The 72,089-nt window shown below is 40.6% G+C and overlaps 1 protein-coding gene across 1 annotated transcript; it reads left to right on the forward strand.

Annotated features, from left to right (window-relative positions):
* The first annotated feature begins 1,256 nt into the window (after nt 1-1,256).
* Nucleotides 1,257-56,964, forward strand: MAP3K9 (mitogen-activated protein kinase kinase kinase 9). The gene is made up of 12 exons (XM_066321326.1): nt 1,257-1,557; nt 6,616-7,029; nt 29,003-29,183; nt 36,338-36,486; nt 39,871-40,046; nt 42,069-42,309; nt 43,429-43,551; nt 44,303-44,456; nt 49,703-49,815; nt 50,479-51,294; nt 51,640-52,434; nt 56,467-56,964. Exons 1-11 carry the CDS (start codon nt 1,257-1,259, stop codon nt 52,119-52,121), a joined length of 3,150 nt encoding a protein of 1,049 aa, XP_066177423.1. The 3' UTR covers nt 52,122-52,434; nt 56,467-56,964.
* The last annotated feature ends 15,125 nt before the right edge of the window (nt 56,965-72,089 follow it).

The following is a 72,089-nucleotide window of genomic DNA, read 5'->3' on the forward strand; positions in this document are numbered from 1 at the left end:
TACTCGGGGATGGAAAATTTTTAAAAAATCCATCTTGCAGAGAAGAATTGTGTAATTGCATTTACTAAGCACTACAAAATAACTAAGCCCTACATTTTATGTATAAATGGGGAGACATTAGGTGTGTTAGGGCACTCGGGCTTCTCGTTTGGTATGAATGGGCTTTGTTATGATGAAGCATGAACAGAGAATTTTCATTTCCAGTTTTAGCACTGAAATTCAAATGAGGATAAAAAAAAAGAATGGAGTGAAATGCAAAGAAAATCTCGCAGTAATATCACAAAGTGCAAACGAATTCAATTGACAAGATCTGGTGTTTTTACAAGCTATGAAAACCTTGGTAGCAGGGAGAAGGAATTTGGATTTTCAGGACCGAGTAGCTACATGCTGATTGCAAGAGTGAGAAGTAAATTCCGTAAATTTTTAACAAAGGCATTCAGCAGGGATACACTCACGATAATCTCCTGTAGAAACCATCTAAAACCCGTGCTTAAGTTCAGACCGGTTATGGAGGACCTTGGCCTAAGAAAAAACAGAGACTTTGTTGGGTTCCCGGCCCGAGGCCGCGCTCCGGGTCCGCGGGGCAGTGCCGGTCCCAGGTGTGCGCTGCCTCCGCCCGCCACCAGGTGGCGCCGCCCGCTCCGCCCCCGCTCCGCCCTCGCCCCGCCCCGCCCTCGCCCCGCCCTTGGCCCGTGTCATGCCCCTTTCTCCAGCCAATGAGAAGCGGGGGCAAGGCGGAGCTCGCAGCGCGCGGCCCAATGGGAAGCGAGAGCTGACCGGGCAGGGGCCAATCGGGGGCACGCCGGTGAGTGCGCGACTCCGGGGCCGGGAGGGGAGGGGGCGTGGCCAAGGGGGCGCGAGCCCTCAATCAGGTGAGGGCGGTGCTGACGGGCGGCGGCGGCGGCCAATGGCCGCGCGGGGGCGGGGCCCGCCCTGCCCTCCCCTCGCGCCGCCGAAGCTGCCAGAGAGTCAGGTGGCTCCGGGATGCGCGGCGGCAGCGGCAGGAGGCGGAGGCGGGCGCGGAGGAGGCGGCGGATGGGGGGGATGCGGCGGCTCCTCCACGGCACACGCTGTCTGGTTTCGCCCCTGCCCGCGCTGGGCTGAGGCGGCCGCGCGCCGGGAAGCCCCGGCAGCGGCGGTGGCACCTGGTGCCGGCGGGCGCTGGGCCGCATGAACAATAGGCGGCGGTCCCGGCCCCGCCGCCCCCCGCAGCGCCCGGCTGCCGCGGGCGCCTCCCCCTATGGAGCAGCCTCGCCATGGAGCCCCTCACCGAGCTCAGCCAGGAGGGCGCGGGCGGCGGGGAGCCGCCGGGCGACGGGCCGCTCTGGACCGCTGTCTTCGAATACGAAGCTTGCGGCGAGGACGAGCTGAGCCTGCGGCCGGGGGACGTAGTGCAGGTGCTGTCCCGGGACTCGCACGTTTCCGGCGACGAGGGCTGGTGGACGGGCAAGATCGACCAGCGCGTCGGCATCTTCCCCAGCAACTACGTGAGCAGCGGCGTGCAGGCGGGCGGCCCCGAGCTGCGCGCCCGATACCCGCCGCCCCCCGCCATACAGCGTAAGGGCGCCCGGGCCCGGGACGGGGGGCTTGGCGCGGCGCTCCGCCGAGAGGGAGGAAGCCAGGGGAGAGGCCCGGTCCTTCCTCCCTGTCGCGGTCTTGGGGTGGGTGTGGGAGGGGGGACGAGACCGGCGGAACTGCCGAGGTTATGGGGGGAACCGAGGCTCGGCCCTCTTGATGTCCCTGAGGGGAGGCCTGGCCCGGTCCGACTGGTCCAGCCCTTCCGTGGGTCTGGTTGGAAGCCGGTGCCGCCGCTGAGGGGGAAGGAAGGCTCATCACCCGGTGGCGAGCGGCTGTGGGAGGCCGCGGGCCCAGCCAGCGGCAGGCGGGCCTGTGATGGCCTTCGGCGGCGAGTGGAGGGGCTAGGGCATCTCAGCCCCCGCCGCTGGGCCGCCGCAGGCCCCCGGTGTGCTCCCTTTCCCAGCCGCGGTGGTGTTCCTGCTGCTCCAGTGCCCTTCTGTCTTCCCGGCTAGCGCGCCGCTCCCTGGGAGGCAGAGCCTCGCTCTGTGTGTTGTTGGCGTTTCAGCGACGCCGGGAGCAGTTTCCTATTGTTAAGACCTGTGTTTCCAGGGGCTGATAAATTTTCATCAGCAACAGAATCCTGGAGGCTGGGCAGTGGTGGAGTCACTGGGGCTTTGGTCATTCAGCCTTTAAAAATATTCTTGAAGAAAGGTTGATGGGAGGGAAGCAGTTGTTTTCTGATGTGTTGATTGACTGCTAATGCTTGTTAAGTATTATCCTACTTACTAACCAAAAGCTTATTATTTCTGGCTGAAAAATTCTAAGTTGACTCGTGGGTTACCAGGTTCCTCTGCTCTCTTACAAATTCTGTGTTAAAATACCTGTGAATGAGTTGTATCCTCGCTTGGATAGCTGGGCCTGCCTGCGGGTCTCTTGGCTATGTTGTGATGCTGAAGGCAGTGAGGGTTTGGTTTGTTTCCCTGAATTTCAGTGCAGTTTTGAAGCCTTTGTTGGAGATGGAGAATAGGGCTGTTTCGTCTCTACATTTTTTCAGTCACTATGTACAATTGTGGAAAGAGAAACAGCATGGAATGACTTTCTAGATCCTGTTTATCTGTCACCGTTGACAATTCAGGCAAGGATGCTTTTTTTTGAGGGGCAGAGAAAAACCTTCAGACTAGTAGGCTTTTCTAGAAAGTAAAGGAGTGAAAAGATGCTTTGACCTATCTAGGCTGTATCTCCAAGGAATACAACTAATAGCTTTTTTTTTCTTACTTTGTGTTCTACTTGAAAGCATTTAGGTAAAGCTCAGTAATTTGTAGCATTGCCCTTAGGCTTGTGAAAGGACTGGGTGCTGTTCCTTTCTTTCATGCTGCAAGAGCATTGGTAAGTTATTTTTTTCCCCACACAGTAAAAGCTGTGAATGAATGCTTATTAGGTGTTGCTTTTGAGATACTGAAGAGAATAATTTCTGTAGAACTTTTTGAGCCCTCAGCTCCCATCCTGGTTTGAGTGTTCAAGCTTAGGCTTTGTAACTGTGGATTCTTCTGTCTTGCTGCTGCTTCTGTGTTTTGTTAGTTCACAAACAGTTGTGGGGTTGTACCTTGCCCATTTGTTTTTGCTTTATTCTTGCCATGCCCCAACAGAGCTACACTACTTCTCTTCTGTCAAGTCACCAACCATGTGTTCATGACAAAGTAGAATTTATTGCCCTCCAGAGGTTTGTATAATGCTTTAGGAGTATGGGTGGGTTTTTTTAAGAAACAATGCAGTTTGGACCTAGGTTCAAGTTGGTTGCCATTGAATTGGATTGTCAAGTTGAGTATTAGAAATCCTTTACAAAGAATGCTATCCACTTTTAGAGCTGATGATATTAGTTTGGTAGCTGTTTGGAGTAGGAATCAACATCTACTGTTTAATACTTCATAGTCCAGTAAGTCCAGTTTTTCAGGAGTAATGCAAAATGTCATTCTGAACACACATCTCAGCACAGAACCTATTTTTCCTTACTTTCCTAAAGTTTATCTGTATATCTAATGAAAATTTGGGAGTGTGAGTCCTAGAGAGTCTCCTTTTACTAAGAGCTGTACTAGTTTAACTGGTAATTTTAGCCATCCATGTAATGTGCTTGAATCTTGCCTTGGTGAAGATACCATGAATCAGAAAAGTAGCCTGTAAAGGCTGTCAGGAGTGGGCCAACTTGAGGGACTCTCATCTGTGCTGTGGGCTTTTAGACACTTAAGACTGAATTAAAGAGTTTAATCATATGGTCTAATAAGGGCTGATTAAACAGCACCTACTTTGCAGTTGTCAATATGGCCACTGGTTCATGGTGTACAGGCTCTGTAATTCCTTACCGGCCCACACAGGAATGAGAGCGCTTCAGCTCTGGAATCCTGTACAGTCCTGCATGACACATCTGCCAAATGACACCGGAGTTAGTGTGCTTAGAAATGTGAAGAAAAACAACTATTTTGTGCCCTGATGTAGCTATATAACTTAAACTATGAGACTGAATAAACGAATTCAGTCGAAAATATCCTTTAACAATCCTAAACAAAACATTTTTTAAAAATAAGTGTTTTTTCTGAAGAAGGTACCCACGAGGGTGAGCTGGCCAGTTTGCCTTATAGAAATATAGGTTTTCAAACTCAACTAAGGTAATACTTCCAGATAAAAGAACATTCAATGTCACGCATTAGATTTCATGTCGAAATTGAAGTCTCTCGGTTTTACATCCCACCCCTATTAATTTGTGCCTCCAGCAGGGATGTGCTTTTTCTGATGGGAGATGAGTGGCAGCACACGAAGTGTACTGCTTTCCGGCCCCTCGGTTTCCTTTGCCCATCTCGGTTGTCCTGCCTGCCACCTTCCTGTGGCGCTTCCCCGCAGCACGGGGCCGGGCGGCGGGAGCGGTGAGGAGGGGCAGGCCGGGGCGCTGCCCGCGGGGCTGTCCCGGCGCCTTCCCGTTCCCGTCCCCTCGCGTCCCCGCTGCCGCCGGAGCTGTCCCTTCAGCACCTCGGGTCAGCGGGCGGCTCGCTCGGCGCCTCGTCGTGTCCTCTTAATCCGTGAGATGCCCGAGCAGAACACCCGCTGTGAACAGCGCCTGAACGCCGTCTGTCCGGAGCGGGCAGGGCAGGCAGTCACCCTGGTGCTGAGGGGTGAGTGTCTCTTCATTTTCAGTCTTTTAACTGACCTTGTCCCTGGAAGCAGATTAATGGAGGATTCTAGCAGTGCTGAAATTCTATTGACTGAAGAGCTAGGACTCAACATCTCATTTTCTTTAAGTCTTTTATTAGTGAGAAATACAAGAGTGATTCTTCGTGTATTCTCAATGACAGGGTAGTCTCTCATCTGGGGTTGTTGTCACTGCAGTCTTGTTCTAACATTTCAGTGTTTCTGGTCAGAATATATTCTTTTCATGTTTTCAAATGCTCTGTCTCAAGCATTTGAACACCGAAGTTGCTACTGTAGGACTGAAGTATTCTTTGTTGTGCATATCCTTGAAGCTCAGAGTGTTTCCCAAAATATGTATTCACAGTAGCAGAAAAATAAATTCTCTGTGTTCTGGACTGGAAGAGACCTCTTCTCCTTCTGGCAGACTTTCTTGGTCAGTTTTCTATCTTGTGTCCCATTAATCTTTTGTTCATGGAACACTAGGAAAAGCAGCAAAGACATCCTTATTAAACTAACTCATAGGTTTGACTCACTTAGAACAGTAAGCCAACTTCTAAAAATCATGTCCAGGAAAGGTAGAGCTCAGACAAAATAAAAACCTGCAGGTGTGGACAGAAGAGTTTGTATTAATTCCATACAATTTTGTACTGTAGGCTTATACATAGGAAAGGCATTTGATTGGAGTAAGGAGACTAATTTGTTTAACTGGGATCTAACCTGCTCCCTTACAAACTTAGTTTCCTTTCTACTAGACAAAGCAGGGGAACCATGTCAGATTTGGCATTTCAAATGCAGGAAGGTATTAAAAGACTTGGTGACTTTTTGTTTAAATCTTGCATAATGGTCCTCTTCCTTTAAAGCTTTTTAAAATTTCGTTGACTGTAATGGGTAGCCATGTAAATGTCAGGCAGAGTAGCATCAGTGGTAGTCTACCACTGCTGTAAATTAATCTATGTCAGCATATTTTCATTGGTCAGTATGTGGAATTTTCATTCTACATTAGTCAGTATTGGATGAGTTCTTTTGGCCACCCATATAAACTGGTGTTTAGTGTACAGTTGTACAGGATACATTTTCTCATTGCTTTTGCTCCAGCAAAATTTCAACAATTTGTGTGCTGAATTCAGGCAGCTGCATCTGTAGAATTTTTCCTATATGATGCCAATTAGCCACAAGTCACTGTGTTAGCCTGTAAAGTATAGCTGTCAGTGTATGGGAATAGGAAGTTTTCATAACAAAAATGCAATATGCATTAATCAGGAAATGTTTTTCTTACTGCTTGCTCTGTACACTCAGTATGTGGTTTGATCCATCTGTTTGTCACACTGTTGTCGTTAACGTCAGAACCGGTTAACACATTTCTTGAGGGGAACAACTCTGCAAAGCTTGGAGAGGTGTGGAAGAAAAAGTGTGATTTGGGAAGGACTGAAAGATTGGTGTGGCAGTTCAACAAGAGACATTCAGATAAGGGGCAAATGAAGAAGCAGATGCGTTTTCTGTTGTTTTAGCTATTTCATATTAAGCGCTGTATTATGAGCACAGCAAAGATTAGCTGGTAAGTGTGTTTTTCATTTTCAGAATCTTCTGCGGTCACTGAGAGTTTATCCTTAAGGGGAAGTAGGGGCAGGGGCATCAGTATTATAAGGGTTTAACTGTGGTAAGAAGAAGCTGTTTTATTATTTTACCATTTACAGTGAGTACTTCATACTGGTTTTATGACACCGCAACGTCTGTTTTACCATACTATTTGGCACTAAAAGCTTGTCAGAAAGGGCCACTGCTTTCCTTTATATTGTTTTGGAGTGAAAATTGGCCCTTCCTCTGAAGGCAAGGGTGAGGTTGGCCAACATGGACCTTCAGCTGATGTACAGGCCGCATAGTTGCTAAATGCTTACATCTTTTTTCTCCCTCTTTCCTTAGTCCTAGAGATCGACTTCTCAGAGCTTGTTCTGGAAGAAATCATTGGCATAGGGGGCTTCGGAAAAGTGTATCGAGCTGTATGGATAGGAGATGAGGTTGCTGTCAAGGCAGCTCGCTATGACCCTGATGAGGACATCAGCCAGACCATTGAGAATGTTCGACAAGAGGCCAAGCTCTTTGCAATGTTAAAACATCCCAACATCATTGCCCTCAGGGGCGTGTGCTTGAAGGAACCTAATCTTTGCCTGATCATGGAGTTTGCCCGCGGAGGATCGCTCAATAGAGTGTTGTCTGGTAAAAGGATCCCTCCTGACATACTGGTGAACTGGGCAGTGCAGATTGCCAGGGGGATGAACTACCTGCACGAGGAAGCAATTGTTCCCATAATTCACCGTGACCTCAAGTCCAGCAACAGTAAGTGCTACACAGTGAACAGTCAGGGTGCTGGGATGTGGTTTTGGGGGGAAAAAATCATACAAAGAATAGTGGGGAGTAATGTTAATTTAGTGATCCTTTCTTGTGAACCACTGTATCCTCTAATTCTATCCCAGAAGGGTTTATTTTTATACAGTATGGTGCTTCAGATCACAGGAAACATGTAAATGCTTTCACTCTGTAGAAGCAACTGAAATGATTGGATGCAAAAGCAACTGTGAATGAAGCATGCTTTGCTAGCAGTTCATTAGGTTTTATTGGCATTTCAGCAGACTTCTGTATGTTAAAAAGCCTTATTGAACTTAAAAAGTCTATTATTCTTCCACTTTTTGGAAGAATAAATGCTTCTTTGTAATGTTCCTAATCTCATTGTACTTGCTGGATTTTGCTGTATAGATGAGATGCAAGCCTGTTTTCGTTATGAGTGATTTAACTTATCCCAGCTGAACTGGAACTTCTCTTTATCCATCATAGAGCTGGTGTTGACAGTAACATTAATTCATGTGAATAAAATGTCCTTGTACACCCAGGACTTCAGGTGATATTTGTGGTGCTTTACACGATACAGCTCACCCATTGGAGAGCAAGGGGGACTGAACTTTGGTAGTTAGGGTTCTGGAAATCACGGTGATTTCAGCTGCTCTATAATACTGACAGCATTACTGTGTGTTGCTTGGGTGTTGTTCTTGTAGTGTGTCTCTTTTCACAAACTTTAACTTCTCAAAGTCAAACACATGCATAGAACATTATTAATGTAGGAGCAAAGTGCTGCCGTGGTTTAAAGATCATCATCTCCTTTCCTGATGCCTGTATGTCACTGTTTGGCCTTTTTCTCTGCTTGTCTGTGTCTAGATGGCAGGAGCAAACACAGACCTGCATGTTAGCTGTGGTGGTTTAGATTGGTGTGTTAGTATGAGCTCATTGTCATTTATGGCTTGAGTTAATAAGAAGCTCTATGAACTGGGTGGCTGGGATGCAGGCATATGTTCCCTTTTGCTTTGAGGGCAAGGACATTAGCAAAGAGATCTGATAGATGAGAATTTTAATATCCTAAATAGATTTATTAGCACAAGCATTAAGCATTGCAATGCTGTAAATTTCCAGGCCTTGCAGTATCTTCCTATGGTTTTTGGCCTCAAATGTTGTGGCAGTGAATTTACTTAGTTGGTTCTGAAGGAGTAAAAAAAAGTATTATTAGTTCTTGTTAGTGAGTTTGCAAATAAGAACTATAAGAGCCTTCAAGTTAGTTTCTACAGTATTGTTCTTACAATAACAGAGTTTCCCATTTGGTTAGAGTAAGGCAATCTTAATGTCAATAAAGATTCCCTGGTATCTAAACCCTTCCCTTACAGATGGCAAATATATGGGCATGTTGATAAATGCTGTAAAATTAAGCAATGATTTGCTTAATTAATGACTGACTGGCTGCATCTGTGAATAAGAAATAATTGCCTTTCAGTGTTGTGCCTTTCTTCCTTACCTAAGAAAATATTTACTTGCTTATTTTGCTAACAGGCCATTAAGATTTCCTTGCTAAATGCTAGTTGAACATTTTTGAGGTTTAGAATGAAAGTTAGTTCTAAGATAAAAAACTGTTGGCTTCCAGTACATCATTGTATTATTCAGACCAGAGAATTCTAGTTGTAAAAGAGAAAAGCATCAACAAGAGAACCAGCCCAGCCAGAGGGACACCCAGTGCACAGTGTTACCATCCAAACAGATATGGATGCTAGAAAACATCTGGACTGTCAGCAGCAAGAATAAATGTCTCTTGTCACAGTGAATCAGCAGAGTGTAATTGTGCTGCACTGTAAATAGTGGGTGAGAAGTTGCTACGTGTATAACTGTAATTTCCCCCATTAGAGAGGAAGCAATGGTAAAGAGAGAGAATGAGTGGGAATGCCTCTGAAAGGATTCAGAGATGTTCTGTGTTTGAAGGGGAAAGATAGAGAATTTACCTGGTAGTTGTGACCAAGATAACATCAGATCCAGCAGAGAAATGATGGGTATAGGAAAATTCTATCCCAGATAAGGCTGGAGGAAGCAGTATTACATTTGGGAAACTAAACAAATGTAGGAGCTGATACTGGAGGAAAGGACTTCAGATATTTTAAGCAAAAAGTACTGGTTTGATTTTCTCTTTTGAAATAAGATGAATTAGTAACCTCAGGTATGGGCTTGACATATTGCAACAGCTGTTTATTGAACAAAATGGAGTTCTTCGCTCTGTGCTCTGTGGTTGAAGAGAAATTTAAAAAAATATTTTAAACATTTGAAATACATGTTCTTTTCTGAGTGTATCTACATCATAAATATTAGATAATGACAATGGTAGAGATTTTTTGTGGGGAAAAGGGATTACGGAATAAACAGCTTGGAGCTGCCTAAGTCATGTCTTTCCTGATTACTCTGTCACTGTTTTGCTGAAATACCTCTTCTCTTATATATAATAAGCATCTTAGAAATTTCTCTGCTCTGTTTCCTGTGGAAAACTTTTTACTAGTATAATAATATAATCCACTAGATTAGTGGACTAGGTATATTATTGCATCCTGATTAGTATATAGCTTGCATTTTGTCTGTTTTTCTGATAAACTTAGTTTTCTCAATTACCGTGGATAATGGAGAGCAGGTTATCTCGTTAGCTTTGTGCCTGTAGAATTACCAGCTTGTAGCATTTCCTTTCCACAAGTTCCCACCCACCAGGTGACAGGCAGTGATGTGTCTGTGGTGAGGGAAGAGCTTCTGCTTGCAGGAACTTGGAAAGGATTCTTGCAGACACATTTCTTACATGTACTGAACATCTACAAGTGCTGTAGAGCTATCATGGGAGCATCAGCTGTATTGATCTACTGGTTGGTACTGCCTACACTGAGTAATAGATTGAGATTCTTGCACATCTCATCTTGCCTTCAAGCACCAGCTGGGATGTACGCTGTGCATCTGAAGGTGCCAAATGAGTTAGTTTGGGAGCTAGGGAAGAAGATCGGGTGGTGGGAAAGTGATCTCAAGATGAGAGTTGCCTTATTTAAAATCAGTTTTTCTGCTGGAATAGAAGAAAATCAGAGACTGACTTGTTGTCAGACGTCTGCTTATGTTTAGGCAGGCACAGAATGCATAAGGACAGTACCTCATTATGAATCTTAAGCAGGTTACATTACATTTTGAACATATTGGGTGGGCACCCTGATACAAGTCTGAGAAATGACCTCAATATATAAGGATTTGGGGAAAAAATCCTTTTTGATTTAAGCTATTGCAACTTGGTGGAGTCAGATAGTATATACCAAAACAAATAGTTGTCAACATTTCTGGTAATGTAATAAAGAACATAGGGGTTTGATTACTTTGGGAGATAACTTCAGTTTAATTCATCTAAACCGAACTTTAGATGTTTATTTGAAGATTCCAGGAAGTGTCTCTTTCTTGAGATACTCCTCATCAAAAAGCATTCCAAATTAATTGTTATCCATCTTTTTTGGTTAAAAGAAGGAATTTTTTCTGTTCTATAGTTTTTCTTAATTTTTTCCTCTCTAAATTTTCATAACTGCATTTAATGCTAATAGATTTAGAGTGTAGGAAAAGTGTTCTGTACATTTAGTACCATATTTGTTTGTGGAGGATTTACAATAAATCTTGGAGGTTCTGAAGGCTGCCTGTTTTATTGCTTTGGGAATGCAGTCAGGATGTGAGTACAGAAAGGTCTTTATAGAATGAATTGTACACCTATGATTTAGTTTTAGAGACCCTGAAAATATTTTGTTGAGTCTGAGTTCATCTGGCATTGAGTCTGGTAGATAAGTATTTCAATGGCATTACCAACTCATATGTCAGTCATATAACTACATGAGAACAAAAAGGTAATTTAGGAAACTATTTGGTTCTGTGTGAGGAGATAAGTATTTCTCTTTTTATTTTGGGCATTTGATTTAAGGGATTCAAGTTATTCCATATGGAAATTAGTAAGATTAATCCAACAGCATCCTCAGTGGCTGCTGCTGCTGCTTTTCATCTGGTGATATTTCCAACCTTTGCTTCTTCAGCTGTACATTGGTGAGCCATTGGGCGTATGTTACAGAATCCTAAGTAGAATTTTCCCAATGAGAAATCACCTACATAATCTAAATGCTGAACTGTAGCAAAAAAAGCAACTAGTAATGCCCACTATAGTCAACATCACTGCACTTAGAATAGCTCTTAAGAGGTTCCTTTTCTTTATCTCTCATCTGTGATTCAAGTCTTATTTCTGGCCAGAGAAAAGTGCTTTGCATATAATGTTAAGGATCAAAAAGGGACAGTCCTGTTGGTTTTAGTGAAGTATTGTAAATAATGAAGTTGGTCCAGTTTGTCCATCAGTTTTAGGTATGCCAGCATTGCTATAGGAATAAAGCCAACTAACTAATACTGTGGAGAGCTGGCAAAAGCATATTTGATGTTTTTTTTACTGTCTCAGCAAAACATGTTTGTTATTTGCACTACACTGAAAGATTTTGCTGAGGGTGTTCATGCCAGTTAGCAAAGTGCTTTTTAAAAGTCACTATGGCTATGTTCCTCAAAGTGGCACAGAAGATTATCAGCAAAGTGACATTGCCAAGGTCAAATAGAGAGGAAAGGACAGAGGTCAAAATAAACCCCAACAACTCTGAGCCAAGTGAGTAGTTCTTCATTTCAAGTTATTTGAGGTCTTTACCTCTCCTACCTTTTGGACCACCAAAGCTATAGCTTTGCTTGTTTAATGTAGTTAAGCCTTTTTCTGTTTGTAAAGATGCCAGTGGGGCTGAGTTTCCACATGGTCTATGGATAGTTGTTCCTAGGACTTTAAATATCCCTTATTTTTTATTTTAATCCAATCGTAGCTGATTGGATTAAAATTGATTGTGGTCTTTTCACAAAAGGAAAAGTACTTGTAAACGTCTTCCTCTGTGTGGCTGGGGTGTAGAAGAGAACTCTTCCAGGGTCTGCTGAATGTATGTTGACAGAGCAGTTTGGAAGTCTCCACTGTTACTATTGCTACTTCTGGTACTCCACTGTAATTTGCTGACTAACCCCTCCTGTGTTGTACCTTCCATCAGAATAGATTTTCTTTGTCAGTGCAATTAAATGACTGAGTAATGCTTCATGTAGAGTATAGTGAAGCTATTTCAGTGATATCTGAATGCTTTTCACTGAGTGAATAATTGATCTGGCCTTAGTTAGATAGTCCCTTGGCCCGTAAGAGCAAAATGATAAAAAAGTGAATTTTTTGTGGGGGTGGTGGATGGTGGTGTGAAAGACAAGAGCTGGGGGATGAATTTTCAGGAAGCAAAAATCAGTGAAACTTCTTTTTGTTCTTCCCCTTTTTCTAAATGTAAAAATTGTACAGTAGAAATCAGGGCTTTCAAACAGCCTGGGTATGCTCCTAAGGCTGATGAAAGATGACTTCAGGTTCTGCCCTTACGCAATTATCTGATTCTGTCAACAAGTTCTTGCTGATGGTGCATAACTCCTAGTTCTGGTTACTCTACTTATATTTCTCTTTCTCCCCGGAGTATAATCATCTGTGCTGATACCCTGGTATGCTATGTTTTAGTTGAAAAAAAAGTTCCAAATAGCTGTAATTTTTTGCATGTGGTAATACGAGGAGGAAATTGATGCCATTAATACTACACATTTTCATTGAAAAGAATAAAAAAATTCTTTATGTATTATTAGTGCATAAGAGGTAAATTATGCCTGAAAGTGTTGCTAATTTTTAAGATGTTAAAATACCAGGAATTCACAGAAGTAGGCTGACAGTTTGTATGTTGTACTTTGGTACTCTGTTGGATTTTTCCTTCTTTAGCTTTTGTAAATTAGTGCCGCTGTTTTCCTCTCTGAGAGGTTTGACAGACGATTTCTCAGATGTTGCACTCTCATTTTCATATCTTAGTAGATTTCTGAGAATTTCAAAATTAAATGCATCCTCTGTAAATGGCTTGTTTTAGTGGAATATGGATGGACATCTTCACTGTTAAGTGCAAGCCAAAAATATGAAGTCTTGATAAAATAGGTCTGATGTCCACAAGAACACTTTGGTATCCTCCTGCCCACACTAAGTAGTAAAAAGGTGACTTCACAGATGGAATCTGCTACCTTCATAGACAAATATGGGAAGAGTACTACCTCTTGTTTTTTAAGAAATTAAATTGTGTCTATTATATTTGAAAACCTAGCTAATATCCTTTTCATGTAATTGAGCCATGGTGTACATTTTTTGCCGGATTCTCTCTGCTCCTTAGAAAAAATAACTTAGAGTTGTGGTATGAAGCACTTTATTCAAATTGTGTATATGGAAGCATAGAACAGACCTAAGCATTGTCATGCAGCAGGTGTCCATAGGCATCCCCTGAATTCACCATCTTACCATTTATGACAGAGCTGGGAAAGATCTGTGTTCTTCTGAAATTTCTAAGGAGCCAGTTAAGAGTGTGAACAGTCTTGTGGTATTTCTGGGAAGCTAGAATAATTCCTTGATCTCTACTTTTTTGGGGGGAGGGGTTGTGTTTCTTCCACAGCAGTAAACTTAATTTGAATTTTGTCTGACTTCTGTCAGCAATTTCATTTTTGCCTTTCTTATCGAACAATTCCATTCAGTATTTCAGCATTTCTGAAACAATACTTACTCTTGAATTATCAGACATTAAACAGTCTTGCTCTTTGAAATGATCACCCAAGATGATTCTTTAATTTTAAGTAATATCCCATTTTGAAGACTGTGTGTTTCCTTATGACAGGACAAGGGAAACCTTAAGCGGTTTGAAAGAATATGGGGTATAGCACATGATTTTAAGTAGCTGCTTTTGGGTTCATGTTTGCTCTTAGATTCTAGGATAGTTCATTGTGTTGGTGTGGCTTTGATTGCCAAAAGGTTGCCAAAGTTGATGGGCATGTCTGCTAATTGCTTGTTAATTGTCCAACTGCTAATGGCAAGTGTTCCTCAGACCCAAGCTTTTTGCAGTTATGAAAGAGAAATAGTAACAGAACCTCATGCACTAAGCAGAGAAATTATTCCAATGCATAACAGTTCAGAATTATGTTGTTTGGTTTCATCACTGATTCTTTAGATCAGAAAGAAGAGCTCTTGCCCACAGACCAGTAAATTTTTGTGTCCTAGACTGTAGAATAGTCCTTGTGGTGGTAATTGCAGCGTGGTGCAGCATCACTCAGGGTCTTCTTGGGAAGGAAGTAGCCAGAGGACACGCCGCCTTCCTGTGAACCTTTTGTATTACTGCCACACACAGCCCTTTCACTGTACTTTCTAGGAGCATTGTTGTATTGCTCACGCATTTACTATAACACCATTTTTAATTAAAACAAAAAATACCCTCCCAAAAGAGAAAGCATTGTCTTGTGCTCATATGGATTCCAAATTCTCTCTGAAATTCTCTATGTGCTATGAATTCTGTATGTCTTGTGTCTGGGATAATTTTTACAGCTACAAGCCAAGCTCCTAGTTTTCTGTACATCCATCTGTGATGTGTTGTGAAACGGGCTCCTGGATTTTGCTTTGGCCTTTAAGAAGTATTAAGATCTCCTATTTGTATTGCAACTGGAAGCATCTAAAATGCTTCCTCCTTGCCTATGTATAGACTAGTTACTGAGATGTGTAGCAAATGATAGTCAGTATGCCAGCAGCTCCACTTACTAGTAAATACTAGTAAATACTTTTACCACTAAGATTTTGTTTATCACAGCAATTTCTGTGCTTAAATTGCAAATTCCTGGGAGGTTCCTGGTATACTATAAAGGTATGTGAGTATGAATAATTGTTGTAAAGATGGTACATATAAGGGTGGTGGGATGTATGAGAACCAGGCCGTGTGGTCCACCTACCACAAAAGCATTGCAATCTCCTTTATGAGTGTGGCAGAGAATAGTCTCTAGTCCCTTTTGACTTTGCATTGTTTAAGGATCCTGAGAATTAGAAAAAAAATCATAACTTTGATTAATGGAACTCAAAATGCCTAATTCTGCTTGTTGAAGTGTTGTCAGTCTTGCCCTGGGTTTATTGATTAGCTTTTTCTTATTTGATGTGATCAGTCACGTGTGTGATTTTGGTATGATTATGATCATCTGGTAACCACAGAATTTTCCTAATACTTCATTAGATTATTGTGTAGTTAGAATCTTTAATCACAGGTTAAGATGAGTAAAAAAAAAATCTTAACAGAAATGTAGCACATCAGAAAGTGAACTGCGCTTTGATAGCTCTATTGAACAAGTTGTTATCTTGTGTGGACTTTTGTGTACAGCAGTGCAGGAATGCCCTCTTTCTCAGCTGCTAGCAGCTTGTTCTGCTCACCTTGAGGTCAAACTCTGCAGTGTTCAAGAAACTCTTGAATTCTACTGTTGTCAGATGTAGCTTGATTGTAACTTGTTGATTGTGCATCTAAGAGCCTTTTCTCTACCTTTAAAAATATTTAAAAGTAAATCTGATTTTAAAAACCCCATAAAACACCCCAGCTTCTGATGTGGATTGTGCTGCTGCTTGTGAGGTTCTTATGTCTTTCTTAGCTTCTAGGTTTTGGAGTACCAGTTTATTCCATGGATGAGTTGGTGTTGGTATTATTTACTGTTTCATAAAGATGTCTTAATTGAAACCAAAACAAAACAGTTTGGGCTACCTTTTTTCATCATCAATTTCATGTTTATATTTGTCTGGAAACAGCTCCCACTGAACCGGCATTATTATTAAATCTCTTTTCAGACAGTCTCTTGAGTGACAAATGATGAATGTCATTCCTGTGACATTTTAGTCTCTATCTCAGAGTGATTTTACTCTTCCCTTTCCTCTTTTTTGTTGTTGCTTAATACAGTTCTTGATTTGTTGCAGGCTTTCAAACTGACACGGTTTGGCAATGCCCTGTGTTGAGTACAGATGTAATTATGTTTTTTCCTTGAGCATTTAACTGATTATGAAGAGTACAGTAATCCATGCCCGAGCTAGAGGTTGTTCCAATGTCAGCAGTATTGTAGGATTTAGTCTGAAACCAAAGCTGAACAGCTCTGTTTTTCCCAGAAACTCACCTGAGCATTTGAAGTGTTCTGTACAGATCACTAAAGTGATAAGATTTTTCCAGCCTCGTAGGTGAAAGGATCGATTCTAAATATATCGGGGCTTTGGAGGCCTTTCCTCTCCCCTCCCCCATTATGCATTAGCTCTTTAGAGTTACTGTACTGCATGGCTTAAAATCCAAGAACTGCTGTGCTGTCACATCCATCACCTCCTCTAGGTTGATACAAGAGGACAGTCATGCAGCTTTATGGATTTGCTGAACCCTGACTCATACCCAGTAATTAAGAAGGTATTGCTTGCAAGGTGTACATATATATATATATATAATTTTTTAATGTAGTGTTGCTGAAAGGTTAGTAAAAACAGAGATAATATTTGCTTATTACTAGAGGCAATATTTGTGGGTTTTGGTTTTGCTTCTAAGATGTGAAATTTTGAGTGGGTCTTAAATTCTGTCCTCTCCAGGATCTTATGCAACACTTAGCCTTCTGCACCTCAAACAGATATTAAAGATGCAGTCCTACTGAAATGGACGGCCGAATACCCAGCAGAAGGTAGGTAAAGGCTACATGCGGCAAGCCCGGACTTACTCCATGTGAAGATCTGTTAATCACTTTAAGTACTTTGAGTGCAGGATCAAGAGCAGATTGCTCATTATCTGGATACTTGGGAGGCAAAGCTGTGCTGGCTGATTGTGGAAGGTAGAGCTAAAATTGCAAATTAGATTTTGGCAGACTGTTACAATATGAGGTCTCAGTTTGGAGCGAATTTTTGAAATCCTTTCCCAAATGCTTAGTTCTGTCCTCAAGACAGAATGCCAGTGTACTGCCAATAGGACTTAATAATTAAAAAAGGTATTGCCTGGCAACCTCAGTCCCTTGTTCCCTTTGCAATAGTGCTGCTTTTTTTGACTTGTTAGGCAAAATGCAGACTTGATAGCTATCCTCTGTCTCTCTGAGACAATGCAGCAGCATGAAACAGTATATTAAGGTTGATTTTTTTAATCTAATATCCAGTATTTACCACCTCCAGCATCTGAGCTGACATGTATCTTGGGAAGTTTTGCTTATTTATAGGAGGGGAAAATAGGATTGGAACAGTAAAACTAAGTTCAGTGAAACCTTCTTCTATGCAAGAATATTTTTGTTTCATCTATGAATACTTGTCTCCTTGAAATAAAGACTGTTCAAAAGCTAGAGGAGAATGTTTAATACTTGTATTAGCATAGTACCTTCTATATAAAAGCCCTGAAGATTTCAGACTGCATTGCATTTCTTCAGAGTACAGTGGAACTTTAATTCTTTTTTCAGATAACAGCAGGTAGAAAAAGTTGTAACTGTTCTGTGCAAGAAGCAAAAGATGCTTATCTGATTTTCCTGAATTAGTCTTAATTTAGAAGTATTAGTCCACATTTCTCTGAATTTCAGAGTCTTGCAGTAGTTGAAAGTATTTGGTCTGGAAATAGATCTAACAGACAGTGAAAGGGATTTGTACAAAGTGCAAATTATACCTGTTGTGAGGAGATGAGTGAAAAATATTCTGTAGGCTGAAATAGTCTGTCCCAGTTGTGAAATTCCATGGTCTATGTGTGTCAGAGTGGAAATTGAAGTTAAAATTAAAATAAAGCTCCTTCAGAGCTCTCCTTGCTTGCATAAGTATTCTGTGATCTGAAAAACATCCCTTAGAAAACAAACGTGGTTAAATTAAAAAGATTCTTTGTTCAAAACTAAGTTTCCTGTAACAGATTGGCTCGGTTTTGGACATACTCTGCCATGTGGGTGGGTGGCAGAGTCTGGATCCTGTGATATTACTCAGTCTTTTATCTGCTCTGGCAAACCTTCGACTTCAGTAAGCCTTTAGCTTTCTTGGGAAATTTGTGTTAAGCAATTTTTGGATAAATTTGGATTTGTTTGGAAATGGAAATATTTTCTGTTTCCTTTAACCCTTGCACTTGGGACTTCTGCTGAATTGGTGGCAGAGAGAGGTTTTAGTGGTAGCACCTCCCTGTATGGGCCTGGATTGTTCTTAAATCATACCACAGAAATGACTTGCATTATTTAGAACTGAAACCCTGCTCCTTTGCATTTAAGGATCTTGGAGTGAAACAGTGTTGGTTTTCATCAAGGTTTTGCTTTGTTCTTTCATAAAGTTCCTGTACCTGGGATTTGGTAGACTCAGTCTGATTTATCTGATCAGATCTATCTCTTTACAGGACCTGAATTATCTAAATGGAGGAAGTAGATGGGCTGATGCTTATTCACCATCTGACCACTTTTGGTAGTTTGCATTTTGGTAGTTTGCATTTTGGTCAGTAAAGCCACAGTAGGCTGTTCTGTTTTCAGGATGGAGAAAGAAATAAAATGTGTCCAATATTCCCACCCACAATGGTAGTCCAGCCAGTGGTCTTTCACAGCTATGACAGGGTAGGCGGTAGTTCCCTTCTTTATAATGACCAGTTGGCCTTAGTGATGCGGAAAACAGAGCATTGTACAGTAGCACATGAGCAAAAGCCCATGGGAAAACAAAACTGGTACTTGGTCATTGTGTCCCTTGGTGCCTCAGTTGCTCTGGAATGATCTGCAAAAACACCCAACTGTGTCAAAAAAGGTGTGGTATTATTCTGGGAGAGAAAAGTCAGGCAAAATAATGTCACTTCATGTGAGTTTGACTTCCCTTGCCATTTTTCAGCCTAGGAGGTCATAACTAGTGGTCTTTTCACCTCTCTTCATTCATAACAAAATGAGAATAGATATGAAACACTGGAAGTAAAGCAGAAAGCTTGTTTAGAGTCCAGATAGAAAAGGAGACTGGGGAAGAAACTTCACCGAGTCCACGCAGGTAGTTAATTATTTAAATATTAGAATTGAATGTTTCTACAGCAAGTAAAATAACAATGACAATTATTTTATTTATAGTCCTTCCTGTTGTCACTCCCACCCATTGCTGTTGCTGCCATCTAGCTCTTGGCTTATGTCAGCAGCCCTAAGGAGACAAAAGCACTACACAAAGTAATGAGTAGAGGCTCCTGGGAATGGGTGGGAGTGGGATACATTTACAGGCTGAGTGCTTTTGCTGGAGATTTTCCTCTTGTTTTGATGTGACTGCTTTCTGCATTTGTAGAATGTTGGGTGGCAAAGCATTTGACCCACAGTTGTGCTAATGTTGGTGGAGACTGAAACAGCACTATTCAAGTGCACTGATGCTTAGTGGTGTTTGGGTATTTGCAGCACCTGAAGGTTTCAGGCCTTCTCAACTCTACATCACCCAGGTGTTGTGTCTGTTTTGGTAGCTGGCAGGCAGGGCCTCACTTGGCCTCCACTACCTGCTTTGTCTCCAGGTGCAGGAGCTCCTTTTAAGCTCAGGCTTGCTTGAAGTAGCTTTATAGTCAGTTTTCCCCACTTTCGTGGCAAAAGAGCTTCTGATACTTTGTTCTCCCAACCTGTTTCAAAGCCCTGATATCCACCCTAGGATTCTTAATTAAATACCATATTTAATGGTGCATGTCTCTGTGAAAAATTGATAAAGCTTAAAAATATAACAGTAAAATATATGAGTTAATGTTGCTTTATCACTAGGTAGTAATTTTTTTTCACAGTCTGCCTAGAACTGTTGTATTTCAATGAAAGAATAGTAGTTTCTCTGGCACAAAAATCTGACTGTATATGGAAATTAAGTATGAAGCCAGCAATCATTCTTCAAGTTAGAATTATATCCTGATGTACCACAGGTGACAGATCCAGCTCTGTTCCCCCACAGTAGGTTTCCTTGTCTTCCAACCTTATTCCTTACATATTTCTTTCTATATGCTTTCAGTTTTCTTTACACTCAGTCCTGCTCTTATTTCTTTTTGTATTTCTCCTTCACCTAATTATTGTGACCATTTCCATCACGCCTGACATTCATTAGCTAATAGCTTTCTATTCTTGTGTGCCGAGTTTGAGCAGCATCACACACAGATAATTGACTTGGTGTGAACTGTGAGCTGGACCATACAAGAGACTGTCTTTTATGTTTTTGCAATTTTTTTCACGTTTCTTAATGCACACACACATTCTCTGGACTGGAAAATGGAGCATGAAGTTTTTGATATAGCTGTTGTCATGAAGTACAGGAGCAATGGGCAGTTTGGTGCTTAACTCTTGTGGTGGAATTGCATGGTAATCCTGATTTTCTTGGTATTGTTGTTACCAACTTTTGTCTTTTAAGTCAGGAACTTCTTTATTTTCTTGGTGTGCTGTGTGCCAAAGAAACTGGGAATACAACAACAGAATAGTTGAAAAAGCTGAAGCCAGCTTTTGGTATGCCTGGCTGGTCATACTATTTTGTGCAGTAGACAGCAGCCCCTTTCTTCTTCTTTGATAGATAAAAGTGGGTTATTTTTGCTGTGGAAGATCACACTGTAGTAGTTCCTTCCTGAATGTTCTGCTTCTGAAATGATGAGTCAGCTTCCAACACTAGCAAAGCAAAGGAGTATTCTGTTCAGCACTAAACTATGCAGATTAACCTAATCCTTTCTCTAGGCTCAGAAATCAGAAAAAGGCAATTATGACCATATTTTGCTGGCTTGACACTTCATGTTGACAGGAGCCATTTTCTGCTAGTTCTTTCGTGTTGCTAACAACTGGATCAGAATGTGTTGAAGTGTTTATTTTCCTTTATGAGCTGTTCCCCGTTGCTTTGGCCCACCGGGTGCTAAGAATGGTGTTCAAAAGTGTATCTGAAGACTGCAACAACCATTCCATAAGAAACAAAAATCTTGACAGTGTTACTACCTTCCAGGGGGAGTATCAGTTTGTGAAAGGAGGTTATAATGCATTTTCTGATTCTGCTGGTGTAATGTGAGCAGCACAGAAAATTAAAACAGTTAATTTTGTTGCCAATTTTTTTTTCTTAATTTATCTTGTGAAAAACTTCCTTTGGTGAAAGCAATCTACCGCTTTAAACTATCCTTTTTAGCACATACTGGAGGTAGTATAGCATTGGATTAAAAATAGGAGGTATGTGACTGAGGTTTTGTAGTGACCAACTTGAAACCTAAGTAAGGATTCATTATATTTGGTTTAGTGATCGGATTGAAAGATTTACTGCAGATGGTTTTTCTGTTTGTGTAGGATAGAAGAGCATGTTTAGAAGGAGAGCAGATGAGTTTAAGAAGAAGAAAATTAAAGGAAAGGGATAGAAATTTGTATATTGAGACGGAAAGAAAGAGATTCAGATTTAGAGCTTCTAGCATAATTGGAAAGAGGAAAAGCATTGTAATGCAAATAAGTTGGATTAAGCAGAATGAAGAGTATATCATCAATGCAGTTACTTGCATTGCAACACGATAGCGAAGTTCAGAATATTCAGAAAACAAAATCTGCTCGGCAGTTTTAAAGTTCCCAATGTAGTGGCTGAGAAGTAGAAGTGATACATATTAGACGTGGTTTACTCAATCTCTAAGGGTTTTTTAAAACACAGGTACAAGTAGATCAAAGGACATATAGCTTTATGCCCCTCAAAGATTATACATCTCTATCCCCCTATCTTTATCTTGTTTTGGTGTATCTGTGTATCTGCTCTAACATCTTTCTGACAGATAAATGGGTAGTGAAAACACAGTTATATAATATCTGGAAATGATGTCTTACTTATATTAAGGTTTTGGGTGTTTGATGTTCACCATTGACTTTTTAACTGATTCAATGATTATTAAGGTGAATGGTGCAAAATGCAATGAGAGAGGACGTTCAGCTGCATTTGTGGGCAAAGGGACAGTTTTGCTTAAGACTTATTTTATAGTAGTACCAGTTTGGCTTACATTAGCTGTCATACTAATAGAACATAGTAGAACATAATAGAAAAATATATTTCTGACAATTTAATTCTAAACACGTTCAGACCACCAAGGTAATCTTGGAATGATCAGTAAATTGGTTTTCATCAGATGTCTCTCTAACATATTGTGTGTAAGGAAACTTCTGTAATTGAAATAGCCTGTTTATACCAGACCACAGAGATTTATGTGGCTTGAGTAAGCACTTAGCACAGATGTGCTTCTAGTCATGACAGGCTCCTGTGGAGGGTAATTCGGACATATATATTAGACTTGTGCTTGGAATCCCCTTCTGTAGAGGCTTTTCTCTGGCTGTTTGGAGCCTGGGAAGACTGCTTTCTGAGATGCTGTGACTTGGTTTCATGTAAGCCAGCTATCATTGTAATGATCCACGGCAATAGAGGGAGGAGAATGGGCAGGAGAAGACATTCACCTTTTGAACATGTGAGGCTGTGGCAGGTGCGCGTCTGTTGCAGGCATGCAAGATAGAATTTCATCTCTATAGAAATGTTTATTACTTGTCTCCAGGGCAAACCTTCTGTAGTTTTATCTACTAATTTATGGCGGAGTTGTAACTTGACTAGCATTTAAACTGTTAATTTTTATAACTTCGGTTTGTATTCCTTCAGGTTTCATTTGATCATTTGGTCCTCTGTTTTACCACTTAAAACTAACCAGTGGTTAACCAACTAGTTCTACATAAGTACATTATGTCCTTAACAACAAAATTTGGAAGCTGCAGGTGTCAGTATTTTCACTGCAGTGATTACTCCTTCTGAAAAGCATCTGTCTACATAGTGACTTGTGACAATGGGACAGAACTGAAGATTCAGCAGTAGGACTACGTGAAGGCTGAAGGATATGATGGCATTTTAGAAATCTTAACCAAGTTGGGTTTTGTATTGCTTTGAATACTAGGGCAGAGTTTTTTCTCTTTCTAGTAAAGCATAATAATTTGGAATTCAGTAGAACAGGAGGAGGAGCTGACTCAGCGTCAGGTAACACTGTGTCAGTCCTACTTCAGTGGATGTGTTCCTGTGGTGTTTGTTTTCAGTACAAATATTTGTTTAGGCAACAAAAGCTTTTAAGTTGGCCCTGGCTCTAGAAAAGAAACCTTCATTCTTCTTGAAGTCACTGATACAAAACTGTGTCTCATGAAACTGAGAATCAAAACCTTTGAGATCCATTACCAGTAGGATCTGGGTGCTTCCACAGGCTTAATGACTTTCAGTAAGACTGACATTGGAATCTGTGGAAAGCCTGCTGGCTATTAATGTCCATACAGAATGGTGTTAATACTGGGGAAGGTAAACTGGCTTCACTTGACCTCAAGAAGTTGCTTTCCATTGTTTTCAACTCTGCTAGAAAAGCTGCTAGCTCAAATCAGACAAGCATAAAAGGTTCCTGGGTACAACGTGTGTTCTTTCACTTTCATACTAAGTAAGAAATCATCTTTAAATGATTTACAGAGTTAACACCCCATCACTCTTTGTATGGATTGAAACTGGCATGCCATGCAGTGTTGCCTTTCCTCTTTGTTACTGCAACTTGTTTTGCCCAGAGCATCACATAGATGAAAACTTCTATCAAAAAGCACTGGAAGTATAGTGATGAAAGATTAGGACATTTTTCACAAGAGTTTGATAGGAAAATGTCTTGATGCTTCTTGTAGGGCACCAAAGATCTTCTTGAAGAATACAGAAGAAGCTCAGTAAACATTTTCATTTCAAAGAAAAAGGACTATTTCATCATAACCTAGATGAGAGGAGGCCCAGTATTTAATTTCTACCTTTGCATCTCAGCTCTCTAACGTGCCTTGATTGACTGTTGTCTTTCAGCACTTGCAGTCTGCCTGGCTCTCAAGAGATAAAGCAGTGGGGTCGAATCAAGGGTCAGTAATGACTCTCGAAAGTCCATGCGGAAATGAATTTCTTAGTACACTCTTAGTGGTTGAAATTACACAGCTAAATCATATGTATCTGTATCTGGATGACTGCCTGATCTAAGGAAGGTCTTGTGAAGAGATACTAAGGCAAATTTGATCATATTCATTCTACACTGGGACACATGGAGATGTTGAAGAGCTGTCTTGCTGGACAGAATTTTTGTGAGCTGTAATTAATTTCTCATTGTCAAATGCTTATTTTCTGGAGGACAAGTTCCAAGTCTTTCAGGATTATATGGAAACATACCTGAGCACTAATGGATTATTACTCCTGTAAGGACACGCATGCACAGAACACTTCACCGAAGGTTGCTAACCATTTTAATGTTGCTTTAAGCCACCATGCTTTCCTTTGCACTTGCACAGTATGCAAAGAACATGGTGATTTCCTATATTAGGTTGTTTTGCTGCAGCATTTGCCTGGTGAAAGCTGTTGGAATGTGCTTGTAATATCTGATTTGCTTCACCAGTCGCCTTTGCACACTGCTGGTTCCTACCGTGCTGCTTTTAGCCTGTGCTACAGGAGAAAAAGAGGAGCAGTAGTACATAGCAGACCTTCATCTACAATTTGGCTGGCTCTGTGCATGCACACAGAAGGAGATTTCTTGCATGGGTCTTGCTGAAACAGGGAAAGGCTGATCCACCCCTAACAAGCTGACACACATTCTTCATGTTCCTGCTAATTTGGACCTTGTTCTTCCCTGGTTGCTTGCGGACTAGGTTCAGTGTCTTTGCTGCCAAACAGTCTCTCTTTTGAGGGCTGGGAACATGAAAGATTTTCTATTAAATTTTCTGCCTATTTTAAACTTCTGTATCATTCACAGATTATTTAAATCACCAGACAAGATTGAGATCACTTCCTTGGTATATTAGCTGTTTTTTGGTGTAAGTGCTCTAAATCTGTCCCTGAACTTGTTTTGGTAGTGTAGTATGTTCACCCTGGCTGGATTCCAGGCACCCACCAAAGCCTCTCTGTCACTCCCCTCTGCACCTACACAGGGGAGAGAAAATATAACAAAGAATTCATGGGCTGTGATAAGGACCAGGAGAAATAACTCATCAAATACCATTACAGGCAAAACCAGACTTGAATTAGAAATGTCAATTGAATTTATTAGTAAAACAATCAGAGCAGGATAATGAGAAGTAAAAGAAGGCGTTAAGAAAACCCACCTTCCCTCCTTCCCAGCTCTATTTCCTCTCCCCACCAGCACAGGGAGACAGGGAATGGGGCAAGTGGTCAGTTCATCACATGTTGTTTCTGCTGCTGCTCAGGGAGAAGAGTCCTTCTACTGCTTTGATGTTGGGTCTCTCCACAGGAGACAGTTTTCCAGGGACTTCTGTAGCATGAGTCTATCCCATAGGCAACAACTCCACGAAGTGCTGCAACATGGGTCACTCTTCCTTTCCTCACAGGGTGGAGTCCTTCAGGCACAGTCTGCTCCACCATGGGGCCCCCATGCAGTCTCCAGGAAACCTTTCACAGGTCTGCAGGTCCCTGCCAGGAATCTGTTCTAGTATGAGCCTCCCACAGGGTCACAACCTCCTCAGGCATCCACCTGCTCTGGCATGGGTCTCCTCCATGTGGTACTCTACACATGGATTTCTCTATCCATGTGGTTGTCCAGGGACTGCAGAAAAAGCTCAGCTCAGGTGCCTGGAGCACCTCCTCCCCTTCCTTCTGCACTGATGTTGGTGTCTCCAAAGTTGTTCCTCTCCCTTATTCTCACTCCACTCTTCCCTTGATGCAGTTACATCTGCATGGGGACTATTTTTTTTTTTTAATTCTTCTTCTGAAATGTGTTGTCACAAAGGTGTTACCATCACTGGCTCACCCTTGGCCAGTGGCACATTCATCTTATACCCACCAGGGACTGGTTCTGCTGTACATGGGGAAAGCTTCTAGCATCTTCCACCCCTCCTACCACCAAAACCTGGCCATGCAAACTCAATACAGTTAGGCCAGATGTTGATCATCTGGCCACTGTTATCTTAGTCCTGAATGATCAAATCTGTTAAAAGAGGGAAAAGTACATTAACTCTGTAAGTGTAGAGAGCATGTTGTATTTGTGTTTCATGTATCTTGTTTGTTTTGTCATGGACTAATACAAGTGCAGAAGTAGTACTTGCAGAAGAGGACTTGCACTGAGAGTATTAAACAATTTGTAGTAACTGATTGTAGGTAAAACTCAGAAGCGAATGAGACCATGTGGATTAGCATAAGCAAAATGAGTTAGCATTAAAAATGAGTTGGTGAATGAGTAAGTGTCCCAGCAACCTTCTGTGTGTTCTCCATAAAAGATTTTTTTTTTTAAGGAGGAAACTGAAATGAATTAATATTTCCCCTATTTACAAGTTCTTCGTTGAAATTCAGGCAAAAACTAGAGGGGAGAGTCAAGGCTTTTGGTTTGAAAATCTGACAGATGGGCGAGGGAGACTCCTGGCAGTTACAAGTGATACTGAATAACATGATAAAGAGAACTGAAACAGATGCTGGAAAGAGATACCGTTCTTACAATTAAGTTTTAAAAATTTGGATTGCAAGATTAGTATCCAAAGCAGTTACTACAAGGAAATAGAAAAGGATGTAACTAAGGAATCAAAGACTTGAAATGATTTTTTTGTTATTCTTCTCTGTGGGCTTTTGTCATGGTAATTTTACTTACTACCCTGCATCTGACAAAAGAACAAGTTCTGTATAAAAAGATCTATGTAAGTACTAATTATTTCGTTAGACTTTAATGCAAATCAAGGTAATTAGATTTAAGTAACCTCCTACCAGGAAGGTGTGTACAAAGTGTGTATGAGCTGTGATATATAGTGCTCTGTCTTGCTATTGAGTTCATTCAGACAGAATATGATCTGTGAACAATAAATTTGCTTGTTTCTCATTGTGATTATGCAGGGAATTTAAAAAATATCCAAACCCCCCTAAACTCCTATTTTCTTGTCTCAAAGTTTTTACTTTAACTTTACAATATCACTGTACATCTCTAAATTACTGCATTTAAATTTAAAATTACATTTTGTTTTTCTGCCAGTTCTTTAGGCAGAATGGGTACAAGCTAGAAAAAGAAACACTATATATGTTCTAGGAAGCTTTTCACTTTGCAGTCAATGAGTGACTGCTAGCAATTTCCTTTAGCACTTCTTCATCTAGAAAGAAGTAAAAAAGTTAAGACTTACTTCAAGAGGCCCAAAGGAAGGCACCTGCTGTATCTTGGTTTCTTGTGGTGGTTCTGTTGTGCACTGAGGTATTGTTCTAAAAATGCATATGCTTTTGCCAAAATGAAGAGAACAGTAACTCTAGGCCTCAATCTCTTTTCTCTGTAATTAGGAAAATGGAGCATTTGGTCATATTTGCAAAAGAAGCAAGGACCAGGAGCTTAACCATAGGTCTAATTTCTTCACATCTTGAGTTGCCCTGCAAAAGTCTTTGTAGTATTTTGTGAATTGTGAAACCTTGTGAAAGGGTAACTGATTTTTTTTTTAATTTTTAAAGAATAGACAATTTCTTTATTAATCAAACTAAAAGCAGTATTTTAACACTGTAAATGTGTGTTACTCACAATGCAGAAGGGTTCAAGTTACACTTTTGGGCTTTATTTGGTGGAAACTCCCATTTTAATTATTGGAAGGAATGGTACGCCTGCAGTCAAAAAAACCCTAAAAACCCCGCAAAAACCAAAGCAAAGCAAAAAGCCCACCAACAAACAAAAAGCCAAAACAAAACAAAGAAAAGGGAGAAAAAAAAAAACAAAACAAAAAAACCCAAAACAAAACAAAAAACAACCCAAAAAAAACCCCACCACAAACCAAAAACCCCACTGTGGTAGCTTGAAGCTGACACTTGAGTCTTTTCATGGACTGCTGAAAATGGTAGTGAAGATTATTTTCTGTAATTTTTGCAGCACATTTTGCCTTTTATAGGTTGTGTTATGATCCATGATTGTTTGATTATGGAGGTTATGGGTGGGGTTTTTTTGTTGTTGTTTGGTTGGGATTTTTTTGGTTTTTTTGTTTGGTTTGGTTTTTTTGCAATTTGGTTTGGTCTTTTTGCATCCATAGAAAAAGAAAAAAGCATCCTTATGTTTTCTGAGAACCTCTGTCTGTAGTGTCTGCAATGACATTAAAAACAGAGCAGCTGCATAATGATGGTGTGTGACCAGCTTGGTGATTTTTGGTGTGAAGTCTTTGGAATAATAGTAATACAAATATTTTTTCTTTGTAGTGCTTTACAAAGTGGCTAAAAATCATTTCAGGGGCTCACGGTTCCATTAGTTACAGAAATTTAATGCCCTCATATTCTGTTGCTTTATGTTGCATTGCTGGTGCAGCTTGTGTGGTCACTTTGCACTAAAATAAAGGATAATGAGCTGCTGCTAAAGCAGAGTAGGTACTTATGGGCTCTGGTTTACACTCGGTGGTGTAACAGTACAACTTTCCAGCTACAGAGGAATGTTATATATTCCAGCATTCTTGAGTTCTGCATCAAGGTGTTTCTAAAGTTCTTGGATATGGACTCCTTTGCCATTTAAACAGGGTAAAAAAAGTAGTTTAATAATGATGTGTGGGGGAATATCTATGGGGGTCTATATGCATTCTGGAATTGGGCTTGTTATTATTGATCAAAAATACGTTTTTTCAATAGTGACTTTAAAAATTGTGCATAGAGCTTCTACTGTGCACACATTTACATGAAGGGTATATCCAGCCAATGTGTGTATCTGGACTTATAAAAAAAACGTCCTCTAAGCAGTTCAAGAAAAAGATGCTATTACTGGCTTGCTGAGAGAGGATTAATTAGGAAATGTCTTCCCTTATCTGGATTTCTAGAAGTTACAGTGGTTCACTTCCTCTTAGCAGAGCATCATACAGAATGACACTAGGCACAATATTAAATAATTCTGTTATTATGTATTTCTTCTCTGGGGCTTGGTACTTGGGTTAAATTTGAAGTAATTTGCTAGAGAACTATTCAGTTGTCAGATGAAGGGCTCAGTCTGAAATAACCTGTAATAGGCTATGATATGTTTGAATAAAGAAAAGCCAGGGAAAGTCTTGAAATTTTGGGATCTCCAGGAAAATCTTTTGTTTGCATAAATACTAGCTTTACTCTGCATACCTTTTATTCCTCCCCTCCCCCCCTTTTCTCCAGTACTGATACTCGAAAAGGTGGAAAATGGAGATCTGAGCAACAAGATGTTGAAGATCACGGATTTCGGCTTGGCCAGGGAATGGCATAAAACTACCAAAATGAGCGCAGCTGGGACATATGCCTGGATGGCTCCTGAGGTCATCCGCTCCTCCATGTTCTCCAAAGGCAGCGATGTTTGGAGGTATTGATGTGGCGTTAAGGGATTGGGTACTGAAGTGTAACTAGACCTGCCAGGAAGTCTCTTTATGTGTAAGAATGAGTAATGGTGAACCAAATATTAAAATTAAGGTCTTTAGCTTTATCCACCAGCTTTCGGTCTGTCAAGACTTATCTCAGACTTACTGTTACTGTAGAAAGTAAGTGGTGGATCAGCTACTGCATGTCTCTAAATTTTTTGTTGTTCTGTAAATTTTCATTCAGATTATTTTGGGATTCATAATCCAAATCCCCTCTGCCTTATCTAAACCAAACTTTTTGTGTTAATTTGACTATTGACTGCCATAATCAAAGGCCATAACACAATCTGAGAAGTTCCTTGTTATTTTTACTGTTTTACATACAAGATAATTTTGCAATATTTTGGCATGGTAGTAATCTGTCACTAATGTGTGTGTACACAAACACACTGTACTTAATAGAATTCCCCTTGCTGTTTCAATCCAAATACTATGTTTTCCACTTTCATAATAATTTAATTCATTATTCCCACCCTACTAGTCTTTTACACAGGGTAATAGATCTCTTATCTGGGTCCATCTGAGTATGTAATTCATAAATAGTGACTTGTGTGTATATATTGTCTTTTTCATTCATGCACTGGAATTTTTGTGAATGAGCTAATTTGGTGGGGAGGAGTGTAAGGGTTGACCCCTGTATACTTCCAGAAATTGAATTTGAATCCCACTGTTAAGTGGATTGGTAAATGCAGAATTCAGTTAATAGCTCCAGGACAGCGACGTTTCTGGATGCTGTATGACTTAGAATTACTATTGAACATCCAAAACAGATGAAATTGAGGGAATTTTGTTTTTTCCTTGTGGAGAAAAAGGTGTTGAACTGTCAGGATCTTTGTCTTCACAGCAGTAAGATTCTGTCACTGGCCACTAATGCCCCTCCACAAATGTGTGCATGCTGTAAAACCTGTCAGGATAAAGAAATAGCCCAGCTGGTAGACTTCTCTGGCTGTTATGGCAGCTGTTTGGTGTGGGGATTTTAATTTTCCTTGTCCAGTTTTGCTGAGTAGATGAAGGCCCTTGTGATAAGTCTGTGAGCTTGTATTTTGCACTCTGATAGTGTGGATAAGATTCTGACTGTGTAATTAAATGTGGTAGCCCTGTAGATAATCTGAGGCAAATTGAGCAAGAACAGGCTTTTATTTGGAGTGAAGTCTGGCAGAAATGAACATCTTAAAGCTATGCACCTTTTCTGTGCATGTGCTGAGGGTACTGGTTTGTACAGAGCTTGTCAACCTCAAACCTAAACTTGCTGTTCTCTGAAACAGGGCCTTTAAGGATAACCAGAGGGAAAGGGGGAACAGTTTTCTTGTAATTGTAACTTTACTAATCCAGGCATGCTATGAACAGATCAGTAGATGTTCTGTAACAGTATGAATTCATTTTTAAAAAGTTAAGAATTATTCAGTCAGTTGGTGATTTTTGTGAAGATAGCACAAATGCCTCTGTACCTGTGCAAAAGTACCAGTTTGGTCAATGATTCAAGGACTGTGAATCATTTAAGGACTGTAAGTAACTGAAATTTTTGTTCATTTTTTCAGAACACTTTATTTCTGCTTTTAAGATTCCTTCATCACTTTCTCTTGTTATAGTTACCAGTGAGGTTGAGTTCTTCACAATACTCTCCCTTAAACAGAGAGTCATCACCATTAAGAGAACTTATATACTGTCTCTTAATAAGCCTTTTCTTTCTGGTGGCTAAAACCTCTTTTCATAGTTAAACAAGCTGAAAAGAACATGTGTGCAGAGGAGAAATGCTTACCAGTGCAATCACTACTAGTCTGTCAGTGATTGTAAGCCCTAGATTTTACAAAAGCAGTCATGGACTTGTGTAATAAATCCCGTCCCCACCCAAGGATGCAACCTGAAATTCTTAACAGGATGAACTTTTTTATCCTATTAGACTTGCCCCTCCTCTTGTCCAGTTCAACCACTTTGTTAATCACTGGAGTCATAGGGGTTTTTTTTTGCCTGACAACCTTCTAGTTAGTTTATGCAGCATCAATAGAATTGTCTCTAATGTTCACAAACCCTTTTATTTCAACACCTTTTCTTTAAAGCTTATTAGAATTATATTAATGCTGGCTGAACTGTTGCCCAGCCTTTGAACAAGAATCTTGTTCTGCTTGTGTTCTTGCTGCACAAACAGATAAATAAGATGCAGACTAGGACTGAAATTTCTTGAGTCAGTCTTATCATAACTGACTGCTTCATCTTTTCAAAACATACTTCAAGCTCCATTTTAAAAGCTCCATCTGTTGACTCTAGAGTAGGGTTGGCAAAGAACTTTTAAAAGAGTGAGGTATGGCCACACATGGTATTTGTCACCAGAGTCTGGGCCACTGTGAAGCTTGTTCATAGTACCAGTACTTAGTAAATCTTGCTAGTGAAGACTTGTTGCTCTGAATTTTGCTGTGCTGTACCCACAGGCTCTAGATATACAGTAGAAGTCTTGTGCTTATATTGCACAGAAGACAATGAAGCTATAGTTTTATTTAAATAAATATTTTCCTGTAAATCTGTTATATGTTTGTATTTGCTTTGGAATTACAGGAATAAAGTTGAAGCATGGATATTGCAGCTCATCCAGAACTGTACTCTAATGTCAGTAGCATATAAATAAAATTTTCCTGTCATTTGGCTGTTCAAATATATTTCTTGTTTGCTGCACACTTTGTTTTTTATTTGTGCTGCTTAAAAGACAGTCATATTGTCAGTAGCATTAGAATGTGGAATATAAAGGCACCATACAACCCTCATCTGAGTTCTCTATGTTCCTCAGTTTAGATGTTTTTAAGCTGGATCTGCTCTGACACCACTGAAATAATTGGGAATTTAATTTCCATTTAGGAATGGGCTACCAGCCTTAGCTAAAACCATCAGATTAACAGATCAGGAAGTTTCAGGCATTCAGTGCTGGGTGTAGAAACTTCACTCATTAGAATATTTTGTTTTAATCAAGTGTTGGTCAAGCACTTCCATCCACACCTGACCACTTGTATGCTTCTGCAGTTTTCTGTGTGTAATGAAGCACTGGCAGCACTTCAGTACCTGGCAGATAAGTGCTGGCAAGCAATACTAGCAGAAACTCACCTGGGAGAAGCACATGCCCCTGATTGTTGTGAAATGGGCAGGAAGGGTCATCTCTGGAACTGCCAGTTCATTAACATGCAAAATTCCAGCTGTTAATAGCCATAAAAATGTAATGAAGTGTGGGGTTTTTTTTCTTAACAAAAGTCATGTTCTAGTTTCTGTTGGGTTATCTTAGTTGGGCTGATAATTCCTTCCTTATGGAAGGTGTTGAACCTGGGGAAATGGATAACAGAAGCCTATGGTACAAATGCCATGGAACAGTACCAGTGAGAAAAAAATTACTTGTTTTTCAAAGGTTCTCAAACTAACAAGGAAGGTGGCAAAATCACATGTGAAATCCTGCAGACCTCCAGCCTCCCTTGCCCTGAAAATCCAGCGAGCAGGATTGAACCTGATGTTAAATGGCTTAAGGGATTACTGGATCATTGAAAGATGGTTAATTATTCACACAAGTGTCAGTTGGCTTGGATGCATGGGTTGTGTCACATGGTTCATTTCGTAATTAAAGTCCAAAAATTACTACTGGGTGCTGGAAAAAATAAATTAGCTTGATCCCTTTTTCTTTCTCCCCACTGAGAATGAGTAGAGGCCTTTGTTTCTTTCTTTCTATGCTTTTTTTTGTGTAAGTCTTCTGATCTGGCTTTTTCCTTTGTACTTCCCAATCTTCTGCTTGGGAGTTAATAGGAAAACTCTTTGTTCAGCACCTTTCTTGGTGTTTATTCACTTGGGATTATTGTTCAAGTGCCACAAAACAGTATTCCCCAGTTCTGTGGAAGCAGTATTCTCAGCAATGAGGTGTAAGTATAGTGGCATTGAGTTTTGTCAGAAGCAAAGTGACCTTTCCTGCAGTATGCACTTCTAGTGTCAACAGTAGAAGCAGCACCAATCTGTCTACTCCTTTTTTCTTCAGAAGTTACCCTACAGAAGAAGTGCTTTGAGCACATCAGTAGTGCTTTATCCAGTACTAGTGTTAAAGAAATAATACAGCTCTTTGGTAGATTTTACTACCTTTCACTATCAACAGTGATATCCAAACTGAAAAGTATGATCAATCAGATTTAGAAAGTCCAAATACACATTCAGTTCAGTTTTCATTTTGTTTGACTGTTTTATAAATTCTAGAAGGCCAAAAAAATTGGGCACTCCTTAGACTCTAGGTTGGGGTTTTTTTCAGATGATGCGCTTGAGACAGTAAGAAATAATAAATTATAATATCAAGAGTGTGAATTACAAAATAAAAAAGCAAAAGATCATGCAGATAAAAAGTATTATATTCTGCTTAATAAAGTTAAACAGCTGTGTTAGCAGCAAAGGTTGTATCTTTAGTGACTAAAATCCTTTCTCTAACTAGGAAAAGTACTGTTAAGGGTGTCTAACTAAGGTAACAGCAGTTAGAGTGAATATTAAAGATGTGATGGGGTAGAAGGGAGATCGCAAAAGTACAGTTTGTGATAAGGTACTCCCAAATGGATTGGGAAATTGTTGCTTTGAAACAAGAAAAGCTTAATATTTTAGCATCAGACTCTTTCATGGAGCAGCTACTTAAAGAGCTTGTAGGAAGAGAAGCAATTTTTCATTTGGCCTTCAGGTGTTCTTAAGAGGTCTTCAAGGTTGTACAGTATGACATGGTCCAAATATATGTATACTTAGATTTCATATCTTTACAAGCAAAATTAAGAAAAATTAGTCCTTTACAATAATGTTTAGTCTCAAGGTTGTTGACAACCTTGGGAATTCTGTGTAAAAACAACAAAAGGGGAACATGCAACATGGATATCTTTTAGAACTCTGAGCGAATGTATGGGAAATCCTTTAAAAGAATGAAGAAGACAGAGTAGAAGCTTAGTCCGTGTCCAAATGAGGAAAATTATGCATTGACTTGAGCTCTGTCAAGTTGAACATAAAACAAAGAAGATAAAAGGATTTTGAGGACAGTCTTCTTAAAGCATAAAACCAAATCCCTTGCTTTCAAATGCAGCACAGTTTGGAGCCCTGTAGGAGAACATAACAGGCCAGAGGTGAGCAAAATACAGGAATGCAGACAAGATAAGGCTATGCCAGAAAAAACCCTCAGTGACTTGTGTCTGCCAGAATAGACCAAAGAGGCATTTTAAGTTGAAAATTTTATCTTTGAGAGAGTCCAGCCTGGAGGACATACCTTATTGAAGTAAAATTCACAGAGGTGTTAAAACTGACCAATAAAATCCGCAGTAACAATTCCTGAGATTTACAGTAACACCCAAGATTTCTACAAGAACATGAGAGTCAGCTGAGTGAATACCTGTGCTGTGTAATCTGTTGCTTGAAGCTGGTGTAGTACCAGAGAAATGGAAGGCAGCAGACATGGTGGCAGGTCTTAAAAGAGCTTCCTGAGTATTAGCATAGTATGATCTTAAATTCTTCTCAATGGTAGAAATGGCACTAAAGAGCAGGGGGCTGGTGGACATGTGAGCATATCTGGGGAATAGTCAGTTTTTGTAAAAGAAAATTTAGTACCTCATGAAAAGTGAAAATGCTTGGATAAGTGGTGAGATTGCTTATACTGTATTTGGATTCATAAAGACTTAAGGCAAAATCCTTCGTCATAAGCTTTTAAATAAAGTAAATTGATGTGGGAAAAGAGAGCAAGTCTTTTTCCCATAATTTAATAAATTTTTAATTACTAAAGGAATAAATCAGTTTTCTTGGTGGGGAATTCTGTGTTCAACGCAATCACAAGTGATATAAAAAAACAATAAATGGTTAGGTATTATGGTTGATGATACAAAGTTACTCAGGATAAGAAAAATCAATCTAATGCAGAGAGATGAGGAAAAGTTTTACTATAATGAATGATAAAGTAGATAGTATAATATAATAATAAATAATGCAAAATATTATATAATAAATACAAAGTAGTAGCCATGAGAGAATTTCATATATGCAATTTATGGGCTTTAAATTTTACTATTGTGATTCAGTAAAAACACATTGGAGCTACTATGGATAACTTAGCTCATTTTGTAAAGAGTGAGAAAGGCAACTGGCAAATGAAAATTTAATAGGAAAGAAAGAAAAAAAGCAATACCATTAGTGCCTCTCCCTCATATCTTTAAAACTTGGATATTTTGCTCTTTTCAACAGCAGGTGTCAAAGTCAATGAAAGATATGAAATGGCTTCTGTTCAGGATAGTAACTAGATTAGGATTTAGCTAGATTAGGATTTGGGGGTCTGGAAAGATGATGATTTAGGCAGGATGTATGGGAGCCTGTGAAATCATGGACTGCATGGAAGGAGCTAATAGGGAACATATGTTTGCTCTTTCTTGTATTGAAAGAACTACAGGGAAGCCAATGAAATTACCAAGTGACAGGGTCAAAACACATACACAGAAGTGGTTTTTGGCAGTACATCATTAAATTTGTGGAGTTCTCTAGTACAGAATATAATGGATGATAAATGGGTTCAGAAGAGAGTAAGAGATCAGTGGAAGAAAAAAAAAGTCAGGTTGCCAAGTATGAAGATGCAGTTTCTGTTTCAGGTTTCCTAGAAGCAGAAAAAATATTCTGAGGTTATGTTTTTCATCATATATTTTGGGAGAGAACAGTCCTGGAACTAATTCCATAACTTCATAGGTAGTATTTTGTAGAACGTCTTAAGATGACAATCTAATTCTAAAGAAGTATTTTTTACTTATTTTTAGATATCACAAGCCACCAAACAAGCCTTCTTCATATTTTTGGGTGTTTTGAGAGATTCTGGTTTGAAGCTAATTTAGAAGATTTATGGTTTTCAGATTGTTCCCAGTTTCAGCGAGAAAATTATTCTTGCCTAAAAGGTGAAAATATCATCTTATTTTAGACGTATTAAAAGAAGCAGGTAAAATAGGGCAGATCACCAGCTTGGCATTCATGATAAGCTTGTCCTGCAAACTGCAATTTCTGTAGTGTACCAAACTCCCAGGTTCAGGTACCTTGTTGCTTAACAAAGACTGTGTTAAACACCTATTTTTTGTTTCCTTCCCCATAGTTATGGTGTGCTGCTTTGGGAACTGCTAACAGGAGAAGTACCATTCCGAGGAATTGATGGTCTTGCAGTAGCATATGGTGTTGCTATGAATAAGCTTGCCCTTCCAATCCCTTCCACGTGTCCTGAGCCTTTTGCCAAACTCATGGAAGGTAAGCCAGCTGTGGTATGAGTGTGGTTTGTGCTGTTTCTAGAATGCTGTTGAGCATGGCCTCTTTGTGTTGGTTTTGTTACCTAGGAGCACAGATTTCTCCAGTGGCTTTATTCAGTGGTGCAGGTTATTGAGGGAGCCAGATCTGGCTGTTAGTGTGCTGTGACAGTCAGTCTACTACTCAAATAATGAATGAGATATTTTTATCAACTGGCTTTATGGGAAAAAGGGGGCTATTGATGTCATCCCATATTGAGGACTCACCAACACCAAACCTTCACATATTTTGGTCTTGTTTGCAGTCTTTAACTTGTTTTAAAATTCATAGCTCAAACATGTTGCTAGTAGTGTCAGATTGGTTTGAAGTGAAACTTTATCCTCCTGACATTTCAGGGAGAGGGTTTAAATGTGGCTTTGACCATTCCAAAACAACCCATATTTTCAGTCAGAATGATGTGATTTTCTGCTTTGTCTGTGGAGGTAGTTCATGCCCAAGGTGGGGCTACAGAGAGAAGGAAGAAATACAGGAGTCAGTCATCAGAGCTGCTGTAGTTATTAAAAAGGATTGTGTGGGGTAGTTTCCAGATGTACTTACATGACCTAGTCTGCTGGTCATTGAAACTACTTTCATGTCTGCAGAGCTTCAGTTGTTCCTCCATCCCTTTTCCCTCCCTCTCTCCTGCCCTCTCTCTCTTCCTTCAGTATTTTTGTCAGTGTCCCTATTCCCAATGATTTCTAGGTGTTTATATGTAATTAACATTTTTATACCTATCTGGCAGAAAGGAAAACAAGATAAAGAGAAATCAAACTTGGTTTATAGTCTTCGTGAGCAAAGAATGGGTCTCAACAGAACTGGTACTCTGTGGGCTCATGGGGGTGCTTTTAGCCTCAGGAAAGGAATATGAATCATGAAGAAAATATTTCTGATGGATTTTTTTTCCCTGCTTTTGGAATACTTTTACATTTCTCTGGTCTTTTCTTTAGGTTACAGGCTTCAGTTAATTTAAAGTAAAAAATTTCACGTATATTCTGCTAAAATGAGCTAATCCTACTGGATAGTAAACAATGGAGTTGCAGGTAGAGTAGCTTGGAGGCAGTGTAAAATGAGAAACTGCATCTGAAAGAGTTGATGGAACTGTCGGCTCAGTGTTGTGCCAGGTAGAGTTTATTCTGACGTGCCTTCCTGGATTTCTTAACTGTAAGTAAGGCTTTAAAAATAATGCCCTCTATTGGGCAAGTTGGGTAGAGGCATATGGCCAGTGCCTGAACCCAGCAGCACAGGGGGGAGCACCCACGTGGCTTTGGAACACTTGGCTTCTCCGACAGCAGGGCGAAGATGTGAACAAAAGAACCCAATTACTTTCTGCCCCTTCACCAAAGCAGTTTTTCAAACGGGCTGTTTCCCATCTCAAGTGAACTCTTCTTCCTCTAATGCTGTTTTTACTTTAGAATTACTGCCATGGTGGTCTTCACTGAGACAACAAAGCTGAACTTTTGCTCTTAACAGAAAAGAGTTATATGTTACAACTGTCCTCATTAGTGCAAATAATGACTGATCTAGGCCTGGGAAAATAAAAGCCACGGGCCACCTGCTAGTTATCCTGTTCACTCATTCATGCATTTGGCTGGCTGCAGCATTTTGTTTTACTTTGGGTCATGTTTGCTTTGCCATGCTTAAAACCTGAGTTAAAGAGACAGGGATTATGGCCCTGACAGTCCAGCTGTAACACCCATTGCTACTAATTGGCCAGCAGCAGGGGATCATCAGAGCACTCTTTAACATCCTCAGTTCTCTATTTTGATAAAAGAAGCAAATTAAAAGCCATAAACACAAATGTGTTCCAGCATGGAACCTGTTGATACTCACAGTTTTGAAAACAGAACTCCCAAATGCAAAATCTCAGTAACGCTAAAATCAAAGGAAAGAACCAAGCCTTGGCTGTTGCAAAGTTTTGAGAAGTGATTTTTATTATTAATTACAGCTGCCTCTTGGTGTACTTCAGTCCACGAAACTGATGAACAAATGTATTTTAGGTCATCGCCTAATGTTTTTAAGCATGTTCCCCTTTTTCTGACTTCAGGGTCTAGGAAACTTTAAGAACATTTTTATAACTCTTGCCTTGTGCTGCAATAATGTGTGTTTTAAGTCCAGTAACCATGTGGAGCAATGCTGCATGATGAAAGTGACCCACGTGTTAGTTACTTCCGTTCGTGCAGAAAAGCTGTATTCCTTACAAACACATGCGAATGGGAAGTTTTTCTGTTTGGTTGCTCTGGAATTTTGGTGTACAGGCACCTAGCAGTCCTAAAGAGAATAATGACACTTGCTGAACAAGAACCTGTGTAACTGCTGGTGCAGGACAACATAGAATGAGGAAGTGATTTTTTTCTGCCAGAGTAGAAATGAGAGGGAAGGAAGAGAGAGGATTGAATGAGTGCAAATTTCCTATTTGAAAGTGTTGTTAAATCAAATGTTTTGATATTATGGTTTGGGGGGTTGTTTGTAGCTTGAGGGGTTACTTCATACTATTTTCTGTTTCTGTTTTCTGTATTCAATTCCTGTCACTGTAAAACATTGCCTTTTGTACTGTTACTCATTGGGTTGCCTTATGTGGTAAGATGGCTACTTTCAGTTCTGTGTTTCTAGAGCTTTGTAATTGGCTTAATTAGATTATAAATTGGCATTAGATTATAAATGAAAACAACTTGTTTATCCGTGGTTTGTCTTAGAAGCAAAAGAAAAATATCTGATTTAATTTCTCTCAAATAATAGAAAAGGACCTGTAAAAATAGTAGAACTCCAAATGCACAACTTGATGTCATTATTTACTTGAATCTCCTATTTTCACACAAGTTATACCCAGTTTGCTTAGCAGGAGAGGTTTTCCATTCTGAGAAAAGGTTCATAATGACTCAGCTTAGTATTAGAGTTTGACATCAGGAAAAACCCTGATTTAACTCTGCAGTGTAACTATTATTAAAGAAGTATTTGCAAAAGCCTTGCATAGTATTTTTACTCTGTGAACACATACATGCATCTTCAAGCAAAATATTTATGGAAATTATTTGTTATTTTTAAAAAATGCTCTAAGATGTAACCTTCTGAAGAATTAATAAATCTGTATTTTACTTGACATATTATTACAATAGAACCTATAGACGTAGATAGGTAGTTCAAGATTTTAACTGCTGTTGGATATTGTACAAGTCTGAAAGCATGAATTCCATAATTGATAATAGTCAGTGCAAGTGAGCACTGGGAAAGCTGGGGTAGCACAGGTGGTGTGTATGCCACTCTTAGCCACTGGGGATCAGTAAAGTACTGTCCTCTTAGACCTCCATGCTTAGGGATGCTTGACAGTTGTTTGTCTTTATTCTGTTCTAGATTGCTGGAACCCTGACCCACACTCACGACCTTCCTTTGCCACTATCCTAGACCATCTTACTGCCATAGAAGAGTCTGGTTTTTTTGAAATGCCCAAAGATTCCTTCCACTCCCTGCAGGAAGACTGGAAACAAGAGATCCAAGAGATGTTTGATCAGCTCAGAGCCAAAGAAAAGGTAAGTAGAGAGCAGTGCTCCCTGCCAGTGCTCTCTGGATTGTAATTTCTCTATTTCATAGTTCAAATGGGGATCACTGTTTTGTGCATCCCAGAGCTAATTTTGTCTGTGCTTTACTGGAGCTTGTATTAAGTCCCTGAATCAATGGCAGGTTATGATGCACACAAGGGTAGAATCATGAGAAAAATAAATGGCCACATCCTGAGCTGCTACACTTTCTAATATTGTAGTGAGTTTCCATTATACTGTCTGCAAATTGCTGTGATGAGTTGATTGTTTATTGCATTTGATAACTGTTTCACTATTAGCATCTTAATTGAGAAACCAAATGAAAACTATTAACAGGAGATGTAGGAGGGGTAGTTTCAGCATATATATACTCTAGATGACATTGCTGCTTTGGTTCTGCTGGGTTTGTGTTTTCAAGGTTTTGAGCACAACCAAAATGCATAGACTAAAATAAACATGAGTGCTACCAGGGGAAGGGTCCAGTAACTGCTATAACTGAAATCCTTCTGGGCAAATAGCAGGAAACAAAAATGCTAGCAGGAATAACAGGAATGGTGACCATCAGCCTTGAAGGAAAGACATGAAAAAGCTCAAGTTTTCTTCAAGCGTGCTTGCAGAAAGCACAGCTTGCTGCATCTAATTTAAGATCCTTAGAGAGATTGTCTTTAGTCGTTTGTAAGAAAAACTGCAGCAGAACCAAAATTACTAGTGTAGTAATATATTTGTAAGTTCACAATCTCTTGCCTGAAAGTAAGCTCATAATAAGCAGCTCTTTTGATTTGGGCTCAGAGGTTGGGTTTAGGAGGCAGAGAGAAGAAAAAGATGACTTTGGGTTAGAGGAAAGAAGTCGACTTCTACAAGAATACTTAAAACATTTCTATTCACTTATTTTAGTAGCTTTTGGGAAAAATAAATTAGCAGATTGACATTTCCTTGCTACTATTATCCCATTGCATAACTGTGTTGGAACAGTTTTTGATAACCAGAAACTTCAACAGACAAACAGCTAAACAGTACTAACTACACTGCCCTCAGGCTGAGTACCGTATTCCTCTTTAGCAATGGGGAAATATTTTTATATGCTGTTCACTTACTGAGCAAAATGTATCAAAGCTCTCTGGTGATGAGCCAGGTAACAGTGCCATTATTAAAAACATCTAAATCGAAATTTCTTTGATTATCTGTCTGACGTTTAGCTTGAATTTTTCAGATTTTGCCTTCTGCACTGAAATTGGCCATCTGGAGAGAATTATTCTAAGTGCTGAATTCTTTTGTCCTTGTGGTGAGAGGAGAGGAGTGCAGTGGGATTTTGAGATTTCAAGGGCAGTTTCAGTTAATTTGTTTTGTCAGCAAGGGATAGATCGAAAGGTTTGCCCTATGTGCCTTTGCCAGGACCATGTTGAGATGGCTTTTGAATATCCTCAAGGAAGGAGACTCCACAACCTCTTTGGGCAACCTGTGCTAGTGCTCAGTAATGCAGTAAAAAAGTGTTCAGGGAGTGTCCCCTGTGTTTCAGTGTGTGCCTGTTGTCTATGGTTCTGTCACTAGGCACTGCTGAAGAAAGCCTGACTTTTATTTTTTTCCCACCTTGCCCTCAGGTTTTTATATACACTGGTAAGATCTCCCTTCACCCCACCCAAGCATTCTCTGTGTTAGCGTGAACAGTCCCATCTCTCTCAGCGCTTTCTCATAGGAGAGATGCTCCAGTCTCTTAATCACCTTCATGGCCCTTCACTGGAGTCTCTGGTGTGCCCATGTCTGTCTTGTACTGGAGAGCCTAGAATTTGACACGGGGTTTCAGGTGTGGCCTCACAAATACTTATGTCTGAATTTTAATATTGGTACGAGGAGCCTTGAGGATTGGTTTTGGCTCTCAGTTGAGCCTTTAACCAATGGTTTTTGTGGTTCTGTGAGCCCAAGCCATTGAAGCTGTGCCTTCAGAACCTGTCACGTTAGTCTTAACCCACAGGTCGCAAGGTCACCTTTTGTTTCTGCTTTCTTACCTCCCTGCAGGAGCTGCGCACATGGGAAGAGGAGCTGACTCGTGCTGCTGTTGAACAGAAGAACCATGAGGAGCTGCTACGAAGGCGGGAACAGGAACTGGCAGAACGTGAGATTGACATCCTGGAAAGGGAGCTCAACATCATCATCCACCAGCTGTGTCAGGAGAAGCCTCGGGTCAAGAAACGGATGGGGAAGTTCAAGAGGAGCCGGCTCAAGTTAAAGGATGGCAATCATATCAGCTTGCCTTCAGGTTGGTGACGTGTTAGGCTGTGTCAGGTGGAATGGGAGCAACCTGTAGTTTTGATAGTTCCTTACTACTCACCCTTACGCGTTAGAAAGGATTTGATGTACTTGGGAAAAACATGCCTCTTTGGGATCAATAAACTAAATTTAATGCTCTTGTGGCTAGCATTGCCCAAAGTTCCAAGAAGAAGACCAGAACATTTGAAATACTGCATGTTTGTTAGCCATTGGCTGCATATGCCTTATTGTAAAAATGTGGTGTTGAAGTTTAACATGTTAGTACTCAAAAGAATCCGTTTTTTAAAGGATGTACGTAGAAGATGATGGAGGTTCGTGCTCAGAGAATATTTTACATAATATTGCAGGAGAAACTATAATCTACTGGGGGTTTTTTGTGTAGGAATCTAAAAATTGCCAAAAATACATTGGTAGCTGTGAGACTAAAGCCCTGGATTGATAGTGCATATGTCAACTCCTGTTAACATGGAAGCGACTTCTGGAAGAAATGTTAAATATTAGTAAGGTGTTGGCAAAGTCACTCTTTAGAGTGAAAATAGTAATGTTCAGAAATACTGAATTCTTAGCATTTCTACTGCAGATTTTTTATGGAGATTCAATTTGTCCAAAACCCCGAAGTGTGAGGTTTGTAAATCACCTAGTGCTCATTGTTACATCAGGAATGATGACCTGCACTGTCTTCTTTGCTTTCTGGGAGACAGTGGCTGTTCAGAAGAGAAATTTTGATAAAATGTGTATGTTACCTCTGCCTTTCTTTAGGTCTGCAAACACCTATTTTGGTGGTGCTTAAGAAACTGAGAGGTAAGGTGCAAGGATTTATATAGGGACGTAATTTGGCATGTCAGTCGACACAAGGTCTATGTGTGTGTTGACACATACACTAAGAAGATACATTTTCAGGGCTGTGAATGCATGTCTTCATTCTGAGTTCTCAGTGTGTACAATGGGCAAATAGCAATTAGCTGTAAAACTTCATTTCTACATAGATTCTCTAAGTTGCGCTCTTCAGAAGGTACCATAAATTATTATTTCTTTTTTTCTTGTATTGAAAAAAGGAAAACTTTAACTTTGTCTTTCTGCTTTTATTTTTTTTCCTTTTGCTAAACAGATTTTCAGCATAAATTCACTGTGCAGGCGTCTCCAACGATGGACAAAAGGAAAAGCTTGATCAGTAGCTGCTCCAGCCCTCCTGCAAGTCCTACCATTATTCCCAGACTCAGGGCCATACAGTGTAAGGAGCTCAATGTAGTATTGCATTTGGGAAATGTGCAGTCTGTCAGCGTGGTAAGATGCCAAGATTCTGTATCTAGGAATATAGCCCATAATAGGGCTGTTAAATAAAGTACCTAAAATGTTTGCCTTGTGCCTTGCATGTATGCATTTAGAGAGAAAAATGGAGTGTCTTGGTGAAGCAGGGAGTATCACCTCCTTTGGGGTTAAAAGCATGCTTACCCAAGTTCTTGAAATACTGCTGTTTCAATGGAAAATATATTCCTTAGGTTACAAATTAATTTTAAAAAATACTAATTTGCAGAGAAGATCTGTAAACATTGCTGTAGTGTTACTGTTTTAAAGAAATAAGAACAAGGGCACTTGACATGGAAATAATGTTCCCATAATAACACAGAATTAAGCAGACATGCACGTCTTAGAATGATAAAAGTTGTGTTAACTGATGCATAGTGTTTTTATTGGTTATCATAGCACTTGTGTATTTGGTTTCAAACTGGGGGTTCTATAGCGAAACTGGTGATGGAATAAAGCTAGAGAGGCTACCTATACTTAAAAGGATTAGGGAATGCTTAATTTGGCATTTGGTTGTTAGATTTCTCTTGATATGATCAGAACGATGGGAAAATCATTTTTGTTATTATTCTTGTTTCGGCCGATGTTTTATTCTTTATGTTGCTGTGGAACCAATTCTTTTAATTTGTGTATCTATTTTTCCTTCCCATTTCCCCCTGTTCTTTCCACTTGTGAAGTGACACCTGCTGAAAGCAGTAAAACATGGGGACGAAGCTCAGTCCTTCCAAAGGAAGAAGGAGAGGAAGAAGAGAAGAGAGGCCAGAAGAAGAAGGGACGCACTTGGGGACCAAGCTCACTTTGTCATAAGGAGCTAGGTGCAGGAGAAGAGGGGTAAGAGAGGGCCTGGAGGGAAGACTCCTTTCCAGGTTCTAAAACTGGTCATGAGCTGGCTCACAGGAGATTTGCCTATCTGCTTGCAAATACCTTTCTGCTTCCAAACTTCTTTCCTGTACCAGAGATGTTAGAGATTCAGAACAGTTTACAAAATTGTGTTCAGTTCATTTGCTAGCAACTGATGTTTCACTATCTGTTATTATTTTGTTAGGTGTATTTGTAAGCTGTCAAACTTTGTAGCTGTGCAAAACTCTTTGTAGTAGGTCTTCTCTGTTTTAAGGCTCAGCTTTCTGTAGTTTCATATAATATCTGAAACTGCTTCTCTTTTACAATTCTCATATTATGCTTTTTCTTGTCTTAAATGCTAATACATAAAAAGTATCTGATAAAGCCAAGCAAGTATCTTCTCTTCAGTCTTTTGAAAAGGTCATGTACTGTGAGTGAATCAATCCTGAAAGTGATTTTTGCAGAAATACATAGGCTTCTTTTTTTTCCTTTATGTATCTGAATTATTTATAACAGGACTCCAAGGAATCATTGCTGGACTGCTGCTTTAAACATAGGGCTGGTTTTGCCTTATAAAATATTTGAATGCTTGTTAATTTTTAGTGGAGTTTGAGCATTTCTCCCTGATAAATTGATAAATTGATGGTTTGACTCTTGCCATGTTTTTTAGCAGGGAGAATAAAATAGCTGGTTATAATCTTCATTTTTACAATTGTGTGTTCAAGTGTGAAATGCCTGAAAAATTGATGTTTGCATAGTGCATCAGTATTGTAGCCCCCTGCAAGAGGGCCTGAATCTATTAAAATATGTTCTTTAGGATACTCAAGATATCTTGGCAGGGCAATATGGAGGAAGCTTCTTTGCTGCCTATGCTTTGTCTATTCTACAAATGAAGGATAGGATAGCATTCTAAGGAATTAAAACAGATGTCACACTTTACAATCATTAATTATGTGAAAGCAGGGGAGATCACTGAAGCTGGAAAAAAACACTCCTACCTTCAAATCACATTCTTAGAATTCTGGGAGTAGGCCTCTTCCATTTTCTGTTCAATACTATGAAGTCTGAAGCGCTGATTGCTTTTGGGCATAGACAGCTGGAATGGAGTTGCTTGCAAACTGTGATTGCTCATAAAACTGTCCTGTTCTTTCTACAACTGAGATGTTCTGTAGTAGTCAGAATCTCTCCTAGGGAGACTCGATACAGATATCACATTTTGCAGAGTGTTTGAAACATGAGCGTGTTGCTGAGAGGGCAGTATGGCTAACACACAATGAACCACTCCTTACTGAAATCATGCCAGACTGCAGACCTAAATTTAAAGGGGGCAGAGTTGCAGGGAGTATTAGTGACTCAAAAGATAGTTTTTGCTATTTTTTAGTATTTTGATATTCTTATTTTACAGGGTGAGGAGGAAAAACTTCATTGAATATTTAAGGTTGGAAAAAACCTTTGAGTCAAACCATTAACCTAGCCTCTACCATGGTCACCAGTAAACCATCTTCCCAAGTGCCACATCCTCACACCTTTTTTGAACATTTCCAGGGATAGTGATTCCACCACTTTCTTGGGCAGTCTATTCCAATGCCTGACCACCCTTTCAGTGAAGAAATTTCTCCTAATACTTAGTCTAAACCTCTCCTGGTGCAACTTGAGGCCATTTCTCTTGTCCCATCCTTTGTTACTTGGGTGAAGAGGCTGACCCTCACCTGGCTAGACCCTCCTTTCAGGGAGATGTAGACAGTGATAAGGTCTCCCTCAGCTTCCTTTTCTGCAGGCTAAGCAACCCCAGCTTTCTCAGCTGCTCTTCATATGAGTGACTTTCTAGACCCTTCCGCAGCTGCGTTGCCCTTTTCTGAACATGCTCCAGCTCCTCAGTGTCTTTCTTGTAGTGAGGGTCCCAGGATTCAAGTTGTGGCCTTGCTGGCACTGAGCATAGAATAATCACTTCCCTGCCAGGATGCCTTTGGCTTTCTTGGTCACCTGAGCGCACTGCAGGCTTGTGTTCAGCTGCCTGTTGACCAGCATCCCCAGATCCTTTTCCACCAAGCAGCTTTCCAGCCACTCATCCCCACTGATGGGCACTGATGGGGATGAGTAGCATTGCGTTGGGGTTGTTGTGACCGAAGTGCAGAACCCAGCACTTCACCTTATTGTACCTTATACAGTTGGCCTTGATGCACCATCATCATCATCATGCAGCCTATCCAGATCCCTCTGCAGAGCCTTCCTGCCCTCCAGCAGATCAGTGCTTCCAACCATCTCGGTGTCACTGCAAACTAACTGAAAGTGCCCTCAATCCCCATATCCAGATCATTGATAAAGAGATCAAACAGGGCCAACTCCAATACTGAACCCTGGGAAAACGGGGGTAAAGTGAAGAGCTAAACTTAGGACTGAGAAGCCCAGTTCAAGTATTCTCCATAATGCTATTCTGGTAGCAGAAGTGCTGCTGGTCCTTATGGGACTTTGTGATCCAGTGAACTTTTATCTTCATAATTTTTATCACTTTCCATGAATTCTTCACAGGACATAATTCCAAGTCTATTTGAGAATAGCATTGTGAGAATTGCAGTGACCTACAATTAACATCATGAAAAGATGATAGAGTGATTATTCACTCTTCTCTATTTGTCTTTGAACATAAAGAATATGCACAGCAGCAGAAGGGTTTTGTGCTGAATTGCAGAGACTGGATGAAGCTTTATTTTGGACTAGTTCTGTGGCAGTTCAGTTGTGATCTTACAGTGTATTCTCAAGGATATACCGTGAAGTTTTAATTGTCTTTAAACTTGGCGTTGATTAGTCACAGACTTACTATGGCATGAGTTATGGTCACTCAGCTTTTCACACAAGTTACTAATTTTACAGAAGGTGATAGTGAACGTGACTTAAAATCCTTTAGCAGTTAGCTCTTAAAATCTTGCAGGCTAAATAGGGGTGAGCCGGCAACAGACATTTTTTTTTTATTCCCTCCAGTATTAATGTCTTAACATTATTACAGAATGGTGTTGAGACACCAGACATGCTGGTGTAGGGAAGTTTTTTGCCATTTTCTGAGCAAATAAACCTTGTCATCTTACCATTCCTAATAAGAAGTGCCTTTGACTTTCCCATTAGAAAAAGGCAACAGAAAAGTGACTCAGTTATAATACAACAAAGTAAGTAACAGCCTTCTGGTTAGTTAATCTAAATAAAATACAGGTAAGGTTTAGGTTCCCGAGTTGTTATGCTGGTGATTGAAATATAGTTTTAGTGCTAGTGCTTTCAAATCATTCTCTTTCCTAGGGCAACAGCAGACAATACTGCTCTAGTAGTTTGTTTTGAATTGTTTTCAAATTGTTTCCAAATACACCCCACTGCCTAGTTAAAATGATGTGCACCAATCTTCTGGACAGGTCTTTGAGGTCTTGACAGTAACAGCAAACTTTCAGTCTGTTCTTTGCAAGGGAAGATTGCTTTGAGAAGTCAAAAGGAAGCAAACTAAGTTGAATATGTGTTTTCCCAGCGCTGTGGAAATCTCCTCTTCCTCAGTAGTTCTCTACCCATATTGTAAGAGCCTTGAAATTCAGTTTTGGAGGTGTTTGCTTCTAACATGGTTCCTTTTCAGTCACCAGCTTTCTCTTTATATGCATGTCTGTTTATGGTATGTAGCCTGGGTAGGCCTGTTGCACACCTGGGTAATTTAGATCCAGCATACTTTATCTGGTGTGCTGTGTTACACAGCTGAGTATAATGTGGAAGGAGTAAATCAGAGCAAACCCACACACTGAATGGCATGTCTGTTAGAAAACCCTGTGGTTGTTTGTCTTGGCAAATAGCGTACAATGCTGTGCTGTCTGGATTCAAGATCACAGCCGGGTACTGCATGTGCAGTACTGCAGAATGGTTAATGGGGATGGATTTGCAATGCAGTTGATAACTGCACAGGATACTTTTAGTGTAATGTCTATATTACAGTCATCAGCCAACTGATCATGTGCTGGATGAAGTTTAGGTCCTGTGGCCTTTCTATTGCTGCAGTATAGTTTGAGGACAAATACAGCATCTCTGTTGGGTATAGAGCAGTGGAAAAACTTACACCAAGGCAAGAAAAATAGCCCAATATAATAATTTTTTTAAAATCCTGGAATGGAAACTGTCTTAGAAATGCAGAATGATCCTGGTGGAAAATAAGAATCAGTTGAGATCATTCAGACTATCTGCAGATCTTTTTATTCCTTTCTTGTGATTTCTGCCTGTCCTAAGTGTGCATGGCTTTTCACCAACACCATGAACTTTCATGTTGGAGTTTGTGGAGAAATGAACCAGAAATTTTCCGGTTCACACTATGTTGATAAATGAATAATAAAACTTTGAATATTGATATATCAGGAAGTTGTGCTGCTAATCAGAGTTGTTGTCATGTCTGATGTCATGAAACTATTGCAGGATGATGATAATGAAACCCTATGAATAGAGATTACTGATAAGTTCAGGAGCCTGCTAACATACTTTTAGACACAGGTCAAAGTAGAGATTTGGGGTTCGGTTCTTCTCTTGGGTTTTTTTTTTTATTTGTAAGTAAAAGAAACCATGACATGGTCTATAAGTTTAGTTGTCTTTTTTCCCGTAATCTAGAACTTATGCTTTTAACTGTACTTCAATAGTGTTTCCTTTATAAGAAAAATATTGGTGTTTATAATACAGAGACATGCCTTTGCTGTTACAGTGACTTTAGCTTATTATTTTATTTGTCCTAGTGACTGATGTTTGAATTTCGTTGTTCATTTATGTTTCACATGAAAACATTTTTTGAGGTGTTTTCCCCTCCCCTTGCTGAGCAATTTATTTTTTACCTGCCATGGTAAGATTGATTGCCATGGTAAGATTGATTGCAAAAAGAAATCAAGATTTTAAAAGATTGTGGCTTGATCTTGATTTAAAAAAAAAATGTTTCATCTGATTTTTATAGTGGTACCTTCTATTATTCTACATTCATAGCTTGTTAGTTATCAGCAGAGGCCTTTTGACTGCCACAGTGTCACAAATGAGGAACGGACCTTTTTATTTTATTTTTTGTATTTTAAAGTGCTGTAAAGATATCACAAAATGTCTTGCTGTGGGAGGACTTCAGATCTGTGTAGTTGAGATGGATACATGCATACCCTAAGTAGATCAATAGATAATATATAATGGGGGAATGGAAAGTGGTTGTGAGTATGGTACATTTTCTCACATCCTTCTACTGTTTTCAGTCTGAAAGCTCTGGTAGAAGGATGCAAGCAGTGGTCATCCAGTGCACCAAATCTTGGGAAGATCCAGAGAACTGCACCTGCTTTTCCAGGATTCACCAGCTTAGCAGAGATGGGTAAAGGAATTCCCTGAACTTGGTATTCCTATCCCCACTTCCATTCACATTTCAATGGACCTTTTTCCTGTCCTTCTCCTGGTACCTTACAGCAATGTTTTAATTTTGTTTGGTATCTGTTTTTCTTTTATTCTTTGTCAAGTATCCACTTTCTCCTTCTCTATTTTCTTCTTGTTCACCTCACTGCTTGTGCTTCTCCCTCTGTCAAGCTAACAAGCTTCTGTTAATTCTTCTCTAGCTCCATGCTGTCTCTCAGCTCCTTTCCTGAATAATGATATTTACATGTGCAGCATGTTTACACCTTCACTTCCAAGGAGCAATCCTTAAAATTTTTCTGCCTTTTGCTCCTCGCTCACAAACACATAAATTTACTCTAGAAGTTACTGAGGTGTAGGTTGCCTTTGAAATGCTGTTCTGCAATTAATCTCGAGTGGATGAATGCTTCATTAATTTCTTTCACTTTGATAGTGTTTCCAGTTCCTTCTCTCAGCCTATCTTTTTTGGAAATAATAGACTGTATTTGGGAGTTGATGAATGATGTTTGTGAGGAGAACAGTTGCATCTTCTGAGGAGAAGCTTATTTTGAAGTATATTTGTGAGACAATAAAATTTACTAGTGAAAATATTATATTGACACCAAGTCTATTTTCGTTTGCTTTCCAGATGATGAGGACAGCGAATGTTTTAATGGAGAGGGCAAAGTGCACCCTTCACCCGTGCACAATCAGTCATACCTCTGCATCCCATTTCAGAAGAATGAAGAGTGGGATGGCCCTTCTAGTGATGCCAATGAGGAGTCCACCCCTGTAAACTCTGCTACCAGTACCCCACAGCTGACACCCACCAACAGCCTCAAACGTAGCAGCTCCCACCACAAGCGATGTGAGGTTGCATTGCTTGGCTGTGGAGCAGTGCTGGCTGCTGCAGGTCTGGGTTTTGATCTGTTAGAAGCAGGGAAGTGTCAGCTGCTCATTGAGGAGGAGCCAGAGATGCCCAAGGAAGAGAAGAAGAAGCGTGACAGTATTTTTCAACGAGCTGGACGCCCACGCAGGAGCACTAGTCCACCTTCCCGGAAGATCTTCAAGAAGGATGATCCCCTGTTGTTGCTAGGCGAGCCATCCACATCCCTCACCCTTCTTTCCCTGTCTTCCATTTCCGAATGTAATTCCACCCGGTCCCTGCTGCGCTCAGACAGTGATGAGATTGTGGTTTATGAGATGCCTGTCAGCCCAGTGACAGTCAAGGCTCCCTTGCCAGCCATTACAAACCCACTGGTCAATGTCCAGATTGAGAGGTTCAAACAAGACCCCAACCAGTCCCTGACTCCCACACATGTGACAGTCTCTTCCCACACCCAGCAAAGCGGACACAGGCGCACACCTTCTGATGGAGCCATCAAAGGGAGTGGACTGATTGTCAATGGGTGTCCAACCAGTGGATGCCCTTCCAGTAGCTGTTTAACTGGAGCACTGGGAGCAGGTAGGTTTTTTCAGCCATCTTCCTTTTCCTCTTCAGAATAACTACAGAAACAGTATAATTACTTGTTGCTTATGCTTTCGTTGAGATGATCAGCCCACAAGAATTGCTTGTGGAGGTAATCTTTACACAAATAGCTAACAGAATAATGCAGTAATGGCTTTGGTTCCAGCATCTTCAGAATGCCCTCATCTTGAAGATACAGAGTTTGTAGATTCTGAATGGAGGCTTTCTGTCTTGAATACGTTTTTGCATTGTACATACAATAAACAAAGATCTGTAGGAACCACTTAGTAGTGACATGTAACGTGTTTTTCCCTCTTCTCTTATATTGTCTCTTTTGGATAGGTGTATTGAAAACACCTAGTCCAAGCAGAGATCCCGGTGAGGTTCCTCGCCTGCCAGACCCCAACCTTGTTTTTCCTCCCACCCCGAGACGATGGAATGCACAGCAGGATCCCACACTGGAAAGACCCAAGACACTGGAGTTCCTGCCCCGGCCACGTCCTGCAGCCAGTCGGCAGCGGCTTGATCCCTGGTGGTTTGTGTCACCCAGCAATGCCAAGGGTGAATCTTCTGCCAACAGTTCAAGTACTGATACTCCAAGCAATCTAGACTCTTGTTTTGCTAGTAGCAGCAGCACTGTAGAAGAGAGACCTGGACTGCCAGCACTGCTTCCTTTCCAGGTGGGTCCTCCTGCAGAGGAACGGACACTGTTGGACATGGATGCTGAGGGGCAGAGCCAGGACAGCACCATTCCGCTATGCAGAAGTGAACTTAACACACACAAAGCTGCAGCATATGAACTCAAGCAAGAATTCTGGTCTTAATATGAAACCACTGGGGACAGTGAGCCCCTCTAGATTCAATCCTACTTTTTGCACTGAGAATGCACTTTGGAAACAGATGAGATGGAGGGATGCTACAGAGATCAAATGGTGCTGCCTCGGCTGAAGATGTGTTGTCAGCTGCCTGATTTTTGTCTGCATTTGGGTGAAACTTGGCAACTCTGAGCTGCTGACTTTTGCTGTGGGGTTTTTCTGTAGTCTTCCCTGCCCTCCTATTGCAGTTTGAATCTGCAATGAGCTAAAATTATCATATCAAAGTCTTTTGTTACTGACCTTGTAGGATTTGGCACTTGCAGTAAGTATATTGGTATCTATCCTGGTATTAATCAGTATTTTCAAATAATATTCAAATAATACACTATGGCAGACATCAGTGTTTGATGTTTTCCCGAGGAATCCAGAACAGAAACAAATAAATATCTGGAGACTACCTTCTCTGAAACACACTGCGATCATTAGATGGGCCTGGGAATCATCATACCCCCACTGAAAGAGCAGAAGTAGCTATCTTAAGACTTGTTTGTCCTCTTTTGCTCATGTGATAGCATAAGGTGAAACAGATGACGAGGAAGGGCATGGCATCTCCACTGATGGAGGTCTTTGAGAGCAGGTGAACCAGACTGTTGGAAACAAGTAGGTGTAGTTGATCCTGGCTTCAGGGTAGGTTGGATGAACTTCAGTGGTCTCTTGAGGTCCCTCTCAGCACTGTTTTATTTATGACCCTGTGCTTTCAAGATGAAGGCTTACAGTATAGCTGTTTAGCTTGTGGTTGTTGTTTCAGATTTTCATTCCATCAGTCTCTTTTTTCCCCGCTCTGTTTCTCAGGCTCATAGTCAAGTTGCCTCAGCTTTGGGAGGGGAATTAGCAGAAACTTATTTTAAAGATGTGTTGGCTTGCAGAAGTAAGTTATGTGTTTCCAAATCTTTTTGTTTCTATTTTTTTCTCCTTTCTTATGCCTTTTAGGAGTGACCCATGAAACCCAAGACTGTTCTTATGCACACTGGTACTTGTTTAGGGCTGTTTTGAAATTGAGGCTTGTTAGTAGTTGGATTGTGCAAACAGGAATCAGAACATCTGGATTCTGTTTTATTTTGTCACTGACTCACTGTGTGACCCTGGGCAAATAATGTAACCTCTGTGCCTGAATTTCCCCATCTGTAAATAATAGGAATAATACCTACCTCACAAGGGGAGGGGTTGGGACATATATAATAGGTATAAAGTCCTTTGAGATCTTTGAGTGAAAGGCACTATAGATATGTACAACTTTATTCTTCTTCAAATATGTAGAACACTCCTAGATCTGGAGCAAGAACAGACCCCTGTCTGAAAGGAGGATGTCACACAAATAGAGTGTGCCTATGCTCAGAGTTTTCTGTATAAAGACTTCAATTGTGTGTCTGTGCCACTGCAGGTTTGTCTTACTGGCTGTAATGAGAACTTCAATCTTCCCCAAATTTGGCATTATATATAAGGGATGTGGCCTTTATATGAGTGTAATAGGGTAGTCTGCTTTATTGCAGGGTAAAGCATGTCTGTTTACTGTTTTTGTACAGATCTGTGCTTGTTTTGCTAATCTACTGATATTTGGTTGCAAATAAGTCTTTCAACAGTGCTGCCAATGCAGTGCTCAGCCTGTTGGGGCAGTCCAGTCCTGCTGTGAAGGCAGTAGAGCCAAATACTTCCTGCAGCTGTGTGTTTAGATGTTTGTAACCTGATTTTAAAAACCAGCATGTGTGGGGAAGAGCTCCTTCATAAGGCTTTTTAGTTCTGTGTGAGGACTGAAACCAGCATGTTCTCATTAGTCAAGTGCACCTTTTTTTTTCAAGCAGTTATAGTGTGTTTTGAAAGGTCACATATTTCTTGTTTATCACATTCTATGGAAAATGCTTAATGGCAGCATTACTTTCTGCTGCCTTCCTTATTAAATGCTCCAGAACTAGCCTTAATGGTGCTACACTAGATCTTAAAGCTGGGGAGACAACTGTTTTGACAAGGTATTATGATAAGGCAAGGTGGGATTCAGATACTTAAAGAAAACTTACATTTCTGACTTTTTTGTTGAATTTAGACCTTTAGCATTGTTGATTTCTTCAGCATCCTTTTGCTCTCCATTTCTGAAAACTCATTTTGTGACTCAGACACTAGCAAAAAGGCAAAACTCATCCAACAGATTGCTAATTTTGATTTTGATTGTGCTGTTAATCAACCTTAACGTAATCTCAGTAAGAGGCCGTGTCAGAGGGATTTAAAAGAAGGACATTAAAATAATTATTTTTCATAGTCTTCTTTTTAATTTTAAAAGGTTTGGAACAAAACTGGATTAGCTGTTCTGAAATGTAATGTTTTCTATCTGAAAGGTGTCATTATAAGTGTCATAGGGAGTGTCATCTGCTCTGCAAAGGCATCACCTGAAATATCTCCATTTGAACAGACATCTTTAAAATCCACTTACTTGCATGAAATGTAAGACCACCATTCTAGGTCACACTGATAAAACTCAGCCTGCTAAACTTTATAGTAGCTGGCTAGTTGATTTCACCAAGTGAACTTCTAAGGTTTCTGTCGAGTTTCCAGGAAAGACAAACTTAAAGGCAAGTTGTTCTGTCACCTCTTTTGCTTAAGAAAGTTGAGAATAAAAAATTACCACCCTCCTTGCCCCTCTCCCCCTTTTATATAATCAGGTAGTGAAGGTGGTATGTAGCTGAACTTTGAGAAGTACTTTCTTCCAAAAAGTATCTTCCCTAATACCAAGTGGACCTTGCTACATCAAATAACTTGGTAGGCCAGATGACAAGAGTCAAGGATCCAGGTCAGGGTTACCAAACTACATACTGTTATTACAAAGCTGCCAGACAGACTAGTTAGAAGCATATTGGTTGGTATGTGTTTGTTTTGTGGTTTTTGTTTGGAGTTTTTTTTTAACCCTTCCTCAATACAATTATCTTAGTTGAATCTAGGATGTGAATTAACCTGAGGCAGTCTTTGAGCATCCACTCATAATTGTCTTCCAGTGGCCAACCTGAGGTATCAAGCAAGAGGAATCAGTTGTGAAAACAATGCTCCTGACTTCAGTAGATGGTGGGGTATTCTCTGGCAGGCAGAGAGAGAGCTCTCAAGACAGAGTTGTCAGGTATTTCACCTTATACACACCAAAAGATTTTGCAGCCAGTGTTCCAAGGCCCAGAGGCTGTGTGCATGTTTAAGCTAGGTCAAAACCTCTCACTATACCCATCTGTCCCATCCTGGCTTGACTTCTCAGCTTTTTTTAAATCTGTTGGAGTTTTTGCTTCACAGTTGGGGAAGCTGAGGTGTTCCAAATCTCCAAAGGAGTGGCCGACTATAGTCCACTAGACAGTGAGGAGCTATGAGCCCGTCAGCTCAGAAATCTTTTTCCTGCTGGTGGCTAGTATTCCCATTTGTCAGGGAAACAAAAATGTCATAATATTGGTCACTGACCTACCTTTCTAGAAGTATTCTTGAGGAAGATGGTGAAAATCTTACTTAAAAATTTTTAATAAATGCATTGTTTCCTTAAATGTCTGAATAAGTTGCACTTTTGTTTTGTCTGAGAAAACAAGAAAAAGATAACATGACAGTGAGCAGTCTGAAACAATGACAAAAGAATGGAGAAAAATATGTTTGAATACAGGCCTTACAAAGAGGAAGTGGCAGTTTTTTAACTGATACTAATTATGAGATTGTAGCTGAGAGAAATGTTTGTGATTTAAAAGTATGTTTGTATTTTTGTTCAGTCAACTAGCAGTGTGTATCACTAATTTATGTAATTGATATGCTGATTTAGGAAATAGAAGTTTGTCAGCCCTTCAAAGTATGCTATCCTTGTAGCCTGTTTAGTTTTCCTGTGATGTTGGGGGGGAGGCGCAGAATAGCAACCAGTGCAAAAAAAAAAGACAATTGTTTTGATAAATTTCTGCTGGTTTTATAGAAACTGAATGTGGGACAAGTAGAGAGAAGAAAGCTTTTGTGTCAAAACTAAGGTGATTAAATAGTTACGGATCCTTTTCTAATAGTGTTGCTTCTTCCAGACTGCACAGTGGTCTGTTCTACCAGCAAGTAGGTCTTAATCTCCTTTCAATCATTTTCAGAGGTGCAAATGTAACTTTTTATACATATTTCCCCTCCAGTTTATTATTGCAATGGGTTGATATTCAGTATGGGGCAGGGAACCTCCGTGAAAATACTCTTTTTGTAATAGTTTTCCAACAAAATGAGTATTTTTAAAGTGAATTTTTTGTTATTGATGGGGTAAGACCTGTTCTGGTTTGGCATGGTTTTATGATGAAATATTTTTCTGTGCCTCTAGGAATGGGAGTAGTTGCCTTCCTCTTCATAGCATGCTGTTATCTTAAGACATTGTGGACAGTACTGCGTAGAGATGTTACTTCGCTATGTCACAAAGCTGGATACCTCTCATTCTGTTGAAGGTGAGGCAGTAATGGTCAAGTTAAGAAAGGTCTTTGCCTTTGGAGTGTTTTGTTAAATAAAACATGACAGGAAACCTTGAGTCGCCTTTCTATCTTGAGATTAATGTTTATTTGAAACCTAATTCATCTCTGTGGGATGAATATGGGACCTGGAGTCTCATTGGATGTATGGCACCAAACCTATTCCTATGTCCCAAAATTCATTGATAGCCTGTTATTTTTGCAAGTAATTTTAAGCTAATGTAAATAGGTTTGTTTCTTTTTGGTTTTTTGATATGTTTCTCCTTGGAAAACATGCTTACTGCTTTCTAACCTTTTCCATGCATTTTGGAGATACTCTCAAGAACTCTTACCAACTCTGTGGTGAATAAGAAGGATTATATCTTGGAGAGTGATTTAAGTCCTCCTTTTGGCTTTCGTTTTTTGGGTTGGTTTTGTTTTTTGGGTTTTTTTGTTTGTTTGTTTGTTGTTTGTTTGTGTTGGGGTGTTTTGGTGTTTTTTGATTTTTTTTTGTTTTTTTTGTTTTTTTTAATGAAACAAGGGTATTTACATTTGGAAAGATTTCTGATCCTTATCCTGTCACTGAAGAACAGTTTCTTAGCTTCCATGTTTAGAATTCATTTAAGACTACAATTTGGGTAAAACTGGACATTAAAAGTGAAGGGATAGATGTGTTAAAACATATTTGCAAACAAGCAATAAATACAGCAAATACAAGAACCAAAATATATTCTCAGTGTCACAGAGCGTAACTTTCAGATTTCATCTTTGGTTGATATAATTATGGTATCTATAGCAAAGAATGCCTTCTTATGCTTTTTCTTAAGTTTACTATTTTAATACTAGGATACGGTGGTTTGCACAGACAGCTAATGTAGTAGCTAGACAGAAAGGATCTTTAACCAGATTTGCTTTTTTTCCCCTCTTATTTTCAATCCAGTTTTTGGGTTATATTTTATTTTCTTCTCTTTTTTGGTGTTTAACAAACAATACAGTTTTAAGAAGAACTTACTGTTATTAACCTCACAATCACAGTTTCATGAGGCATTATGGAAATTAATCTTTGGCTTATTCTGGTGCTCCCTCTATTGAACGCATAAGTAGAAAGTCGCACTGCAGTTAAAATGTGCATTTGCTTTTGGTTTTTCCCATGTTTGGCTGTTTTAGACAGTTTTGTCACTGGTCAGAGGTGAACACAACTTCTGAAATTACCTACATCAACTTTATTTTTTTTGTGTTGGAAGTAGTCACTCTCAGGCTATGAGGTGTGTGCTTGATTAACAAGTAACTTGCTACTGGTGGCTGGGTAGTAGGTCTGATGTAGCTACTGGAATTATTATTGTTCCTTTCTAACAAGGACCCCATTTTTAGCAACTGGAATGTCTTCAGCACTTCATCAATGCTTGTATACAAGAAATATGTTTTTTCTCCTTTTGTACATAAGTGAAAAATCTTCCTTTTTCTGATCAGGAACAACATTTTCCAACTGAGAATGGCTTCTTGAGCTCTGTAGTTTTGTTAGTTTTCTGTTTGGGGATATTGTTTATTTTGGTTTTGGTTTTTAAGCCTCTCAAATATTTATAATGTGTTAGGTGCATCCTTTATGCCGAGGTGCCTTCCATCTCACATGTCTCCTTGCTGGGACCTGAGGTTGGTTTATTGGAGGGACCTTCTAGTTGTAGCTTTCAGAACTGTGTTCACTGTACATCAAGCCAAGTACCATCACAGGAAACATTTTGTGTCCTGCCATTTACAGCTGTGTGTTGAGCTGCACGATATCACTGCCTCTCCCTATTTCTCCGTCAGGGTTCTGGCCTCGTCCCATCTTTGTTGGTTATTTATTGTTATTGCCATAGTAAGAAGTGTAAGGCAGAAGACCATACGCATTTCAGGTGTGCTTTGACATAAAAGATTTCCAAGCTAAAAGCTTGTAAGATACAACTGGGTGAAGTGGAAATGGACGTTGGCAGGCAATAATAATACAGTGAAATTATGCTTTTTATTGTAAGTCAGAGGACAGAGGGATACTAGCTACTTGGTAAACTGTTGGCATGATAGGGAAGTTGGGTCCTAAAGAAGAATTTGAGGAATGTACAGTTACTTAATTTAAAAGAATGGTTTGGGTTGGAAGGGAACTTTAAAGGTCACCTAGTTCCAGTCCCCTGCTAGGGGCGGGACACTACGCTAGATGAGGTTACTCTAAGCCCCATCCAACGTATCCAGTTTCTGGTTGGTTTTGTTTTGTTTTACCCTGAACTACCTCATTTGTACAGATTGAATAGGCAGAAAGTCTAAGTTTTGGTAAGAATTGCTTTAAGTATGCAGTTAAGGTTGGAGTGAGATAGAAGGCAGAAGCAAACTTGTATTTGGCTCTTTGACATGCAAATTCCTGATGAAAAAGTAAAACCAGCTATTCACTTTATTAAGTTAAGATTATACTTGCTTTAGGTATTTATGTCTCCAAAAGAAACAGTAAAGGACAAAGCAGGGCAGTTTTCTTGATGGTTTCTAACCTCTGGAAGAGTTGATTGTCCAGAGACAAAAAGGTGGAGATTTCATATTGGTCACCACTACTTTTAAAAGTGATAGTCTCTTTTTTCAAAACAGATTTGGGGTGTTTTTTTTAATAATCTCATATGCTCCCAAAGTGGAGCTGTACACAATCCTGATTGTTTTCCTATCTTTGCAGTATTGTTTTCCTAGTGCATCAGCTCCTAATACAGTCTTTACTGTACCTGAATGCTAATAATATGCAGGCAGCCCAATAGAATTAATATTAAGGCACTATGACACATTTTTAATGTGCAGTATAGTAGATTTATTAACCCAGCTTGAAGTGGGCTTCTGTTAGGTCTGTAGGTGATGAGTCAGATGGATGCACAACTAGAAAAAGGGGGCTTAGAACAAATCTGCCGGTGCAATACCAAAGTTGTATTTGCTTAAAATAAGCAATTTGAAAAACAACTGTGGAGGGAGGCACGGGGAAGGCCCTTCAATAATCAGAAATGCATCTGTAAGATCTTAGCCATGCTCAAATTTTAGTTGCCAGGATAGCTAGTGAGAACATACATTGTGTTCAATGTGGCCAAAACCTCAACATTAAGACAAGAATAATTCATTTTATATATGCTGTTTCAGACTGATTAACACTGTCTCCATTCTACCTTGATTGTTTCAATTCAGCGTTTTCTCAAGAACAGATGTTGAGGTTGGATAAAGCTGGCCTCCTTGTCTTGGAGAGGCATATGGGTCTGAGAGAGAAGAAATACTGCTCTAGCCATGTCCTGATCTTCTGTGTCTTGTGATCTTAGCTGGAGAGGTATAATGGCACAGGAATACATGCTGGTGTTTTTCCAAGCTTCATTGATAAGAATGCTGCTAGCAGCCATTAAGTTACAGTCCAAACCTGGCCTCTGATTATTGTTTGCATAGCTCAGTTGCACACTGAGTGAGCAACTTGAGTCTAACCATATTTGGAGGTGAACAGAGCTTCTTCCTTGAGTTCTGCTGGAATTTGTGAATGTGACCACTTCTCAGCTTGGGTAGTTCGTTTTCTCCCAGTTCCAGTCAATGTCACAGAATTGTCACCCTCAACTGATTATCCAGATGCTCATAGTAGGCTTCTTCTGTCTTGCATGCTTTAGTGAGCAGCTCTTATAATGTCAACAGGGTTAGCATTTGTATCTGAGCACAGCAGCTGATATCCGAGCTGACTTCTCTCTCTGCATCTCAAGCAGTTGTTACTCCATCACTTCTGCCATTGCTCTGTTTTCAAGGTTATCTTGACAACTATAATGCCCAGGTACCCTAGACTGTAAAGAGTATAGCTACAGGGGAAAAAAAGTAAAAAAAGAAGGCATACTTAGGAGAGTTTGCCAGTTGAACTGGTTGAATTTGGCCAGTGCTCTTGGCAGAGAGTAGGATCCATTCTTTTGCAACATAGATCTCTTTGGGGGATGGCTAGGTTTGAACTGCATAGTTTACCTAGACCCACCTAAAGTCCATAGGCACGGGTACCTGTCATGTTTGGCAGTTACAAGAAGATACCACTTAAACCCAAGAGCGTCAAGTAATAGAAGTTTCTATTTAGGGTAATCAACTTTCAAGTTAAAAGGGAAAGAGGCCTCAATTCAGAAAGCTCTTCATCACATGCTTAAACGTCACTGAAGTCAGTGGAATGTATTTGTGGGTCAAAATGCACAAGGCCCCAATTGAGCAAAGCTCTTTTAATCTGAATTGGGGGATTGTCATCTAGAGACTGATGGTGAAGGACCAGGTTCTTACCTTGATTGTCCGAGTAAGGAGTGAATTAACCTGTGGAAAAAGTTCCTCAACAAGCCCCTAGGTAAATGTTGGTTTGATTGCTGACTCTTGTGGCCTTTCCGTGGCTGCACATGCCATGCCTATTTGACTGTTACTTCTAACCGTAAGCAGGGTAAGCTTTAAGAATGTTTTCTGACATGGGGTGAAAGAGCAACAACTTCTGCATTAGCAGATTGCAAGGTGTAAAGGGGCAGTAAGTGGTGACTGGAGGCTGTGTGGGCAAATGGCAGTTTAACCTGGGGCCTATTCTCAAGTGTTTCTTCTCATTTTACAAATGCATCCCTCCAGGCTGGTGGACAGACCTGACAAGTTTAGCAGTGATCAACCTCCGCCACTTTTACTAGAGTTCTAGGATTCTAGTCTGTCAGCTGTCGGCACAGCTCATTGTACTGCTATATTTGATTTCTTTCTCATAAATTCAGGACAAGCTGGAAATATCTGAGATATTTTGCCTGACTTAAGTTGAGAGGCTTGTATGGAGTGAGCAGGCAACACTGGTGGAAAAATCAGGGAAAATACCTGTGCTTTTAACAATGTCTCTTCTGTGGCTTTGAAAGTCCAAGAATTTCTCAGCCAGAGAATGTATTTCCTCCTTCTTTTTATAAGCTACTTCTTTCTTTTGCCTTATTAATTGTGGATCTGCTCCTGCTTCTATTTCAAGCCAGATGCAAAAATCGGTGACCTGACTTTCCAAGGTACAATGTTGTAAATCTGAATAACCAGGTGAGTAGATTTCTCTAGTGTAAGGTCATGCCCCCATGTCTGATCCTTTGAGATATGGGATAGTTCCTGCTTGTGTTGAAATCAGTGTGTAGAGGGTGTTGGGTACTTCATAAGGAACTCCAAACTCTGTAGGACTGGGATTCATCTTACAGCTCAAGTATTTCAGTCTGGTTTTGGAGACCTCTGTATGTCTTCTCTTCCATTTATGGTGTTCAAAAGTCTGTTGCTATGGAAGTAGCACCTGAAGGTATATTTTGCCCAGACAACCTGCAATGAAGCAGTTACATTACCAAATGGCAATGTACCCCAGAATTGAGTAAAATAACAGAGGCCACCAAGTTTTTCTTGTTTGTGTGATGAAATGTTGTCAAATTAAGTGATTTGTTGGAGCCTTCCTTTAATTCTGTACAGCAGTAAGCTTAGAGGGAAAAAAGATTGCATTATTTTTAAAAAAGCTTTATTTGTGACCTGGACTTGTTGCCTCTGACCCTCTTGGGCTTAAATAGTTCAATTATATTAATGTCCAGTTTGTTTCACTGTAGGTAACACATCAACTGAATACTCTTGTGCATAATCTACTGTATCTTTCCTCTGTTCTGTGTCAATGTATTATTATGTGTATTTGGATTACAGTTCTTTTTGTATTAAATTATTTTATGTTATAGAACAATATTTAAGTGAAGCAAAGAGCTGATGAAAGTTGTTGACATTTTGGGGTTTCTTTGCTCTTTTTTTGGATGTACTGTAAATTGTAAACCAAGGATGCCAAGCAGGCTTGGTTCAATGGCTAAAAAATTATTGTATTACAGTGTAATGCTGATCTAGGCCTTGTCTCAACACTAGAGCACACAGACTTGAATAAAACTGTTATACAAGTGATTGTCTTTAGGCGTTGAGTTCTTGAGTTTGTGCTCTAAATAATTCCAAGCAGATATTTAGAATAATAGTGGCATAACCTTGCTCTGAGGATTTCAGAATTTTTCCCAGTACAGCAAGAAGTCTGTTTTTCTTTACTTGGTACTTCAGTCCTGATAAGCTATTCCAGCTCTGGGGTCTCCATAGGGCTTTTGAAATATTTTTGTGAAAACTCAGTTTGGTACAGATCTTGGCACACAGTACCTGTCTGCTAAGCACCTTCTGGCTTTTCTCTGAACCTAGACATTAATTGCATAGCATTTTTATTAAGGCTGATATTTCTGTTCTGTTTGCTTGAGATTTTTCTACTCTTTATTTAATATCCCAGCTAGAATATGAATCTAAATGCCTGGATGTGGAGCTTATGCAGTAACATGTTTTGTGCATGGTGACATTTAACAGATGGTTTAGATTCACTTGTGATGCTCTGCCTTTGTCCCTGCCACATCATTCAGTGAGACACAGTTGCATGAACAAGGATCTTTCCAAGCTGTTTTCATCTGCTGTCGATGTGAAAGCCAGAACAACATGGTTTTGATTCCTAGGTCATGTATTTGAATCCTAGGTTATACTTCTGCTCTTCTCTGCCGTAAAGCCATCATTTCACATTTCTCTGCTTTAAGAAATGTAGTTGTATTGATGAAGGACTATGCACTACAGGAACTTATATTTTGTAATTTCCTTTGAAGAAAAGATTTTTTTTCTAATGCAGGTACATGCAAGAAGTCCTTCACCCTTCCAACAGATATGGAGACTGAACAATGCATAGGTAGGCTACATTTAGTCATGTATTTCATTCAAAGTGCTGTAGTGCTGAGTTGTGTGATAAACTAGGAGAAGAATGAACAGTCAGTTAAGTTTGTTAGAAATAATAGCATGCAAGATGAATTGCATTTTGCACTTGTTTTAACAAAAGGTATCCTACAGTGTTTTGTTTTTCCAAACTATTTTTTCACTCCTCTCCAAAGCCAAACTGTCACAAACTAAAACAAATATTTCTACCTCCTGCAATGTTTTGCAAAATAGCGTTATGTCCTAAAAGAATCAGATTTTCTAGATGAATTTACTTACCTGTCATTGTGACAAGGTTAGCCTAATGGTCACACTGGCCTCATCAGCAACAGAAGTCTACGTGCATCATGGCAGATCAATTTCTGCCAGCAACTGCAGCCTCTGCAGGAGGTGGCAGGAGCACAAAACACTGGGGCAGAAGAGGAAAATAAAATAGCAGTTTTCTAAGCAGGGGAATCTAGCTTCTAGCAGAGAAGGAGCATCTTAAATGAAAACTTGCAGGATCAGCACGAATGCAGAACAAACATACCAGCAGATGCTTTAGGCTGAGCAGCTTTAGTTTTTCACCAGTTGATGTGTAGGCAAGGGTTGGGTGTACAAGTTCTACAGTGACAGTGCAAATCATATGTGGCTGATAGCTCTGAATGTGCTCAGGTGAGGAAATCACGATGTATTACATTATATTCAGATTGCACATGCTGAAACAGTAAATGCAAGTGGTGCTCTGAAAGTCCATACCATACCTTGATAAAACTTTTAGTATACTTCCAAGGTGATGCAGATTAAGGGAGAAGAGGGCAGGCTTTCCTCTATCATCCAGTTCATATAATTTGATTAATCTGCTGTTTCTAGTGAAATTTTGACATTCTTGGTCCTGACACGGAAGTAAAGGGAGAAGATGTCCTACTAAAGCTAGGCTTAACAAGAGCTTAATTAAATGTAACATGAGAAGTTTGTAGGCATATTGCTATCAGGCTCAAATAGACTAAGCTTTTGAAAAAAATCTGGAGTGAACATGACAATAACGAATGTCAGAGTATCTTAACAAGGATTAACAAGCTTTGTCTTCATGCTTGGGTACAATGAACACTGCAGTTTGCTTTGGCAGGGAAAGGAAATAATTGTAACTAAGGATGAACACAGCTCTGGTGTTTTTAAGTAGGCTTCAACATGCTTTGTGCCTCTTTGCTACTTCATCTGAAATCTTATTAAATGGCATGTGACTTACTTGCTGTTAAGTCCTCATTAATTTAACAATGAACAAATCTGAGTGGAATGAAAAGGGGCAGGATCAACTCAAAACTCCACCACAAAGTAGAACAGAACCATAATCGCTTTACTAAATATAACCAAAGTCTGTACACTTCATGCCTGCAAAATTTGCTCTGAAATTTATTCTTTTCTCCCCAAATTATGCTCCAGTATCTTAACTTTGTAACAAATCAAAGGTTTTGAATATTTTTTTAAAAAGCATGAATGAGGTTACCTGTCATAGATTGCAGGCAGTATTAAAAGAACCAGCTCTGATGGATGTGAGTGTCTTACACCATCATGTTCTCCAATGGGGCCCTGAGACAGTAGTTGGGGAGAACTGTTCATTGTACAAAGAGCTTACTGTTTCTGCAGCAGTCTGGCATTTTTGCTTTTGGTGATCTTCCTGCAATTGCATTTGGCTATTTACTTTTGCTACAGGTACCCCCAGATCTTGCAGGCCTTAGTTGGAGGCAAGAGAACCTTCTAAAGGAGAACTTCTTGATAATGACTTGCGACTGGAGCTGCTCTGTAAGGAAAGATGAACTGGAGCAAGGGGTAGTAAGGCAATGGCCTCATGGATACAGTCCTGACCAAGGTGAGCAGAGCAGGTCACATGACAGAACTGGGGCCAGTCACAGTCCAGTGATTGTCAGGGAAGTCTGTAGGGATAAGACAGGTCCAAGATTAAGCTAGGAAGGCAGAAAGGGGCCTGGGTGAGCAAGGTACAGGGCAAATGCAGCCATAACCATAATTTAGCTGAGACAAGGATTATGGGCAAGAAAATGTGGTTACTTGGTGAAGGGAGGAGGTTATGATGAGGTTTCTCATAGCTCTTGTCCCAGCCACAGCCACACAGCTGTATCTGAGCTGACTGTGAGCCCAAGCAGCCAAACTGTAGAAGGGGCTGTTGTTACAAAAGCTGTTGGATACTCAGTGGGGCAGACACCTCTTCAATGACAAAAATCCATTGAAGTTCATTATTAATTTTTTCTGGTTCTGCAGTTCAGCATTGTAATCAAGTGTAGTTAGAGAATGAGAGGAGGGCCCAGGAGATTTCAACACTGTTAGGGGTTTCAGAATCTCAGCTTTTGCTGAGTCTGGTGGAAGAAGCAGCTGCTGCAGCCTCAGTGCTTCATATGTTCAGTACAAACAAGTAAGATTCTGTGCTGGCCTTCTCCTCCTTCGTGCAATTTTCTGTCTTTATAATCCAATCTCCTTTTCTGCATTCACATAGCTTTCTCTGGAGCAATGTGTCATAACCGTGTTTGCCAGCTGGTTTCTCATCTGACATTAGGACTGCACTTTTTGCATCTACATGTCATCTCTTCAGGGTTAGCCTGAAGTACTTTTCCCTTCACATGCGTTGATTATTACAAATTACATGCATGATAGGACAGACACCCTTTCCTCACCAGTTATACACATACCTTTCAGTAATGTCTGTCACTGTCCCCCTGCCTTACACAGGTAAGGAATCAATATTATCAGGTCTTAATTCTGAAATGGTATCACAGCCATTTAGTCTTTAGGGTTCCTCAGTTTACACAGCTATCAGAAAGACAGATGTCTAAGTCTCAATTACAAATTCTTTCCCATCCAACTAAAGATGGAACAGATTTTTAGAAAATTGCTGTTGGACAGTGCACAACTGAAAATGTCTGGTGGAATGTAGAAGTTTGCTGCAATAACCTGCTCTTTAAGCAAGTCTTTTCTGGACTTGAATCTGCACAGTCCTGAAGATGTAAGTGCTACCTAATATCTCTCAGGAACAACAGGGCTTTTGGGACTAGGGAGGGCCAAGCAGAAGCTTCTATGAGAGCCTTTGAGCAACAGTAATGTTAAGTATTGCATAAGGCACAGCTGAGGGTGTTGGGAGCTGTTTTCCTTTACTTATCTAAACCATGCAGTGGCTGGTTAACAGCAAGCTTCCACACAAGCTAAGAACAGAGCTTTGGAACCATGGGGCTAAGGGAATCTGGGGACCTGACCAGCTCTGTGCAACTTTGTGCAGCAAAAGATTCCCCTCTGGCTATATGGCACACCCAGACAGCCTTATTTTGATGCAGTGCTTATGACCTTGGGCTCCATCTCAGACAGGCAGCCTTAACCTTGTGTCAGACCCTTTGTAAACTTGCTCTTCTCCAAAGGTTTTGGTGTGCTTCAGGATGCTGCCTCTCCATAATCTAAATAACACCAGCTGAGAGGAATTGCCCTGAGCGATATCTCCATCAGCATCTCTCGTGACTGAGGTACTATGCCAGCCATTATTTGAAGTGCCAGGGGCCTAATCTTGTTAACTCAAAACAGCCATTTTCTTTGCCAATGGGTCTGCTTCAGTTTGCTGATATTGACTGCTGTGATCTGCCATAGGAAAGCAGATTGAAGCCAGCAGACCTTAGAGCTGACTGAGCACTTAGATTCATCTTCCCGATGCGTTTCCTACATGGCTCATTACACCCCTTCTTTAACTACCTTTAGAATGAGGATGTTTATTATTTACCTATGTCTCCATAGGCTGCAGTGCACAATGTAAAAGATTTTTTAATTTACTCTGTGTGTAGGAGTAAATGTGATTTAGATCACACAAGGTTCTCACCTTTCTTCAGTTTTGTTTTATCTAAGGCAAACATTTGCTAAATTGACTGAGATGAGAGTTTAGTGTCTCTCTTGATGGGTAGTTAAAACAGAAGCTGTTTGGGTTTGTGTCCTGGAATGACTGTGCGTATGGGGAGGGAAACCTCTCTGCTGGCAGCTGGGAAGGTTCTGTGGATACTACCTGCATTGACCTTTATAGCCAGGTACCTGGTGGACATGTCTAAGCTTTTCAATTCTGGGAGGGGAGCAGTGTTACTAGACGGACACGAAAAAACTACACTCACTTGTCAGGTTGTAAAATGAGAAAGAAGAAGGAAGTTTATTTTGGGAATCTTGATTTATATAGTTTTTAGAATTTAATCAAAGATTAAAAAATAAGGTTAACACCTCTCTAACCTCATTAGTCTACCTAAAAAACCATCAATTTATCTTTCCCCTTAAAAAAATACATTATTGACAAAACATCACTCTTTGTTTATTTTACAGTGCATAAAAAACTCAAATACAAAATACAGAACATCAGAAGGCCCAAAAAAATCAAAACAACAGAGCAGAAAAGTAACAGACTGTCCAGAAATATTTGGTAACCCTGGAGCAGAGCCCTTATCCTAATCACCCGTCTCTAGGCAGAGGTGAGTCAGAAGTGCACAAATTCTTGGCATTCTGCTCTGTGTCAGTCTGACACCAGTCTCCTGTCCCTCAAAGACCTAATTGATCTGCATTTATAGTTGGGTGCCTACCTTTGGCTTTTAATACAGTTCAGTGGATGTTCCATATATTTGTTCCGTGATAGGCAAGGTATTCATCTACGTCCTGGTATCAAGCTGGAGTTTGAGGGACATATAAATTCAGAGTTAAAAGGACAGACAAAATACATGGGTTTGAACATGAAAGGTGTGCAAGATTCTTCACCAGCTATGCTAAAGTGTGGATTAATTTTATCATCATGACATGCTGGGAAGAGTCAACACTTCATCTCCCTGAAAGCCACCATATGGCCTGGCTAGTTTTCTTCCTTTCTAGAAGGAAGGATTTTGGCAAACACAGTGCTACTGCAGCTGGGAACAGTGCTTAAAATAACACCAAAGCTCCAGCTCAGACTGATAGCCTTTGGCAGCTGCGCTATGGATTGCCAGGAAGAAACTGTTTGCATCCTCAAACTGCAGGGGATGTTCCTACTGATGCAGAAATATTATTCATTGCTAAATGCTTTGTGCTGTGACAGGCTGGTGGTGGAGGTGGATTTACCGTAAAAAAGCAACCTAAGGTATAGACAGCAACTTCGTGCTGCTGTGAGGCTGGATGACTCAGGATGTGATGGTCTGTGTCCTGCTTAAGGACTTGAAGGACAAAACTTGCTGCGATGATTGTTTCATTTCAGCACTTTAATGCCTGAGAAAGTTTACCACATCTGCATCTCAGTGCTATGCTGTGACAGGCTGAAAATAAAAGTTTCTTTTATTGCATGAGCATTGGACAACATGACAAAGGAACCTTGCTCGGAGAGGTCATTGGTTTTGATTTGTTTCAGGTCCTGTGGTAGCCAGCAGCCACGCAGTCCTGTGCTGCAGAGATTTTCATTCCCCTTATCGGTCACAGCACAGAAGCCACTACTGCATTCAAGACCTGTTGTACACCTGAAGGAATTCTGGCATTACAAGCAGGGCATTGCACAGACCTGCTCCCAGCCCAGCCATGCAATGGCTTGGCAGTCCATGGTTTGCATACACACTCTTCAGTTTTCCTTCTTGTGAGAAAAGGGCTCCTGCTCACTCCCAGGAAACTCATGAGGACAGACACCTCTCTGTGGGAATAGAGGACATTTTGTATGAAGCCCTTCTCTTTGCTGATAGATGGATTGGAACTGGTGAGTTTCAATTACAGCTGATTAGATGCTCTTTTTGCTGCTAGTTGCCTCTCTCCTGGGCAGAACAGGAGGACACTGCCCAGAGAGGCTGAGGGCGCCTTTTCTTGTCTCCAAGACTGTGCATTAACTCCAAACAGCAGCACAATGTGGGTGTGAGCAGCATCTTACATAATCTTTCTGGAGCTTGTACTGGAAGACCTGGGAACACGTGTGTACTTTTCTGTTTTATTCTTTTAGTTATATGCCTTACCCCAGTCCCTCATCTTTAAGGGTGCCCAGCCCTTTTTTAAATATAGGCTGCAGTTTCTTGCATGATTACTAGGAAAGAAGTAGCGGTGATGTGGCACACTTGGTGCCAGTTCAGAGCAGATGAAGGGGAAGTGGGAAGAACTACTCTAGCAGTGACAAGTCACAAGGGTCCCCACAGGTGTCACAACCCCCTTTCCATTTAACACCCCTTGTCATTCATCCAAGAGAGCTGGCAAAAAAGCAGGGCTGTGCCTAGGGTGTTAGGCAAGGCAGCTCTCAGGGGATCTGGGCAGGGCAATGATCATTACCCTGGACACTGTGCAGGGTGAGGCAGCACTTTGACCTCTTCCAAGGGCCACGCAGCTCCATCCGGGCAGATAACGGCTGGGAATGGGAGTGAGGCTTAAACATGCCTGTGTCCCTGATGTCTCTGGCTGATAAAGAGACTTGCTGATTGTTTTCCTGTCAGGATCCGCATGCCTTTTTGGCAGCTGAAAGATAAAAGGGCTTCTGTGGATAGAAAGGAAAATATCCAGAGCTCCCATCTGGGCTCTGCAGCCTCAACCACGCTGGAGCAGAGCCCTGCAGAGAAGACATGATGCTATAAAGGATCTGTGGGATGGATTAACTGAGCTCTGGCAAGCTGGGTGGGTTGCTGTGAGTCTGTGGGAAGCAGGTGCGTGCTATGTTCCTGCATCTTGCTGCCCTCCCCTTGTCCAGCATGCTGCTTGTGCAGAAACTGCATTTCACCGAGGGCTTGAATTTTACAGCAGGCATTCAGTGTCTTGACAGCATGCTGTTAGTGCCTTCAAAAGCTGCAAAATGATGGCTTTCTCAGGAGCCCCTGGATTTTTGGTGTTTTTTGCTAAGCAGCCTTACACATTAAGTCAGGGGTGTCGTCAGATATAAGGATGCCTGCACATCCAAGTCTGCTGACTGAGCACCAAGAAACCCTATTTCCTGTTGCTAACTCTGGGAGCGATGACCCCCATATAGCCTTCCTTTCCTCCTGCTGCCATTCTGTTTCCCAGTTCCCACCTGACTCTCTTGGATGTGTTTCCAGAGCCTCATCTTCCAGCACTCAGTTTTGCGGCTTATGTAGCTGTGCCTTTTTCTGTATTTTCAAGTGGATGAGAAACTAATTGGTGTAGAGCACATCTATTTCCAGCTGAGCTGACTTTTTGCATTTATAGGTGCCAATCATAGGCTAGTAACAAAGTACAAAATTATAACCAAGGTGAGTGTATGACCATTACAGAACTGGGCTTAGCTTGTGCAGCTGCTTGCTTTTGATACTGTAATGGCTTCTCAGATTTTTTTCTCAATTTTCTATCTATCAAGGCTCATCAAGCTTTTGTCATTTTTGTCCCAGGTACAGGCTAAGGCTTGTGCTGATTTTATGTGGCAGTGAACATCATGATTGAAGTGCACATTATCCGTTTCCTCCTCCCCAAAATGTCTTCCTGGCACTTCTGGTTTCTGTAAGTTGTTCACTGGCTAAATTACCCCAGTGAACTGTATTTTCCATATCTAGTAGGTGGTTAGAGCCATAGCACATCTGAAAAACAACTTTTGCTTTCTCTGTATTCAAGGAGGGAGACAGATAAGTGAAGGGAAGTGCAAGTACACATCAGCACATGGTCAGAGCCTCTGACTCTCTCGGCAAAGCCATGCAGCACATCTTCACTCCTGGTCTTGGGGGCAGGGACTTGTGGAGGCAAAGTAAGGCCACATACTGAAGGATGAGAGGTAACTGGTGTGCTGCAGGCAGGACAGCTGAGAGGCAGCAGTAAGGACATGAAACCACAGCAGTGCACAGCTGTGACCTCCTTTCTGGCCACGTGGCCCAAGGATCAGCAGCACTTGGCAGCTACACGGAGTAATTGTGGGGCAGGCATATCTATGTGTTTGTTTCCTTTCCTTTAACTATATTATGGAGGAAATGATCGTCACCTTGCTATCTTTCCTGTTAGGATTGCTTTCCTAACATCCACACAGATGTCTCTGGCTGCAATTTAAATGAGTGCTCATAGCAGCCAAAAAGGAGGGTGTCTTGGTTTGAAAGCCAGGTGTCTGCCAAGGAAGGTGGGAACATCACTTGGAATGGAAAAAATATTACCCCCTTTCCTCCAAATTATTATAACCTTGAAATTAAGGGGCTTTCAGGCAACGCTAGGGGAAAAGGAATGACAGTTCTTTACTAGTATGCATAACAAGGCAAACAAAGAACAACAATGGCAGCAGCAACAGGCCAAACCACAAACCCAACCACAGCCTTCTCCTGGCGGCAGACACTTCCCCTTTGTCGCAGTTCCACTCTCAGGCACCAGGGGCGCTGCTGGCCGCCGGCAGGGCAGGCGCAGTGATTCCCCCGCGCCTGCAGGGGGCGCTGTGGCAGGAGCGCAGCCGCATCTCCCTCACGCGATGATGGCGGGCGGGATGGATGGCAACATGGGCTGTAGCAGGAACCTCAGAGCAGCAGCTGGGACAGCAGGGATAGCAGACCTCGGTGTAGCAAGAGAAATGTATCAGAAACTCCACAGCTGTAGCAGGAGCCGCCTGGTGTCCTGGCAGGCAGAGGGTGCAGGGCAGAGAATCAGTGGGGCTGGCCAGTGGCAGCCTAGAGAGGCTTCCTTGGAAGGGTTTTCCCATAAAGCACCAGAGCAGGTGGTGAGGGTCCTTTCCACTGAGGTAGGGCATTAATAAGGTCCCAGTTCAATGGCTGCTCTTACGACCAAAGGTGCACCCACAGTAAGGAAGAAGCGTCCAGGGCTGGGCTCCAGC

This window comes from Sylvia atricapilla, chromosome 6, assembly GCF_009819655.1.
Source record: "Sylvia atricapilla isolate bSylAtr1 chromosome 6, bSylAtr1.pri, whole genome shotgun sequence".
Lineage (NCBI taxonomy): Eukaryota > Metazoa > Chordata > Aves > Passeriformes > Sylviidae > Sylvia > Sylvia atricapilla.

Excerpts from the sequence above, each read along its gene's own strand:
- MAP3K9 (XM_066321326.1), top strand. The coding sequence starts at position 1,257 with ATGGAGCCCCTCACCGAGCTCAGCCAGGAGGGCGCGGGCGGCGGGGAG. Across the intron at positions 40,047-42,068 it reads AGCTCAGAGCCAAAGAAAAG|GAGCTGCGCACATGGGAAGA; the intron begins GTAAGTAGAGAG and ends ACCTCCCTGCAG. Across the intron at positions 43,552-44,302 it reads CAGACTCAGGGCCATACAGT|TGACACCTGCTGAAAGCAGT; the intron begins GTAAGGAGCTCA and ends CCACTTGTGAAG.